The following is a 72,089-nucleotide window of genomic DNA, read 5'->3' as shown; positions in this document are numbered from 1 at the left end:
TCTCCCACATGAAAATATGGGATTGACTATTTCCAGGAAGGCACTGGGACAGATGAGAGCTCTCAGCACAATGAACCCTGGACAGATAAAACTTCAGGAACAATCATGGGACTAGCGATACCCTTAGGGTAGGGGTGAGGTGTGGGCAGAAGTGAAGGAGAGTGGCAGCCGATCACAAGGATGGATGTATAACCCACCCCACCCCTGTGGGAGGTGAACAACTGAAAAATGGGTGAAGGGAGAGAGCAGACAGTGTAAGATGTGAAAATAATAATAATTTTAAATTTATCATGGACCCACGAGGGTTGGAGATAGGGGGAAAGTTGGGAAAAAAGAGGAGCTGATAACAGGCGCTCAAGTCCGATACAATGTTTTGAAAAGGGTGGCGGCGACACATGTACACATGTGCTTGATACAATTGATGTATGGATTCTTATAAGAGGCATAAGAGTTCTCCCAATAAAATTATCTATCTATCTATCTATCTAACTCTCTATCTATATGTATGCATTACCGTATATATACAATCAAATATAGCTAGGCTGTAGATTCCTTGGAGACTCAAAGGGACATTTCTACGGTGCCGAAAATAGTCTCTCTAAGACAGCAATGTCTTTAGGGTAATGGAAGTGATGCCCAGCAGGGTGATTGATAACGTTCCCTGACATAAAGTGACAATGATTTTTCTAAGGTGAATCAGAGACATATATAAATTTTAGATACATGAATGGTGAGTGAGTTTGCACTTCATTCTCACCCCAGTGGAAGAACAATCAGCTCTCAGGACAACTTCCTGCTTGATGCTCCACACCCTCAAGAGAAGAGATCTCTGAAGATATAAGTGCAATAGCAAAGTATAAGGAAGGAACTCATGGGTGCCTGGGTCTCAAAAGAACAATGTCAGGGGTCTTAAAGTTTTACGTCCCAACAAGCAAGCATCTAAGTCAGTGCCCATTGACATTCCACACCTTCCGTTCAATCCAGTAGTTGTAAATAATATAGCCCTGTGCTAAATGATGGAATCGCATCGCAGTTTCAGTTGTGCACACCTGCTTTGTTGTAGACTAGAGCTGACAGCGGAATCACACAGCCCATTTGCGCTGATCACAGGTGGGTTAAAGCTCCCATGCCTGCCCTCTGATCACCGTGGAGGGATGTGCACAGCCCCGTTATCTCACAGAGAACAGTGTGAAATCAGTGATTGCAACGTTGCTGTTGTTCTGTGTCATTGAGTCACCTCCGATGCACTGGGACCCTATGAGTGACAGAAGGAAAGCCTGCACACTGCGTTTCCATCCTCATGACTGTTTGTAAGTTTGAGGCCAATGATGCAGTCACCCCTTCATTCCATCACGTCAAGGGACTTCTTTAGTCTCTCTGTCCTTCTCCAGGGACTGATCTCTCCCCAAAACAGGTCCAATGTATGTCAATTGGAGCCCCATCATCTAGGCCTGTAAGCAGCAATCGGGTCACATTTCTTTCAAGACACATATGCTTGTCCTTTTGGCACACCTGTGACGATTAGAAATCATCCACTATTTCCTTGTCGTGTTCCCAAACTTTTTTCTCCAACGTAACTGTGCAATGACGAAGTGTTTTGGAATGCCCCTTCTTCTCATCGCTATCCTTCATTGGTCACGATGCACACAGTCTCTGTGTTTGGAGGCAGCCAGAGTCTATTGACGCTTGGCCTTAACTTGCTCTTTTTGAGGATTTCTTCAAACCGGTGCACCAAGACTGTGTGCACGGTGTGGTGGTGTTTTGCAGCTGCAACAGTTCAGCCTGAACTCGTTTGCTTCTTATTTGGACCTGATTGTTCATGTGAGAAGTCTCAGACTCTCTGGAAATATTTTGGACTCAACACATATTCTGAGGGAGCAGGAGGTGAAATGTCAGGACTCCAAATGTGGAATCATGACAAAGACTTTGCCCCAATGCCTACAGACAGATAATGTCATCCCCTACAGAAGCGGTTCTCAACCTGTGGGGTGCGACCACTGTGGGGGTCAAACAATCCTTTCACAGGGGTGGCCTCAGACCATCGGAAAACACGTAAATATTTCACAGTACATAATTACATATTGTTTGTGATTAATCACTCTGCTTCATTGTGTTCAATTTGTAACAATGAAAATACATCCCGACTATCAGATATTCACATTATGATGCAGAACAGTAGCGGATTACATTTAGGAAGTAACAATGAAAATAATTTGATGGTTGGTGTCACCACAACACCAGGAACTCTATTAAAGGGTCATGGCATCAAGAAGGTTGAGAACCACTGACCTGCAGGCAGTCCCCTAAGTTTATCTTTCTACCAAGGGATAGTAGGAAAGAATGAATTTATGTTTGTTGAATCCTTACAGAGTTTGCAATTATTCCTTGTATAATGGGAGAAAGATTTTGTGATACTTTAACCTGCATCATAAGCTACGGGAAATAAGCTTTCAGTTGTCAGCAAGAGTGTGCATATTCTTTCTGTGTTCCTGGGAATGGGGCATGGAGTGATAACAATAAGCCCGGGAGCCTATGATGCATAGCACGGGTTCTCAACCTTCCAAATATCGCGATCATATAAAACAGTTCCTTCTACTGGGATGACGCCCAACCACAAAATAATGTTTCTTACTACATCATAATGGTAATTTTGCTACTGTATGAATCATAATGTAAACATCAGACACATAGGAATTTCATTTCACAAATGGAACATAATTAAAGGATAGCCATTAATCACAAAACAATATGTAATCATGCTATGTAAATATTTATTTCTAATTACAAATAGATGACATTTGGGCTTGAAACATGGTGTAGCATGGGTAACTGTCTTCACACCAGGCACTAGTATGTGGGCGTATGTGCATGTGGACAGACAACCCAGGAGATGAATAGAGGAGCGGTGTCTCTGTTGCTAAGACCTTCAGAAATATGTGTTTTCAAATAGTCTTAAGGAACCCCTGTGAAAGGATCGTTCAACCACTAAAGGGGTCGCGACGCATAGATTGAGAACTGGTCAAGTTTACCCAGGAGGCAACTAGGGATCCGTCTTGATGTGTCCTGCAGGTAGGCAAGGAGGTGGAACAGATGCAATCTCGCTGAGTTTGGTGTATTTTATTTTTTATGAGACAACGTGGGATCCTGGAACGGATCTACACGGTACTTCCAACAGGTGCTCCACAGAGAAGTACATGTTCCATGCTCCAGGCACTAATTACGCTCTCAGAAACCATGGAGGGGTGGTGCACATCATGGGATGCTGCACTGTATCAATGGTTTATCTATTGGGATCCAAACCAGAAGATCACGGTTTGAATATCAGCCTTTCTGTTTTGCAGGAGCCGCATGCATTCCAGGATGTGTTCATCCTAGTGCATTCAGTTGCTCTACTCAGCATAAACAGTGTATAGAGACACGGGGAGACTTGTCGTTCCCTATATCTTTCTGTCCTCATTGCCTTTGGACCTGAGTTTGGTTTGTGTTATTGTTTTGTGAAATAATGTGGCTTCCATGAATAGATCTGTTATAATGGAATCCTGTGTGAAGACATTCCTTAGTAGAAGGATCAGGTTGGGATAGTACTCCTTAGCATCTCCTCAATTTATGTCACGTGGATGTCGGTTGAGTTTCTTGAGATGTCAATCCTGAAACTTCTAACTCCCAAGTGATTTTAGAGAAGTGAGCAGAGAGAAGCCTGATCTCCCTGCAGAAAGAAAGGAGATGAGGAGGTCAGGAGCTCCATGGAGCAGCTGTGTCTGGCATATCCAAGCACTCATCCCTTCACAACCCCAAGGAAATAGAAAGGAAGCGAGTTTCTCTGAGGTGTGGCTAAACTAAATTTTCATCTCTCATGGGATTCAAGAACAGCACACCCTGCTGATGGAATACATAGCTGTCTGCAGCCATGAAAGGGGTGTGGATCGGGGTGTGACTCTGGATTGGCAATCCCTTCCCAGTGATCTACCTAGACCCAGGCAAAGCCAGATGCTAAAATACAGTCAGATTTCAGAGTCAGTTCACACTCTCATATGCTATAAGTATACTGAGAACCGGTCCTACACCCAAAAGAAGACAGAGCATTCTCCTCAGGTAGATGCCCTGAATTTGGGCTTCACACACCATAATAAGACAATTACTTCAGGGTGGTGGTGGTTCTATCATTGTGAAATGATTAAGGATCCTACTCAAACCCCTTAATCCCTTAAAATCCTATGTGCTGCAGTGAACTAATTGAGATCTCTCAGCAAACCATGGGTTTTTAATGAGAAACTGCTGAGTATCACGAATGTCCTGAGAAAGGAAAGGTAGAGGGAACTACGGACAGGATTTCGTTGTAAGTGATTATTACAAAGGCTAATTGTGATGGACGAAGCCTGATCTCTCAACACAAAGATGGGTCACTGTCCCCAACCTCACTCTTGGCCGTCAAGCCCATTCCAACCCAGCAAAGCCATGGGGCAAAGAACTGCACTTCTAGTCTGGGAATTCTTGTATTTCCCCTCATATGTGATGGGTACTTTTCTCTGTAATGAGATTATCATTCTGTTTCCTGGAAAACATATTGATCTAATAAGAGGGAGAAATAAAATTCACAATCAAGAAGAAATGAAATCAAAATACAACACCACCACCACAAAAAGCACTCAAAGATATACTGTGAGAAAAATATCAGTGACAACCACACAGAAGTCTGAAGCCAGCATTTCCTCACAAGCACCAACACACACATGGAGAGCCACATCCCACGCAAAAATGTTATACATGAAGAACAAGGAAGCTTAACACAATACACTTACACACTCTCACACAACATGTGCAAACATAAGGCAAAATTTCTAGAATATATATATCAATAACCTCACCCAAGGTCAATGGACTAATTCTAAAGTTAACAGAATGAGAGAAGCGGGTGGGTCAGAAAACAAAACTATCAAATGCTACATCATGTTACCTCAGACCTCATATACACAGACCTGAAACTACTTAAAACCAGAGGCTGCCCAAAACCATATGAAGCATAGATAGAGCAACCAAAGGAAAGCCGGGACCGTACTATTGATAAGTGTTTAACTGAATAGCAGAAGAAAGGAGACCTAGACCAGGGAGATTCTCTGGACGTGCGGTTCCTGCCTGGTGAACCTCCTTGGCCCAAGTTAAGGCTGAGACCCAAACACACAGTGCTCGCCAAGGGAGGTCCGGATCAGAGATGTTGCAAAGAGAAAAGGAAGACACCCCAGAGCACACAGGGAGAGTCTTCTCCTGCAGGTGATGCCCTACATTTGGATCCCAGCTACCTAAACAGAGGGACCATTAACGTTGGTCGTTTTAAGAACCCTAATTGGTGATGTTTCTTCCATCAGAGCACTTGAGACGAGAATGCAGAGGGCTCTTTCAGAAGTCAATCCTTGAAGCACGGCCAGTGTGACCTAATAATCCCTACTGTGCTCTACGGACATGCACTTGAGGTCTCGTGTTTGGTAATCCACTGGGGTGCTTACCACCAAGTCACTGGTTCAAAGCTCTCAGCCAATCTGAGGGACTTGATGAGGCCTCTACTCCTGGAGACATCGGCAGTCATTAGGAAGCTAAAGAGGCACTTCAATTCTTTCCCATATTTGGCTGTAGGTTGGAAGAGGCACAGAATTCAAGTAATGTTGTACCTTGGGAAATAAATTACACAGATGGATATCCACATGGATAAAACCCTGTGGCAAATGTGAGATTCTGGGCGCTAGAGGCTTTTCGTAACCAATTGCTTAATCCACTCGCAGCAGCTAACCCACTCCTCAAAGTTTACTATGTTGTCTCAAAAACAGTGCGGAAGGTGTGATGGCTGAGAGTTTGTATTAACAAGGCTGCGACCAGATTCTCAGGGCTTGGTTCTTTACAATGGCGTCATCCTTATTGATGGGATTTCATAAAACGCCATCAATTCCAAGCTGAGACTTACTGTGAACAGCCAATGACGGGGAAGAGAGCTACCTTGTGGGTGTGGCCTCATGATTTAAAAGGTCTCCGTGAGAGCTCTGTAGCTTTGTTCTGGACCTGGACCCTTCCACTGACCTGAAGGTTTAGGGACTTGGGACAGAATCGTTTCATCGTTCCTGCTTCTCTGGAAGTTGTCAGTCTCAACACACTTGAGGAAGAAGGCTGCCATTGGACCTGCCATCTTGGATTCATCATCCACTGTATCTGCTTGATTACCGGTAAGAGTCCAAGACTGAAATGTGAGCTTTGCCAGCCTCTGGAACTGAAAGTTGAAATAGGGAGAAAGCAGAAAATTCTCTAAGTGGTTCTGAGGAATGACGTCGGGAGGGAACTAGGCGTTTGTACACGGGGTACCCATCTTGGCCCTCTTGGAGACCTGCGTGAAGTGAGTGTTTCTATATTGTGTTTTGAACATATGGATGTGTTTCCTCTACTCCATATAAGAAGGGTAAACAGATTAAGGTGTCCTGCTCACCCTCAATCCCCTTCACACCTCAGAACTTATTCAGGGACTTGATGTGTCTTAATATCTTGTCTTTGTGCAATGGTCCATTATGTTATCAACTTGCTGGGTAGAGGTGCTCCGTGGCGTGGCAGGTATGTAAGGATGTCAGTGTGGGAGCTGGGCTCCAGTGTGGGCTTATTCCTCCATCAATCAAGGGTTGGAGACTTCAAAACCACCAGACTCTGCAGTTCACACCGGTGGCAGTCTGCTCCCATAAAGACACACAGCAGCGTTAACCAAAGTAGGTCATTCTGCCCACTGAGGTTAAATGGGAATGCGCATTCATTGCACAAGAGATGCCTGTACTTTATATATGGGGCTTTCTGTTCCAATTAAGAATTATAGCATTGGAAACACGTAGGGGCGGTTTACTCTGTTCTATGTGGCTACCATTCATGGACAGGGACAGTGACAGTAAGGTCTTGATACTTTATTTCAGCTTTCCCACAAAAGGTTTCAATGACCAGAAAGTGTATGAGTAACTTTTCTGTTTTCCTAAGAAGACGGCTCACAGGAGGGCTAATAAGTGGACAAGCTTGTGATATGTAACCTTGAGTGGACTAGAGAGCAGTTGTAACATGTTCTACAGTATAGCCATGAGGGGGTATAGCATGAAATGACACTGGATTCAGTTTATTTCCTTTATTACATTAAACTGTGGTATCTTTGATTGGATCTGCTATGATGGGATCATGTAGGAAGCTGGTCCAGGGTCAAAAGATTCTGTGTAGGATAGCAATCCTTAATCCTTTCTTAATCTTTACCAGATTGATATAAGCAGAGGTTCCTGGGGTGTGAATTCAGAACCTTTCACCCAGCTAGGGATTGGAGAAAAGTTGCCAGAGAGAAGCAGGATCTGTCTGCAGCAAGACAGGTGACTTGGATCTGGGTGCCTCTGTAGACCTGCAGCCCCTGCTTGGTGAAGCTCCTGAGCTCATTAAGGCTGATGTTCAGAGACGCAGTGATCCCTAGGCAAGTCAAGCCTAGACATTTTGCAAGAGGACAAGGAACTGGGCCAGAACACACAGGGAGAGGAACCTATCCTTGAGCTGAGGTCCTGGATTTGGATTGTATACAAATGAACAATAAGACAGCACATCTTGGGGGTTTTAAGACCCCCAGTTGGTGACGCTTCTCTCATAATCTCCCTTGAAATCTGAGAGAACGTGCTGCACTCTTCTCCAGAGAGCAATGCTGCATAGACACCCAGTGGGGTCCAGGAATCCTTACTGTGTTCGAGAGGGATGCAATCTCGGTGGCATATTTTTTAGGCTTTGGGATTCCCCCCCGTGAGGTCAGCAGTTCAATTCTGATCTGTGATGACAGATGAGCCCAGGCTCTCTTGGAATGATTGACAATCCGTAGGAACCCAAAGAGGCATTTCGCTTCCATAAGGTTTCTCAAAGTCAGAAGAGAGTCAGTGGGTTTAAGGTTTTGCATTGGGAAATGAGCTACCCACATGGAAATGCAAAGGAAAAACTATACTGCACATATGAGAATTTTGGTGATGCAGCCTTTTCTGGAAACAATTGCTAAATCCACATAATCTACTAACACACTCTTCAAAGTTTTCCATGTTCTCTCACGCACAGTGTGCACAGAGATGGCTGAGGGCTTGTGTCAACAGGGTTGGGGCTGGATTCTCAGGGGTTGGTCAGTTCTGATGGCATCAACCTTGTTGAGCAGATTTCAAAAAGCCAAAATTCCATGCTGAGCCCTACTGTGATCAACCCATGAGGGTGAATATAGCGTCTTTGTGGGGGTGGTCGTATGATTTAAAAGGACTCTCTTAAAGCTAATGATCTTTGTTCTCTCCTAGCCCAGTCTTCTGACCTGAAGGTTTGGGAACTTGTGACAGAATCTTGCCATCCCTCCTGCTTCTCTGGGAGTTGTCAGTCTCAACGTCCTTTGAAGAAGAAGCCTGTCATCTGAGTTGCCCAGCTTGGATTTGTCAGCCACTGTCTCTCAAGGGTAAGAGTCAGGAATGAAATCTGAGTCTTCTCAGTCCCTGCCACTGTGCGTGAAATATGTATCATTAACATGAAAGCCCTCTACTTGTAAATGGTTCTGAGGCGAACATGGGAGAATGATAAGATTGTCGGATGGCGGGGTCCACAGAGTGGCTCTCCTTGAGATCTGAGCAGACCTGTTTTCCCATCCACAGGTGAGGATTCCTCTTGGAGCAGACTGATCATCATGAGCAGCAGGAACCCACCCAGGCTCCAGGACATGGCCATCCAGGGCGTGTTGCAGAATGAGGCCTCAGCCATTGCCGCTCTTGAGTGGCTGCCCACACAGTTCTTCCCTCCCTTGTTCATGGCAGCCGTTGCCAAGGGACACAGTGAGGTGGTGAAGGCCATGGTGCACTACTGGCCCTTCACAAAGCTCCCACTTGGGGCTCTGTTGGAGGATTGTGTGTTTCGAGAGCTCATCTTAAAGGCTGCACTCGATGGCCTTGACATCCTGCGTGCTGAGAATGCTCAGCACAGGAGATGCAAACTGAAAGTGTTGGATTTACAGCTGCACACTGGCACCAACTTCTGGAATGAATGGGCTGGAGCCCCATCTACTGACTCTGTGATGTCATCAGAAGAGCCTGAAGACACACCCCGCAGAATTCAGATGGAAAAAGGGCACCATTCCAGATCAGGAGGGAAGCACCAGCCCCTGACCTCCGTGGAGGTGCTCACAGACGTGTGGTTTGAGGAAGCTACCTCAGATGTACTGCTCACCTTCCTGATTGAAAGGGTCAAGCAGAAGAAGGCCCTGCCAACGTTGTGCTGCAGGAAGGTGGCGTTTCTTGGACCTCTCCTACAACTTCACATTCTTGGGGAAATCCTGAAGATGGTGCAGCTGGACTGTGTCCACGAGGTGGAAATTCATGGCAAATGGGACCTGCACAGCCTCAACTTGTTTGCTCCTTTCTTGGCGCAGATGGGTCAACTGCAGACCCTCTTTCTCTCTGGAGTCATCTTGGGTTGCAAGGACTTCGGCAAAGACTGCAACATGGAGCAACTCCTTGCCCAATTCACCTCTCAGCTCCTCAATCTGCATCAGCTCCAGCACCTCTTCCTGGACTCTGCCTGCCTGCCCAGGGGCTGCCTCATCCGGCTGCTCACACGCTTGCCATCTCCCTTGCTGACCCTCAGCCTGACTGATTGTGTGCTTTTGGACGAGGACTTGACTTACCTGTCTTTATGCCCCTGTACCAGCCGCCTAAGGACCCTGGTATTTTGTGGTGTATTTAGGCCTAGCTCAAGTTATGCATTCCTTCCGGGTCTGCTAGAGATTGTCTCCACCACCCTTATGCACCTGAACTTAGCTGGCTGTGGGATCCAAGACCCTGACCTCAGGGCCTTGCAGAATGCACTGGGCCGCTGCTCCCAGCTGGTCACCTTGATGTTATGTGGAAACCCCGTGTCCTGGGATGTTCTGCAGGAGCTGCTGCAGCACACCCCCCCTTTGTGCAAGTTCTTGGAGCTCCCTGTCCCACTGCATTGCTACGTGGGCCCCCAAGGAAAGCTGGACTTGGAAGCTCTCCTCCCTGTCATGGATAATTTGATGGTGATCCTGATGCCCAACGGGGTCAATTCTGTGGAATTCTGTAACCACAGAGGTACTAACAGATCATTGCATGCCATCCTCATCCAAATGGACAGCTGATTCCATCATCTCCTTCATGCTATCTTGTCAATCCAAAACGTCCAGCTGTGGGTGCCTTACCCCATATGTAAAGCGTTCATGTTCCCTATGCCTAAGTGATTTCTTCTTGAGGTACACGAGGATCACGAATCTTCTCTGTGATAAAGTCGCCTTCAGATGTGAAGATTTCAGGATGCATCAGATATCACCCTCACCCAAGTCCACCCTCACTTGCTTCACACCTGACTTGTAGAAGGCATTGAAAGAAAGATTCCAGCAGACTGGATGCTGACCCCCCTCAATAAAGGATGGCAGCACGGCACCATGTTTTTGGAATTGAAGGTCTGGCCTTGGCCTCCTTCTCGATTCAGTGCAACCTGGATTCCACGACCTAGCAAACTCTCCAAGAAATTCAGGAACCTCCCTTGTCGAGAAGAGACCAGCCCCTTTCCTTCCAACCAACTGAAACCCATTGTTCAAAGACACCTGTAAATTTCTGTACAATGCGTTCAAATAAACATCTCTCCGTAAAGCCATTCATTGTGGCATTGATTTCTCTTTCAGGTTTACTGAACATTAATTATTCATGACAAGGTTTGAGGTTGCACACTGAGCAGAAATGGGCATCCACATTTGGGGGTACTGGTCTCCCTCTTTATCTCCTCCAATATTATCCCGTTCAAAGCTGGGCTTTGGCAAACTTCCCAAGTACCAGGACGCCTGTTTTCAGTAATGCTCCTAGGGGATACTTCAGTTATTTCCTGATGTCATTTGGGGAACCCTATTGCATCGTTGCATAGCACCTTATCCCAGGTGGGGCTTTGAAGAAAGTACTGGGCAGATAAGCACAAGATCTATAGAATAATCCCACCAGGTGCTCCACAGGGAAGGACGAATTTATCTGCTTCAAACAACATTGATGACCTCAGATATCAGAGACGGATGACTGCCTATGATGGACAGGGTGGGCTGTTGCCAGTGTTTGTATCGATATGCAAACCAGGAGTTCAGAGCTTGAACATATGTCTTCCTATGTTGCATGGGCTGAGTGCATACAGGGTGCAGTCGTCAGAGTGCACTTGGTTGCTGTACTCAACATCAACAGGGTATAAGGACGTCGGAGCTCATCACCCCTGTATCTTTCTGCACTCACGGTTCCTGCAGCAGCTGTCTCTCTTGTCTTTTGTCCTTATCTCAACTACTTGTGGTGGGGCTTTCTCTCTGTCTGCTTGGATGGGATAGGATTTTCTGTAGTTTGGTAGTGATGTAATTGTATATATTTTAGAGCCCTAATGGTGTAACAACTTATGTGTTGGGCTGTTATCCAGAAAGATGACAGTTCAAAACCACAATTTTCTCCCACATGGAAATATGGGATTGACTATTTCCAGGAAGGCACTGGGACAGATGAGAGCTCTCAGCACAATGAACCCTGGACAGATAAAACTTTAGGAACAATCATGGGACTAGCGATACCATTAGGGTAGGGGTGAGGTGTGGGCAGAAGTGAAGGAGAGTGGCAGCCGATCACAAGGATGGATGTATAACCCACCTCACCCCTGTGGGAGGTGAACAAGTGAAAAATGGGTGAAGGGAGAGAGCAGACAGTGTAAGATTTGAAAATAATAATAATTTTAAATTTATCATGGACCCACGAGGGTTGGAGATAGGGGAAAAGTTGGGAAAAAAGAGGAGCTGATAGCAGGCGCTCAAGTCTGATACAATGTTTTGAAAACGGTGGCGGCGACACATGTACAAAAGTGCTTGATACAATTGATGTATGGATTCTTATAAGAGGCATAAGAGTTCTCCCAATAAAATTTTCTATCTATCTATCTATCTATCTATCTATCTATCTATCTATCTATCTAACACTCTATCTATATGTATGCATTACCATATATATACAATCAAATATAGCTAGGCTGTAGATTCCTTGGAGACTCAAAGGGACATTTCTACGATGCCGAATATAGTCTCTCTCAGACAGCAATGTCTTTAGGGTAATGGAAGTGATGCCCAGCAGGGTGATTGATAACGTTCCCTGACATAAAGTGACAATGATTTTTCTAAGGTGAATCAGAGACATATATAAATTTTAGATTCATGAGTGGTGAGTGAGTTTGCACTTCATTCTCACCCCAGTGAAAGAACAATCAGCTCTCAGGACAACTTCCTGCTTGATGCTCCACACCCTCAAGAGAAGAGATCTCTGAAGATATAAGTGCAATAGCAAAGTATAAGGAAGGAACTCATGGGTGCCTGGGTCTCAAAAGAACAATGTCAGGGGTCTTAAAGTTTTACGTCCCAACAAGCAAGCATCTAAGTCAGTGCCCATTGACATTCCACACCTTCCGTTCAATCCAGTAGTTGTAAATAATATAGCCCTGTGCTAAATGATGGAATCGCATCGCAGTTTCAGTTGTGCACACCTGCTTTGTTGTAGACTAGAGCTGACAGCGGAATCACACAGCCCATTTGCGCTGATCACAGGTGGGTTAAAGCTCCCATGCCTGCCCTCTGATCACCGTGGAGGGATGTGCACAGCCCCGTTATCTCACAGAGAACAGTGTGAAATCAGTGATTGCAACGTTGCTGTTGTTCTGTGTCATTGAGTCACCTCCGATGCACTGGGACCCTATGAGTGACAGAAGGAAAGCCTGCACACTGCGTTTCCATCCTCATGACTGTTTGTAAGTTTGAGGCCAATGATGCAGTCACCCCTTCATTCCATCACGTCAAGGGACTTCTTTAGTCTCTCTGTCCTTCTCCAGGGACTGATCTCTCCCCAAAACAGGTCCAATGTATGTCAATTGGAGCCCCATCATCTAGGCCTGTAAGCAGCAATCGGGTCACATTTCTTTCAAGACACATATGCTTGTCCTTTTGGCACACCTGTGACGATTAGAAATCATCCACTATTTCCTTGTTGTGTTCCCAAACTTTTTTCTCCAACGTAACTGTGCAATGACGAAGTGTTTTGGAATGCCCCTTCTTCTCATCGCTATCCTTCATTGGTCACGATGCACACAGTCTCTGTGTTTGGAGGCAGCCAGAGTCTATTGACGCTTGGCCTTAACTTGCTCTTTTTGAGGATTTCTTCAAACTGGTGCAACAAGACTGTGTGCACGGTGTGGTGGTGTTTTGCAGCTGCAACAGTTCAGCCTGAACTCGTTTGCTTCTTATTTGGACCGGATTGTTCATGTGAGAAGTCTCAGACTCTCTGGAAATATTTTGGACTCAACACATATTCTGAGGGAACAGGAGGCGGAATGTCAGGACACCAAATGTGGAATCATGACAAAGACTTTGCCCCAATGCCTACAGACAGATAATGTCATCCCCTACACAAGTGGTTCTCAACCTGTGGGGCGCGACCCCTGTGGGGGTCAGACAATCCTTTCACAGGGTGGCCTCAGACCATCGGAAAACGTAAATATTTCACAGTACATAATTACATATTGTTTGTGATTAATCACTCTGCTTCATTGTGTTCAATTTGTAACAATGAAAATACATCCCGACTATCAGATATTCACATTATGATGCAGAACAGTAGCGGATTACATTTAGGAAGTAACAATGAAAATAATTTGATGGTTGGTGTCACCACAACACGAGGAACTCTATTAAAGGGTCATGGCATCAAGAAGTTTGAGAACCACTGACCTGCAGGCAGTCCCCTAAGTTTATCTTTCTACCAAGGGATAGTAGGAAAGAATGAATTTATGTTTGTTGAATCCTTACAGAGTTTGCAATTATTCCTTGTATAATGGGAGAAAGATTTTGTGATACTTTAACCTGCATCATAAGCTACGGGAAATAAGCTTTCAGTTGTCAGCAAGAGTGTGCATATTCTTTCTGTGTTCCTGCGAAGGGGGCATGGAGTGATAACAATAAGCCCGGGAGCCTATGATGCATAGCACGGGTTCTCAACCTTCCAAATATCGCGATCATATAAAACAGTTCCTTCTACTGGGATGACGCCCAACCATAAAATAATGTTTCTTACTACATCATAATGGTAATTTTGTTACTGTATGAATCATAATGTAAACATCAGACACATAGAAATTTCATTTCACAAATGGAACATAATTAAAGGATAGCCATTAATCACAAAACAATACGTAATCATGCTATGTGAAATAATTATTTCTAATTACAAATAGATGACATTTGTTCTTGAAGCATGGTGTAGCATGGGTAACTGTCTTCACACCTGGCACTAGTATGTGGGCGTATGTGCATGTGGACAGACAACCCAGGGGACGAATAGAGGAGCGGTGTCTCTGTTGCTAAGACCTTCAGAAATATGTGTTTTCCAATAGTCTTAGGGAACCCCTGTGAAAGGATCGTACAACCACTAAAGGGGTCGAGACTCATCAATTGAGAACCGGTCAAGTTCAGCCGGGAGGCAACTAGGGATCCGGCTTGATGTGTCCTGCAGGTTGGCAAGGAGGGGGAACAGATGCAATCTCGCTGAGTTTGGTGTATTTTATTTTTTATGAGACAACGTGGGATCCTGGAACGGATCTACAGGGCACTCCCACCAGGTGCTCCACAGAGAAGTACATGTTCCATGCTCCAGGCACTAATTACGCCCTCAGAAACCATGGAGGGGTCTTGCACATCATGGGATGCTGCACGGTATCAATGGTTTATCTATTGGGATCCAAACCAGAAGATCACGGTTTGAACATCAGCCTTTCTGTTTTGCAGGAGCTGCATGCATTCCAGGATGTGTTCATCCGAGTGCATTCAGTTGCTCTACTCAGCATAAACAGGGTATAGAGACACGGGGAGACTTGTCGTTCCCTATATCTTTCTGTCCTCATTGCCTTCGCACCTGAGTTTGGTTTGTGTTATTGTTTTGTGAAATAATGTGGCTTCCATGAATAGATCTGTTACAATGGAATCCGGTGTGAAGACATTGCTTAGTAGAAGGATCAGGGTGGGATAGTACTCCTTAGCATCTCCTCAATTTATGTCACGTGGATGTCGGGGGAGTTTCTTGAGGAGTCAATCCTGAAACTTCTAACTCCCAAGTGATTTTAGGGAAGTGAGCAGAGAGAAGCCTGATCTCCCTGCAGAAAGAAAGGAGATGAGGAGGTCAGGAGTTCCGTGGGGCAGCTGTGTCTGGCATATCCAAGCATTCATCCCTTCACAACCCCAAGGAAATAGAAAGGAAGCGAGTTTCTCTGAGGTGTGGCTAAAATAAACTTTCATCTCTCATGGGATTCAAGGACAGCACACCCTGCTGATGGAATACATAGCTGTCTGCAGCCAGGAAAGGGATGTGGATCAGGGTGTGACTCTGGATTGGCAATCTCTTCCCAGTGATCTACCTAGACCCAGGCAAAGCCAGATGCTAAAATACAGTCAGATTTCAGGGTCAGTTCACACTCTCATATGCTGTCAGTATACTGGGAAACGGTCCCACACCCAAAAGAAGACAGAGCATTCTCCTCAGGTAGATGCCCTGAATTTGGGCTTCACACACCATAATAAGACAATTACTTCAGGGTGGTGGTGCTTCTATCACTGTGAAATGATTAAGGATCCTAGTCAAAACCCTTAATCCTTTAAAATCCTATGTGCTGCAGTGAATTAATTGAGATCTCTCAGCAAACCATGGGTTTTTAATGAGAAACTGCTGAGGATCACGACTGTTCTGAGAAAGGAAAGGTAGAGGGGACTACGGACAGGATTCCGTTGTAAGTGATTATTACAAAGGCTAATTGTGATGGACGAAGCCTGATCTCTTAACACATAGATGGGTCACTGTCCCCAACCTCACTCTTGGCCGTCAAGCCCATTCCAACCCAGCAAAGCCATGGGGCAAAGAATTGCACTTCTAGTCTGGGAATTCTTGTATTTCCCCTCATATGTGATTGGTACTTTTCTCTGTAATGAGACTATCGTTCTGTTTCCTGGAACATATATTGATCTAATAAGAGGGAGAAATAAAATTCACAATCAAGAAGAAATGAAATCAAAATACAACACCACCACCACAAAAAGCACTCAATGATATACTGTGAGAAAAATATCAGTGACAACCACACAGAAGTCTGAAGCCAGCATTTCCTCACAAGCACCAACACACACATGGAGAGCCACACCCCACGCAAAAATGTTATACACGAAGAACAAAGAAGCTTAACACAATACACTTACACACTCTCACACAACATGTGCAAACATAAGGCAAAATTTCTGGAATATACATATCAATAACCTCACCCAAGGTCAATGGACTAATTCTAAAGTTAAAGGAATGAGAGAAGCGGGTGGGTCAGAAAAAAAAAGCTATCAAATGCTACCTCATGCTTCCTCTGACCTCATACACCCAGACCTGGAACAACTTAAAACCAGAGGCAGCCCAATGCATATGAAGCATAGAGCAACCAGAGGAAAGCCGGGACCGTACTTTTGATAAGTGTTTAACTGAATAGCAGAAGAAAGGAGACCTAGACCAGGGAGCTTCTCTGGACCTGCGGTTCCCGCCTGGCGAACTTCTTAGGCCCTAGTTAAGGCTGAGACCCAAACACACAGTGCTCGCCAAGGGAGGTCCAGCGCAGAGATGTTGCAAAGAGAAAAGGAAGACACCCCAGAGCACACAGGGAGAGTCTTCTCCTGCAGGTGATGCCCTAGATTTGGATTCCAGCTACCTAAACAGAGGGACCATTAATGTTGGTTGTTTTAAGAACCCTAATTGGTGATGTTTCTCTCATCAGAGCCCTTGAGAAGAGAATGTACAGGGCTCTTTCCAAAAGTCAATCCTTGAAGCACGGCCAGTGTGACCTAATAATCCCTACTGTGCTCTACGGACATGCAATTGCAGTCTCGTGTTTGGTAATCCACTGGGGTGCTTACCACCAAGTCACTGGTTCAAAGCTCTCAGCCAATCTGAGGGACTTGATGAGGCCTCTACTCCTGGAGAGATCGACAGTCATTAGGAAGCTAAAGAGGCACTTCAGTTCTTTCCCATAGTTGACTCCTAGTTGGAAGAGGCACAGAATTCAAGTAATGTTGTGCTTTGGGAAATTAATTACACAGATGGATACCCATAAGGACAAAACCCTGTCACACATGTGAGATTCTCGGCTCTAGAGCCATGTCGGTAACCTATTGCTTAATCCACTCTCAGCAGCTAACCCACTCCTCAAAGTTTACTATGTTGTCTCAAAAACAGTGCGGAAGGTGTGATGGCTGAGAGTTTGTATTAACAAGGCTGCAACCAGATTCTCAGGGCTTGGTTCTTTACAATGGCATCATCCTTGTTGATGGGATTTCATAAAATGCCATCAATTCCAAGCTGAGACTTACTTTGAACAGCCAATGACGGGGAAGAGAGCTACCTTGTGGGTGTGGCCTCATGATTTAAAAGGTCTCCATGAGAGCTCTGTAGCTTTGTTCTGGACCTGGACCCTTCCACTGACCTGAAGGTTTGGGGACTTGGGACAGAATCGTTTCATCGTTCCTGCTTCTCTGGAAGTTGTCAGTCTCAACACACTTGAGGAAGAAGGCTGCCATTGGACCTGCCATCTTGGATTCATCATCCACTGGATCTGCTTGAATACCGGTAAGAGTCCAAGACTGAAATGTGAGCTTTGCCAGCATCTGGAACTGAAAGTTGAAACAGGGAGAAAGCAGAAAATTCTCTAAGTGGTTCTGAGGAATGAAGTCGGGAGGGAACTAGGCGTTTGTACACGGGGTACCCATCTTGGCCCTCTTGGAGACCTACGTGAAGTGAGTGTTTCTATATTGTGTTTTGAATATATGGATGTGTTTCCTCTACTCCATATAAGAAGGGTAAACAGATTAAGGTGTCCTGCTCACCCTCAATCCCCTTCACACCTCAGAATCTATTCAGAGACTTGATGTGTCTTAATATCTTGTCTTTGTGCACTGGTCCATTATGTGTATCAACTTGCTGGGTCCATGTGCTCCGTAGTGTGGCAGGTATGTAAGGATGTCAGTTTGGGAGCTGGGCTCCAGTGTGGGCTTATTCCTCCATCAATCAAGGGTTGGAGGCTTCAAAACCACCAGACTCTGCAGTTCACACCGATGGCAGTCTGCTCCCAGAAAGACATACAGCAGCGTTAACCAAAGTAGGTCATTCTGCCCACTGAGGTTAAATGGAAATGCCCATTCATTGCAAAAGAGATGCCTGTACTTTATATATGGGGCTTTCTGTTCTAATTAAGAATTATAGCATTGGAAACACGTAGGGGCAGTTTACTCTGTTCTATGTGGCTACCATTCATGGACAGGGACAGTGACTGTAAGATTTTGATACTTTATTTCAGCTTTCCCACAAAAGGTTTCAATGACCAGAAAGTGTATGAGTAACTTTTCTGTTTTCCTAAGAAGACTGCTCACACGAGGGCTAATAAGTGTACAAGCTTGTGATATGTAACCTTGAGTGGACTAGAGAGCAGTTGTAACATGTTCTACAGTATAGCCATGAGGGGGTATAGCATGAAATGACACTGGATACAGTTTATTTCCTTTATTACATTAAACTGTGGTATCTTTGATTGGATCTGCTATGATGGGATACTTTAGGAAGCTGGTCCAAGTTGAAAGGATTCTGTGTAGGATAGCACTCCTTAATCCTTTCTTAATCTTTACCAGATTGATATAAGCAGAGGTTCCTGAGGTGTGAATTCAGAACCTTTCACCCAGCTAGGGATTGGAGAAAAGTTGGCAGAGAGAAGCAGGATCTGTCTGCAGCAAGACAGGTGACTTGGATCTGGGTGCCTCTGTAGACCTGCAGCCCCTGCTTGGTGAAGCTCCTGAGCTCATTAAGGCTGATGTTCAGAGACGCAGTGATCCCTAGGCAAGTCAAGCCTAGGCATTTTGCAAGAAGACAAGGAACTGGGCCAGAACACACAGGGAAAGAAACCTGTCCTTGAGCTGAGGTCCTGGATTTGGATTGTATACAAATGAACAATAATACAGCACATCTTGGGGGTTTTAAGACCCCCAGTTGGTGACGCTACTCTCATAATCTCCCTTAAAATCTGAGAGAACGTGCTGGACTCTTCTCCAGAGAGCAATGCTGCATAGACACCCAGTGGTGTCCACGAATCCCTACTGTGTTTGAGAGGGATGCAATCTCGGTGGCATATTTTTTTAGGCTTTGGGTTGCCCCCCGTTAGGTCAGCAGTTCAAATCTGATCTGTGATGATGCATGAGCACAGGCTCTCTTGGAATGATTGACAGTCCTTAGGAACCCAAAGAGGCATTTTGCTTCCATAAGGTTTCTCAAAGTCAGAAGAGAGTCAGTGGGTTTAAGGTTTTGCTTTGGGAAATGAGCTACCCACATGAAAATGCAAAGGAAAAACTATACTGCACATATGAGAATTTTGGTGATGCAGCCTTTTCTGGAAACAATTGCTAAATCCACTCTAATCTACTAACACTCCAAAGTTTTCCATGTTCTCTCACGCACAGTGTGCACAGAGATGGCTGAGGGCTTGTGTCAACAGGGTTGGGGCTGGATTCTCAGGGGTTGGTCAGTTCTGATGGCATCAACCTGGTTGAGCAGATTTCCAAAAGTCAAAATTCCATGCTGAGCCCTACTGCGATCAACCCATGAGGGTGAAGATAGCGTCTTTGTGGGGGTGGTCGTATGATTTAAAAGGACTCTCTGAAAGCTAATGATCTTTGTTCTCTCCTAGGCCAGTCTTCTGACCTGAAGGTTTGGGAACTTGAGACAGAATCTTGCCATCCCTCCTGCTTCTCTGGGAGTTGTCAGTCTCAACGTCCTTTGAAGAAGAAGCCTGTCATCTGAGTTGCCCAGCTTGGATTCGTTAGCCACTAGCTATCAAGGGTAAGAGTCAGGAATGAAATCTGAGCCTTCTCAGTCCCTGCCACTGTGCGTGAAATATGTATCATTAACATGAAAGCCCTCTATTTGTAAATGATTCTGAGGCTAACATGGGAGAATGATAAGATTGTCGGATGGCGGGGTCCACAGAGTGGCTCTCCTTGAGATCTGAGCAGACCTGTTTTCCCATCCACAGGTGAGGAATCCTCTTGGAGCAGACTGATCACCATGAGCAGCAGGAACCCATTCAGGCTCCAAGACCTGACCATCCAGGGCGTGTTGCAGAATGAGGCCTCAGCCATCGCCGCTCTGGAGTGGCTGCCCACACAGTTCTTCCCTCCCTTGTTCATGGCAGCCGTTGCCAAGGGACACAGTGAGGTGGTGAAGGCCATGGTGCACTACTGGCCCTTCACACAGCTCCCACTTGGGGCTCTGTTGGAGGATTGTGTGTTTCGAGAGCTCATCTTAAAGGCTGCACTCGATGGCCTTGATATCCTGCTTGCCCAGAATGCTCAGCACAGGAGATGCAAACTGAAAGTGTTGGATTTACAGCTGCACACTGGCACCAACTTCTGGAATGTCTGGGCTGGAGCCCCATCTAATGACTCTGTGATGTCATCAGAAGAGTCTGAGGACACACCCCGCAGAATTCAGATGGAAAAAGGACCCCATTCCAGATCAGGAGGGAAGCACCAGCCCCTGGCCTCCGTGGAGGTGCTCACAGACCTGTGGTTTGAGGAAGCTACCTCAGAGGTACTGCTCACCTTCCTGATTGAAAGGGTCAAGCAGAAGAAGGCCCTGCCAACACTGTGCTGCAGGAAGGTGGCGTTTCTTGGACCTCTCCCACAACTTCACATTCTTGGGGACATCCTGAAGGTGGTGCAGCTGGACTGTGTCCAGGAGGTGGAAATTCATGGCAAATGGGACCTGCACAGCCTCAACTGGTTTGCTCCTTACTTGGCGCAGATGGGTCAACTGCAGACCCTCTTTCTCTCTGGAGTCATCTTGGGTTGCAAGGACTTCGGCAAAGACTGCAACATGGAGCAACTCCTTGCCCAATTCACCTCTCAGCTCCTCAATCTGCATCAGCTCCAGCACCTCTTCCTGGACTCTGCCTGCCTGCCCAGGGGCTGCCTCATCCGGCTGCTCACACGCTTGCCATCTCCCTTGCTGACCCTCAGCCTGACTGATTGTGTGCTTTTGGACGAGGACTTGACTTACCTGTCTTTATGCCCCTGTACCAGCCGCCTAAGGACCCTGGTATTTTGTGGTGTATTTAGGCCTAGCTCAAGTTATGCATTCCTTCCGGGTCTGCTAGAGATTGTCTCCACCACCCTTATGCACCTGAACTTAGCTGGCTGTGGGATCCAGGACCCTGACCTCAGGGCCTTGCAGAATGCACTGGGCCGCTGCTCCCAGCTGGTCACCTTGATGTTATGTGGAAACTCCGTGTCCTGGGATGTTCTGCAGCAGCTGCTGCAGCACACCAACCCTCACTGCAAGTTCTTGGAGCTCCCTGTCCCACTGCATTGCTACTTGGGCCCCCAAGGAATGCTGCACTAGGAAGCTCTCCTCCCTGTCTTGGAGGAGGTGATGGTGATCCTGATGCCCAACGGGGTCAATTCTGTAGAATTCTGTAACCACAGAGGTACTGACAGATCATTGCATGCCATCCTCATGCAAATGGACAGCTGATGCCATCATCTCCTTCACGCTATCTTGTCAGTCCAAAACGTCCAGCTGTGGGTGCCTTGCCCCATTTTAAAGCGTTCATGTTCCCTATGCCTAAGTGATTTGTTCTTGAGGTTCACGAGGGTCAGGAATCTTCTCTGTGATAAAGTCGCCTTCAGATGTGAAGATTTCAGGATGCATCAGACATCACCCTCACCCAAGTCAACCCTCGCTTGCTTCACCTGCCTTGTAGAAGGCATTGAAAGAAAGATTCCAGCAGACTGGATGCTGATCCCCCTCAATAAAGGATGGCAGGACGGCACCATGTTTTTGGAATTGAAGGTCTGATCTTGGGCATCTTCTCGATTCACTGCAACCTGGATTCCACCACCGAGGAAACTCTCCAAGAAATTCAGAACCCCCCTTGTTGAGAAGAGACCAGCCCCTTTCCTTCCAAGCCACTGAAACACATTGTTCAAAGCCAGGCGTAAATTTGTGTACACTGCGTTCAAATAAACATCTCTCCGTAAAGCCATTCATTGTGGTATTGATTCCTCTTGCAGCCTGAGTGAACATTAATTATTCATGACATGGTTTGTGGTTGCACACTCAGCAGAAATGGGCATCCACATTTGGGGGCACTGGTCTCCCTCTTCTTTTCCTCCAATATTACCACGTTCAAAGCTGGGCTTTGGCCAACTTCGCAAGTACCAGGACGCCTGGTTTCAGTAATGCACCTAGGGGATACTTCAGTTATTTCCTGATGTCATTTGGGGAACCCTATTGCATCGTTGCATAGCACCTTATCCCTGGTGGGGCTTTGAAGAAAGTAATGGGCAGATAAGCACAAGATCTGTAGAATAATCCCACCAGGTGCTCCACAGGGAAGGACGAATTTATCTGCTTCAAACATTTATGTCCTCAGATATCAGAGATATTGGCTGCCTATGATGGACAGGGTGGCTGTTGCCAGTGTTTGTATCAATATACAAACCAGGAGATCAGGGTTTGAACATAAGTCTTCCTGTATTTCATAGGCTGAGTGTATCCCAGGGTGCAGTCGTCAGAGTGCACCGGGTTGCTGTACTCAGCATCAACAGGGTATAAGGACGTCGGAGCTCATCATCCCTGTACCTTTCTGCACTCACGGTTCCTGCAGCAGCTGTCTGTCTTGTCTTTTGTGCATATCTCATCTACTTGCGGTGGGACTTTCTCTATGTCTACTTGGACGGGACAGGATTTTCTGTAGTTTGGTAGTGATGCAATTATATATATTTTAGAGCTCTAATGGTCTTGCGACTTTTGTGTTGGGCTGTCATCTAGAAGGTTGAGAGTTCAAAACCGCAATTTTCTCCCCCAGGGAAATATGGGATTGACTCTTTTCATGAAGGCACAGGGACAGATGAGAGCTCTCAGCACAAGGAATCCAGGACAGATAAAACTTCAGAAGCAATCATGGGTGCTGCGATACCATGAGGGTAGAGTTTTGGTGTGCACATAGTGGAGGGAGGTGGTGGGGAACCATCACAAGGATGGATGTAGAACCCACCCCACCCCTGAGTGAGACGAACAACACAAAAGTGGGTGAAGAGAGAGAGCAGATAGTGTAAGATGTGAAAATAATTTATAATTTATCATTAACCCACAAAGGTGGGAGAGTGGGGGAAGGTGGGGGGTAAAAGGAGCTGAGAGCATGGGCTCAAGAAGGAAACAATGTTTTGAAAATGATGGTGGCGACATATGCACAAATGTGTATGGATTTTTATAAGAGGTGTAAGAGTTCTACCAATAAAATTATATATAAAATATATTATATATAAAATTATATTACTGTATATATTCAATCAAATATACCTATGCTGTAGATCCCAATGCTGTAGTTCTACGATGCCGAATATAGTCTCTCTAAGACAGCAATGTCTTTAGGGTAATGGAAGTGATGCCCAGGAGGATGACTGATAACGTTCTCTGACATAAAATGACAATGATTTTTCTAAGTGTTTTGGAATGCCCCATCTTCTCATCGCTACCCTAATTGGTGATGATGCACACCGTTTCTCTGTTGGAGGCAGCTGAACTCTATTGGGACTGGACCTTTGCGGGGGATTAGACCAGCTATCCCGCATCAAGCTGGGTTTGAACTGAGGAGTGTGGATGAAAGGAAAAGAAAGAGCTATGTACAAAGCATGGGACAGGGAGGACTCCAATCCAATAGACTGAAGTCTCCAGTATATTCAAAGCTTGGTATATATACTCTTCTTACACAGGGCTTGGTTACAAAACAAACATCAAAGCACTTAAACATTCCTAAACTCTTATCTATGCAAATGTAACTCAACTAGTCACAGTTTCTTAACCTTAGAATAATAAAAGCAGTAGGTTCAAAGACAATCACAGGGATATGCAAGATTCAAGAGAGCCTCAAAGGGATCCTTATTAACTGAGTTATCCCTCAATGCTTTTTAGCAGCAAAGTCACAAATAGTCAGTTTGCAACACTTTTGTCTGCAGAGACACAGAGGCTCAGGGGACTAAATAGTCACCCATTAGTAAACACCTTGGTCAGCTGGATGCTTCCTACAGACCTTAACTTGCTCTTTTTGAGGATTTCTTCAAACTGGTGCAACAAGACTATGTGCAGGGTGTAGTGGTGTTTTGCAGCTGCCACTGTTCTGCCTGAACTCTTTTGCTTCTTATTTGGACCACACGGTTCATGTGAGGAGTCTCAGACTCTCTGGAAATATTTTGGATTCAACAAATTTCCTGAGGGAGCAGGAAGTGAAATGTCAGGACACCAAATGTGGAATGGTGACAAAGACGTTGATCCAATGCCAACAGACAGATACAGTCATCCCCTACAGAAGCGGTTCTCAACCTGTGGGGCGCAATCCCGGTGGGGGTCAAACAATCCTTTCACAGGGGTGGCCTCAGACCATCGGAAAACACATAAATATTTCACAATACATAATTACATATTGTTTGTGATTAATCACTGTGCTTTAAGTGTGTTTAATTATGTTCAATTTGTAACAATGAAAATACATCCCGAGTATCAGCTATTTACATTATGATGCATAACAGTAGCATATTACATTTAGGAAGTAACAATGAAAATAATTTGATGGTTGGGGGGTCAGGTCACCACAACATGAGGAACTCTATTACAGGGTCGTAACATCAGGAAGGTTGAGAACCACTGACCAGCAGGTAGTCCCCTAAGTTTATCTTTCTACCAAGGGATAGTAGGGAAGAATGAATTTATGCTTGATGAATCCTTACATAGTTTGCAATTATTCCTTGTATAATGGGAGAAAGATTTTGTAATACTTTAACCTGCATCATAAGCTACAGGAAATAAATTTCCATTTGTCAGCAAGAGTGTGCATATTCTTTCTGTGTTCCTGGGAATTGGGCATGGAGTGATACCAATAAGCCTGGGAGCCTATGATGCATAGCACTGGTTCTCAACCTTCCAAATGTCGCGATCCTTTAATGCAGTTCCTTCTCCTGTGATGACCCCCAACCATAAAATTATTTTTGTTGCTACTTCATTCATAACGGTAATTTTGCTACTGTTCTGAATCGTAATGTAAATATCAGACATACAGGTATTTCATTTTAGAAATGGAACATAATTAAAGGATAGTGATTAATCACAAAACAATACATAATCACACTTTGTGGAACATTTATTTCTAATTAAAAATAGATGACATTTGGTCTTGAAGCATGGTGTAGCATGGGTAACTGTCTTCACGCCAGGTACTTGTGTGTGGGGGTATATGCATGTGCACAGAGCCCCTAGGAGATGCATAGAGGAGCAGAGTCTCTTCCTAAGACCTTCAGAAATATGTGTTTTTCGATAGTCTTAGGAGACCCTGTGAAAGAATCGTTCAACCACTAAATGGGTGGTGACCTATAGGTTGAGAACCGGTGATTAGCTTGGAGGGAAATGGGGATCCGTCCTAATGTGTCCTGCAGGTTGGCAATGAGGTGAAAGGGATGCAATAGTGCAGAGTTTGGTTTATTTTACTTTTTTATGAGACTACGTGGGATCCTAGAATGGATGTACAGGCCATTCCCACCAGGTGCTCCACAGAGAAGAACAAGTTACATGCTCCAGGCACTATTCACCCCTTCAGAAACCATGGCGGGGTGGTGCACATGATGGGATGCTGGACTGTTTCAATAGTTTATCTTTTGGGATGCAAACCAGAAGATCACGGTTTGAACATCAGCCTTTCTGTTTTGCAGGAACTGCATGCATTCCAGGATGTGTTCATCCGAGTGCATTCAGCTGCTCTACTCAGCATAAACAGGGTGTAGAGATATGGGGAGGCTTGTCAACCCCTATATCTTTCTGTCCTCATTGCCTTTGCACCTGAGTTTGATTAATTTTATTGTTTGATGATATAATGTGGCTTCCATGAGTGGATCTGCTATAATGGAACCTTGTGTGAAGACATTCTTTAGTAAAACGATCAGGGTGTGGGTAGTACTGTTCAATCCCTTCTCAATCTTTGTCAGATTGATGTCCGGGGAGTTTTCTGAGGTGTGGATCCAGATCCTCTAATCTACCAAGGGATTTTAGAGATGTGAGCAGAGAGAAGTCTGATGTCTCTGCAGAAAGAAAGGAGATAGAGAGGTCAGGAGCTCTCTGAGGCAGCTGTGTCTGGCACATTCAAGCACTCATCCCTTCACAACCCCAAGGAAATAGATATAAAGGGAGTTTCTCTGAGGTGTGGCTGTACAGAACTTTCATTTCTCAAGGGATTCTAGGTGAGAGCAACCTGGAGATATACTACAAAGTTGACTACATCCAGGATAGAAGTATGGGTCAGGTTGAATCCCTGGACCTGTAGTCTCTTACCAGGGAGCTTCCTAGACACAATGTAAGGCAGATGCTAAGATACAGGCAGATTTCTAAGGCAGGACACGCTCTCACATGTTACCAGTTGATGAGGAACCGGCCCTAGACCCAAAAGAAGACAGAGCATTCTCCTCTGGTTGATGTCCTGGATTTGGGCTTCACCCGCTTTAATGATGAGATAGTTACTTCTGGTTGGTGGTGCTTCTATCACTGGTAAAAGGATTAAGGATCATAAGCAAAACTCTTAATCCCTTAAAATCCCACGTGGTGCAGTGAATTACTTGGGATCGCTGAGCAAAGCATAATTCTCTAATGAGAAACTAATGACTATCATGATTGTTCTGAGAGAGGAAAGGTAGAGAGGATTACTGGCAGGATTCAGTTGTAAATGATTATTACAAAGGTTAATTGTGATGGACAAAGCCTTGAACTCTCAACACAAATGTTGGTCAAAGTCACCCTCCTCCCTCACAGTCATCAAGTCCATTCCAACCCAGCAACCCCAGAGGGCAAAGAACTAAACGTCTAGTCGGGGAATTCTTTATTTACCGATCATATGTGATTGATATTTTTGTCAGTTACAAAGTTATAATTCTTTTCCCTGGGAAAAATATCAATCAGATATGATGGAGAATTAAAATAATGCACAAACAAGAAAAAATGAAATCACAATTCAACACCATCACCACCACCACAAAAAGCCCTTCATGAGGTACTGTGACAAAAATGTCGGTGACAACCACACACAAATCTAAAACCAGCATTTCCTCTCAAACACCAACACACACCAGAGCCACACCCCAGGCAATGATGTAACACAGGAAGAACGAAGAAACTGAACACAATACACAATCACACACAACATGCACAAATATAAAGCAAAACTGCTAGAATGAATACATACACATCAATCACCTCACCCAAGGTCAATGGGCTAATTCTAAATTAAACAGATGGACAGAAGCTGATGGGCCAGAAAACAAAATCTATCAAATGCTACCTCATGTTACCTCAGACCTCGTACACACAGACCTGAAAATATTTAAAATCAGAGGCCGACCAAAAGCATATGAAGCATAAAGCAACCAAAGGAAAGCCGGGACAGCACTATTGATAAGTGTTTAGCTGAATAGCAGAAGAAAGTTGACCGAGACCAGAGAGCTTCTCTGGATGTGAAGTCCCTGCCTGGTGAACCTCCGAGGCCCAAAGTGAGGCTGAGGCCCAAACATAGTGCTCTCCAAGGGAGGTCCGGCGCAGAGATGTTGCAAAGAGAAAAGACAGATACCCCAGAGCACACAGGGAGAGTCTTCTCCTGCAGGTGATGCCCTAGATTGGATTCCAGCTGCCTAAACAGAGGGACCATTAATGTTGGTTTTTTAAAAACCCTAATTGGTGATGTTTCTCTCATCAGAGCGCTTGAGAAGAGAATGTACAGGGCTCTTCTCAAGAGGTCAAAACTCTAAGCTCGCCCAATGTGATCTAATACTCCCTACCGTGCTCTAGGGAGACGCAATTAAGGTCGCATGTTTGGTAATCCACTGGGGTGCTTACCACCAGGGCAATGGTTCAAACCACTCATCCAATCTGTGAGGCTCGATGAGACCTTTTAAACCTGGAGAGATCGACAGTCCTTCGGAAGCCAAAGAGGCCCGTCTACTCTTTCCCAAAGTTGGCTCTCAGTTGGAAGGGGCACAGGTTACAAGTAAATTTGTGCTATGGGAAATTAATTACACAGATGAAAATCCATATGGACAAAACTCTGTTGCACATGTGAGAATCTGGGTTCTAGAGCCATTCCTGTAAGCAACTGCTTAATCCACTCTCAGCAGCAAACACACTCCTCAAAGTTTTCTATGTTGTCTCAATCACAGTGGGGAAGGTGTGATGGCTGGGAGTTTGTGTCCATAGGGCTGGGTAGGGATTCTCAGGGAAGGGTTGGTTATGATGACATCAGCCTGGTTGATGAGATTTTATAAAAATGCCATCAATTCCAAGCTGAGATCTACTGTGAACAGCCAATGAGGGGGAGCATAGCTATCTTGTGGGTGTGGTCTTATGTTTAAAAGGACTCTCTGAAAGCTCTGTAGCTTTGTTCTGCACCTGGACCCTTCATCTGACTTGAAGGTTTGGGGACTTGAGACAGAATCCTGCCATCATTCCTGCTTCTCTGGATGTTGTCGGTCTCAACACCGTTGAGGAAGAAGTCTGCCATTAGACCTGCCATCTTGGATTCATCAGTCATGGAGAGGAGTCAAGATTGAAATCTGAGTTTTGTCAGCCTCTGCAACTGTGAGTTGAAATAGGGAGTAAGATGAAAACATTCTAAATGGTTCTCAGGAGCTAAGTGGGGGCAGACCTAGAGGTGGGAAGGCTGGGTTCCCAGCTTGGCTCTCTTGGAGACCTATGTGAAGTGAGTGTATTCTGTATTCCATTATGAACATGTGGATGTATGTTCTCTATGCAGTATAATCAGAGTAAACAGATTAGTGGGTCCTGCTTACCCTCCATCATTAGTAACCTCTCCAGGGATTTGATGTGTCTTCCTATCTTCCCTTGTGCAACAATTCATTATGTGTATCAACTAGCTGAGATCATGCTTGTCCACATTGTGGCAGGGATGTAAGGATGTCTGTTTGGGAGCCAGGCTCCAGTGTGGGTTTATGGGTGTACTAGTCAACTCCTGGGGGCTTCACAACCACAAAGTTTCCAATTCAGAGATAGAGACTCTGCTCCCAGCAAGATATATAACAGTGGTTCCCAAAGGAGGCAATCCTGCCCACTGACCAGAAAAGGAATGATCCCCTTCAGTGATTCCGGTATTTATATTGGGGAGAAAGATGGGGCTTTCTGCACCCACTGAGATTTACAGTCCTCGAATCCCACAGGGGTGGTTTTCTGTGTCCTGTGTGGTTTCCATTCATCGACATTGATGATGGCAGTGAGCTCTTTTAATACTTTGTCTGGGATTACGGGCTTTAGGACAAGCCTTGGATTCCAGATGTGATGGAATTCTTATTGGTGGTGGTTTTGTCTGTTAGGTGCCGCCAATAGGGGCCAACCCTTAGGCACACCCCGCACGACAGAAAGAAACCTTGCACACTTTGGACCATCCTCAGCATTCTCCCCAAGACGTGACTATTGTTCCATCGGCTGTGTCTATCCGCCTCTGTGAGGGCTTCCCTCTTCTTCACCATGCTCTCCTGCTCACGGACTGGTCCTTCTTGACCATATGTGCAAAGTCTGTCAGACAAAGGGTTGACATAATGTTTCTAAAGGGAGCTTAGGCCAAGTGTGTTTTCATTTTATTTCTCAGGATGGGTTACATGCGATGCACAGAAGCAATTATATTTTGAAGCAATTACAAATTTGATAAATGACTTAAATTACTCAATCTGAAATGGATGATTTCAAGGATAAATCACCACCTAATTCACCATAAATAATTATTTCACAACAGCATTAAATGATTAATTATTTCTATTATGTGTTCTGCCACAGACGAGCGAGAGCCACAAAAAGGCCATCTTGTTGACTGTTGATCGCCTCCCATCACGTGAAGTCCTACTAGTGACTAATTTTAACATGGATCCTATGGCCTGGAGGTGAGAACATGCTTATCAACAATGTCCCCTTTGATGTAGCCAGGATATTAATATTTTAATTTTATTAACATAGCTATTACAATCAATGCTGTGCCCTCAATGGCTCACTGACTGAAGAATCATAATGTTATTTTGGCTTTCTACTTCTGTCCACTCTTGTTTCAGTCCTGGACAAATGATAAATGAGTGCAGATCTTTAAAGAGAGACTGAAAAATCCACTTGTGATTGCATCCAAAGAGTCATATTCAAAATCTAGCACCGGGTGATAACGGACCAAGGACTCTTTTAAATCATCAAGGCATGATTATGGCTGTCTTTTATTGGAACTCACAATATTTATGCCAAACCTGTCATGTCTGAAGAGCAAGTTTAAACCTTCCTCCCCAACCTCTCACTCCTCACCCCGCAAAAGAAGAGTTTTTAAAGAGAGCAGACTCCATATAAATGGCTCTTTCTCTACGTTTCTTTGGATGATGTCAGGCCAAGCTGTTTTGTGGTGTGAGCCTATTCCCATCTCCCTTTTCTCTACCTCATCGACAGAATGATACTCTCTTGGTTCTCACTCTTATCACTTTGATGACTTCCCCCTTGGGGTGCAAGTTACACTTTTATACTCCAATTTGTCGTCTGTAGTTGCTCTTTGAAACGTTCTGTTCCGTTCTCTCATCATTTCCTCCATTTTCTTTAGTTGCATTTCTCCCAATGGCAAAATTCAGAGTCTCCTTTTTATCCCCCTTGATCATTCTTCCTTCTTTGTCTTGTGGATAATGTTGCATTCTTCATACATGATGCTACTTATGTCGTCCCACAGCTGGTACCATTTCCTGTTGTTGGTGCTCAACAAGCCATATCAGTTCTTGAGATGGTCTTGCCATGGAAGTGGGATGGTTCTCAGGTTCTATTTGTGCTCTCATATATTTGATTCATTTCTTCAGCCTCGTGGTCTCAGCTTCATTTTTGCCTGCAGATAACCAGCTCCTCTAAAATCTCTTTCATGTCAGGGCTTATAGGTGAACATTTCATTTGGGGGAAGGTATACATAGCAAACAAATGCAAAAAGAACCAACCAAACCCCTCCATTAAATTACTTGGGATCATGTAACAATGAAAGAGATTATCTTGCCCTCAGGTAAGGTACCTTGGAGAGTGGATTACCTCCACCCTCCTCCAGTCAGTTCAGGGAGGAGCAGTTCCTTATCGGATTGACTGGTGTGTCCTTGATGGTTAGTTCTGAGCCAGAGGTTGCAGAGTAAAAAATCGTACCCTGTCCATTGTGCTCACGCTGCCTTGTTTGTAAGGATCAATCTTCTAAATGACAAGGAACGTAAAGTATTTGTCTCAATCTAGGCCTTCTTTGGGTTTCCATAATCCCCCCTCCTGTGATGAAGGACATAAAACGACTCATGAATTTGACCTTTTCTTGTATTCCATGCCCTAGGGAGGGTATATCCTGACTGAGAATCTTTGGATGCTATCATGACTTCATGCTAATAGCATTCCTCATCCAGATCATATATCTTTAGTTTGGGTTTGTCTTTATGTCCTTTATGTCTGAATAAATATTGTCCTCAATTTATATTTGGGATTGGGGTTTCTTCTGTACTCTAAAACATTTGCCCCAGATGCTGTCGATTCGATTTCTGTGAGTCACATCGGCATAAGGCTATAGGTACAGCTTCCATTTGCATTGTCAAGGAAGGTGTGTGGCGAAGAAGTCCTTGTTCTTACAAGATATGCCCTGTGATTTCCAGATTTGTTTCTATCACCAAGACCATATTTTCCAACTACAATTCCTTCCTTTCTCTTTCCTAATTTATTATTACAATTACCAATAATCATCTATGTCTTCTGACTACATGGTTGATCAATTTCATACTAAAATGTTTGGAAGATTTCTTCAGTTTCTTTGTTAGTGATTAGTGAGTACATTTGTTGTTTCACTGCATTAGAAGACTTTCTTGTACTCTCATAGACGTTATTTGATAACACAGATCATTATAGTTCAATATAGATCTCATAATTTCCATTTGAGGAATGCTCCGTCATTCCTCTTGAATTTGACTCTCCTGTATATTAAGCCATAGGATAGCTTGATTCAATATGCAAGCACGATATTCCTACTGATCTTTGATTTATGCACCTCCTCAGCTGTTGAGGTCACTTGCCACCCTTGGCTGCCCATCCTGGATTCCACAACCTCAGCACCCACTTGAGCCACAGGAAGTATCTAGTTTGCAATCGAAGTGTCACGTGGAAGTGTCACCAGCCTCTACCACGGTGAGTTGATAAGAGGAGTGTCCTACATTCCCCTCTTAGGAGAAAAGGAGGTCAGAGTCAGATTTAGGAGTTGTAGCACAACTACCTTGGCTATCCCAGAAGTCTGAGCAGACCCCTCCTTTTATTTACAGGTCAGGACTCCCTTTGAGGCAGATTGATCAGCATGGGCAGCAGGAAGCCACCCAAGCTCCAGGATCTTGACCTGCAGCGTGAGTTGCAGAATGAGGCCTCAGCCATGGCTCCTCCGGACTGGCTGCCTACAGACCTCTTCCCCTCCTTGTTCCTAGCAGCTGCGGTTGGGGGACACACAGAGATAGTGAAAGCCATGATGTGGTGTTGGCCTTTCATCTGGCTCCCACTAGGGGCTCTCCTGAAGTATCCTTATACTCAGCAAGACATCTTAATGGCTGCCATGGATGGTTTTGATAGTCTGCGGGCACGGAATGTTCCACCAAGGAGATCCAAATTGAGAGTGCTGGACCTAACCCTGAACCCTGACACCAACGTCTGGAAAGTGTGCTCTGTGCCCTCATCAGATGATACGCTGTCCACCCAGCCGAGAGCTATGACTCACCAAGGGAAGGATTTCAGAGCAGGGGAGACGTCTCAGCCCTTGGCCTCTATGGTGTTAATCACAGACCTGTGTTTTCTTGAAACAGGCCAGGATGAATTGCTCACCTGCCTCATTGAAAGAGTTCAGCAGGGAAGGGGTCTGCCACCCCTGGGCTGTAGGAAGTTAGAATTTATAGGTCTACCAGAACTCCCAGTTATTGAAGGGGTACTGCATGAGGTGCAGCTGGACTCTGTCCAGGAGGTGGTATTGCACTGCAGATGGGACCTGAAAACCCTCAAGTGGTTTGTACCTTACCTGGCCCACTTCACTCAGCTGAGCACACTCCATCTTTCTGGAATCATCCTGGACCCCCTTGGGTCATGTAGCAGGGAGGAAGTGGAGAAGTTACTTGAAGAGTTGACCTCTCAGCTGCTCAATCTGCATCAACTCAGGCACCTCATTCTGGAATCTGTTTATTTCATTGACGAACAACTTGACCAGATGCTCAGGTGTTTGCCGGCTCCCTTGAAGTCCCTCACCTTAAAGTACTGCGTGCCAGTGGACTCTGACATGTTTAGTCTGTGCACGAGTCCCAGCACCAGGAGCCTAAGATCCCTGGATTTGAGCGGTGTTTTCAAGGTGGCCTTAAGACATGAATTCCTCCCAAGTCTGCTCGAGAGGGTCTCAGCCACCCTGACCTACCTCAACTTAGCTGACTGTGGCATCAATGACTCTGAGCTCACTGCCTTGCAGCCTGCTCTGGGCCAGTGCTCCCAGCTCACTACCTTGCTGCTGGGTGGAAACTCAGTGTCCATGGCTGTGCTGCAGGACCTGCTTGAGCACACGTGGCCACTGTGCAGTTTCTGCTTTGTGGGGCTCCCTGTTCCTCAGCATTGCTATCGGGATCATGGAGGTCCAGTGTATCTGAGTACTCTTTCGGAGGCTTTGCGGGAGCTCGAGATGACCCTGCAGGCCTATGGGCCCCTCTCTGTAAAATTCTCTCCCAGCACAGGTAAGAGTAATTGGGATGAAATCATCATACATGTGTAAAGTGAATGTGATGACCCTCTTTACCAATTCTCAGCTCTGCTCCTGGTTTACCCTCTCACTTTTAAGACATTCCTATTTACTAAGCTAAGAAGATAATTTCGAGTTCGGTTCAAGAGGATTGGGCTATCTTTGCTAGCACAGTGTGGTCCGTTTGACTGGAAGACTACAGGAAGCATCTGCCATTAACAGCCTTACCCAGTCATTCCTTGCCGCCTTCACATCTCTTTCACAAGACATGAAAATAGATTCCCACAGCCTGGAAATGACAGAAAGGAGCATTATCCGTCCTTGAAACCCAAGCTTCCTGCCCTGGGAACCTCATAGACTCCGAGGAACGTGGACGCCAACACTCCACGAATCTCCAAGGAATTGACCCCCATGTTGAAAAGAGGCCAGTTCCTCCTACAGCAAGACAATCAGCTGACAGCCTTGCACACCCACACCTAAGCTTCTGTACGCCAACAGCTCTTTCCTGAGATGAAATAAATGTCGCTTTGTAAAACCATCCACTGTGGTATTTAGTTCTCATCTACCCAGAATATAAAAAAACATCGCCTTGACTCTGGACCTGTGAAAACGCAAAGAAAGTGGAACCGGAACGAAGCCCCGCCCCACGCTCCACGCGCCTGGCCCAGGGATTGGCGGTAAGGGGGCGGATCCCTCCAGGGAGCCCCGCCCCCCGGTCGCGCGCCCGAGCCCCGGATGGGTAGTCACGGAGGAACCAGCCAGGAAGCCCGCTGCGAGCATGCGCAGGACACCTGAGCCCAGGCGCGTGGCAATGACGAAGTTCCGCCCTCTTCAGGACTTCCGTGTGAATCCAACTTGGGCAAAGCACAGCCCCTCGTCACACTGCGCGTGCGCGTGCGCCCTGAGAAGCCTCCTTGTCTTGCAGGGTCCAGAAAGGTGGGAGGCAGAGCAATGTCCCCTGGGCTTGTTCGAATGCCATCTCTGTGCTTTCTTGGCTCCATACAGCTGTGTGCGGCAGAAGCCCCCCACACCTACCTAAACAGTAAGACAATGATGTTTGTTTGTTTTATAAACACTAATTGGTAACGCTTCTTACATAAGAGCCGTTGAGAAGAGAATATACTGGGCCCTTCTACAGAGGTCAATCCTTTAAACATGCCCAATGTGATCCAATCATCCCTGCAGTGATCCAGATAAATGCAATTGATGTGGCATGCTTGGTAACCAGGGCACTCATTCCAACCTACCAGGCAATCTGTGGGGCTTGATGAGGTCATCTACCCCTGGAGAGATCAACAGTCTGTAGGCAGCCAAGGGGGCACTTTTACTCTTTCCCATAAGTTGGCTCTATGTTGGAAGAGACAGAGTACAAGTGTGTTTGTGCTATGGGAAATGAGTTACATCAATGAATATTCATAAGGGTACTATTTTGCATATGTGACAATCTGTGTACTAAAGCCATTTCTGTAACCAATTGCTTAATCCTCTCTCATCTGCTAACTCACCTCCTCAAAATGTTCTATGTTCTATCAATCACAATGGGTGAGGTTTGATGGCTGAAAGTTTATCTCAACAGGGTTGGGTCTGGACGCTTAGGGTGTGTTCTGTTAGGATGGCATCAGCCTGGTGGATAAAATGACCAAAAAATACCATCACTTCCCTGCTGAGACCTACTGTGAACAGCCAATGATGGGGAAGCTAGCGATCTTGTGGGTGTGGTTTTATGAATTACAATGACTCTGAAAGCTCTCTAGCTTTGTTCTGGACCTGGACCCTTCCTCTGTCCTGAAGGTTTGGAGACTTGAGAGAGAATCCTGCCATTATCTCTGTATCTATGGAAATTGTTGGTCTCAACACCCTTGGGAAGAAGTTTGTCCTTTGACCTGCCATCTTGGATTCATCACCCACTGGAAATACTTGATCAAAGATAAGAGTCAAGATTAAAGTCTGAGCCTTTCTAACCTTTCCAATGGTGATTTGAAATAGGGAGTAAAAGGAAAATTATCTAAATAGTTCTGAGGTGCTAAGTGGGGAAGGTCCTAGAGGTTGAGGTGTGGCATTCCAAACTTGTCTTTCTTTGAGGCCTATGTGAATTGAGTGCATTCCATATTGCATTATGAACATATAAATATATTTGCTCTACCCAGTCTAATCAGGGTGTTGTGCTTACCCTTTATCTCCTTCACACCTCAGTACCTATTCAGGGACTTGATGCATCTTAATAGTTTGCTTTTGTGCGATGGTTCATTAAATGTATCATCTTTTTAAAATACATTTTATTAGGGGCTCATACAACTCTTATCACAAACAATACATATACATACATCAATTGTATAAAGCACATCTGTACATTCTTTGCCGTAATCATTTTCTTTTATATTCCTTTTCATTTTTTACATTTTATTAGGGGCTCATACAACTCTTATCACAAACAATACATATACATACATCAAGTGTATAAAGCACATCTGTACATTCTTTGCCTTAATAATTTTCACAGCATTTGCTCTCCACTTAAGCCCTTTGCATCAGGTCCTCTTTTAAATGTATCATCTTGCTGAGATCATGATTCTCTGTAGTGTGGCAGGTAAAGAAGGGTGTCAGTTTGGAGGATGGGCTCCAGTGTGGAGTTATTCATCTATTAATCAACTGTTGGAGGTTTCAGAACCACCGCTGTTTCCAGTTCAGAGTGATGAGAGCCTGCTCCCATAAAGACATATAATAGTGGTCCCCCAAGTAGGTGATCCCGTCCACTGAGGTGAAATGAATGGCCCATTCAGTGATACCTGTATTTTAAATAGCGGAGAAAGATGGGGCTTTCTTCTCTCATTCAGAATTACAGTCGTGGAATCCCAGAGGAGTGGTTTACTCTGTCCTGTGTGGTTTCCATTCATCTGCATTGACAGTGGCAAGAAGCTCCTTTTACTCTTTGTTTGAGAGAATGCACTTTAGTGCAAACCTTGTGCTTGCTTAATAATTATAGACAGATTCTAAGTGAGTGTTTGCTTTTAATGATGGACTTAAATATCCACTCAAGACATCAATCCTAAAATTGCTTTTAGATTCTCGATGTCGGGTGACAACTGAATAACAACTCTTCTAAATTATCAAGGCGTTTTAATGGCCGTCATTTCTGTGGACCCACAGCACTGCTGCTGAGACTCTCGTGTCTGAAGAGTAAGTTGAAGCCTTACTATTCAACCCTCTCACACCCCCACCACAAACCCTTAAAACAGAAAATTTAAGGAGGGTAGACAAACATGTCCTAGACATGTAAACCAGAGATAGCTTAGTCTTCTGTGGTCAATTCTGACCTCGTATATGAATAAGGCCCTCTTGATTACTAAGCTATTAACTGAAAGCTGTGCAGAAAATGCCTGTCTGACTATGTTTCTTTAGATAAAATCAGGCCAAGCTTTCTTGGGGTGTGAGCCTATTCCCACCTCTCTTTTCTGTGCCACATCTACCGAATGACATTCTCGATGTTCTCACTACTATAACTTGAAGGATTCCCCCTTGGGCATCATGTTTCATGTTAATATTTTAATTTTTCTCCTGAAGTTGCTCTTTGAAATATTCTGTTCAGCATTATTTCATCATTTCTTCCATTTGCTTTAGTTACATTTCTACCAATGGCAGGATTCCGAGTCTCTTAGATGTCCACTTAGGTCATTCTACCTTTTCTGTCTTGTGGAGGACGTTGCTTTCTTCATACATGATGTTATTGATGTCATCATACAGCTGGTCCAGTTTCCTGTTGCTAGTGTTCACTCAATACTATCTGTTCTTGAGATGGCCTTGCCATTCATGTGGGATGGATCTCAGGTTATATTTGTGCTCTCACGTAGTTGATTCATTTCTTCAGCTTCATGGCCCCGGCTTCATTTTTGACTGCACATAATGACCTCCTCCAAAATCTCTTAAGTTAGGGCTTAAGTCTCAACATTAACTTTTTGGATGTTATACGTAATTTTCAAATGCTAAAAACAAACCCCAAACCAAAAACCACTTCCAGATGCCTTGAGATCATGTAAAAATGAAGTAGTTCTTCTTGCCCTCAGGTAGTGTACATTGGAAATTGCATTACCTGCATGCGTCTAAAGATGGTCCAGGGAGGAGCAGTGTTTTAGGGATTTCCTGGGCGTGTCCTTGATGGACAGTACTCTAGGTTCTATAATCAGGAGTCCTACCCTAGTATCTTGCACAGATGCCTCACTTGAAAGTGCCAATATTCTAAACTCTTTAGAACATAGGATTTAGTGAAGTAAAATCCCCTCTTTGAATGGTCTGATGGTATGAAGACTTCATGGGAATGGCGACCCTAATGTGTCTGCATCTTTGTTTCCTTCATAAACGAAGGCACTTTGTCCTTAACTTATCTTTGGTGTTAGGGTCCCTTTTGTAGTGAAACACTTGTGAAACTTCTGTAGTGGATTTGATTTCCGTGGATTGTATAGGCAGAAGTCAGTCGTGCATAGCTGCCATTTATGTTGTTCAAAAAAGTTTTATGGAACGAAGGAAGAGCTGAGTCCAGCCCTGGCTATCCCATTCTCTGTGTCCCGAGATTTGAATGGCCGTGCAGCCTCACACCCCCACCTGTCCCAGAACAAGCACAAGTGCAGTTCCTTGGAGCAGGATGAGCTGCACCATCGTTATTGGAACTGCAGAAATGCAAGCGACTGGCCTCTGTGAACCACACCAGAAGGCTGGCTGAAGATGACTGGACCGGAGTGCAGAGTGAGGAGCAGGAACACAGGAAAGATGATGAAGACATGGATGTTGATATTGACGAGAAACTCCCCAAGTACTATGCCAATCAGTTGATGCTCTCTGAGTGGCTGATTGATGTCCCCGCGGACATGGGGCAGGAGTGGATTGCGGTCTTGTGTCCCATTGGAAAAATAGCGCTCATTGTGGCCTCCAGGGGTTGCACCAGCGCCTATACCAAGAGCGGTTACTGCATGGACAGGTTTCCTTCCCTCTTGCTGGGAGGCAGCAGGCAGAGCTCATGGACAGCTACAGAGGACAACATTGTGCAGTGCATTCACATTGAGGTGCAATAGACCTACTACGTTCTGGACCTGATGTGTTAGCAGGGACATCCCGTTTATGACTGCCCCACTGATTTCTGGTTCTACTGGATGCATGCGCAGTTAGCCGAGGAAGGCGACCTGGGAGAACAAACAAAGATCAATCCTTTTTAGTTTGTGGGGCCCAGAATTTCCAGTGCACAACAAGAGGCTGTGTGAGGTGCTGGCCACAGGCTTCCCTTTTGAGGTGGACGGGCTCCTCCTCTACCACAAGCAGATCCACTACATCCCGGGCAGCATCCCCCTGGTGGGCTGGCTGTGGCCTTACATGGTGCTGCTGGCCTGCCAACCACCCAGCGAGAGTACGCAAGGCACCAGCTGCAGCAAATCAGCCAGCAAAATTAATGCTGTTATTCTTTAGAGTTAGTGAATGTTGCAGGGTATCGCACTGATAAAAACATCCTGGTCAATAAAATAAAAATAGTACAATCATGCTTAAAATATTAAAGGGAACAATGATATTAATTAAAATGTTCTGATTTTGATTACATAGGAGCATATTTTAAAATAAATGACTACTGGGACTCTCTGACATGAGAGGGGGAAGGAGGCAGGTTATTCATTAGTCAGCAAGATGGCCTTAATGTGGTAATGTTTGTCTGTCCAAAGTATACTTGCAAATGTTACCTTGTGATTTCCCGAATCCTTCTATCACCAAGACCATATTTTCCAACTGTTTTCCCTACCTCATTGTTTCCTAATTTCTCACTCCAATTACCAATAATTATCTATGCCTCTTGACTACATGTTGGGTCAATTTCATACTGAAGTGATTGGAAAACTACTTCAGCTTCTACATTAGTGATTCGTGAGGAAATTTTACTCATCATTGTGTTGACTAGACTTTCTTGTACTCCCATAGATACCCCATCACCAAGAGCGTTGTAGTTCAATACAGATCTCCAAGTTTCCATTTGATGAATGCTCCATTACACCTCTTGAGTTTGCCTTTCCTGTAGAGTAAGCCTTGGGATGGTTTGATTCAATATGCAATGACCACATTTTCTACTGATCTTTGATTTATCCACCTCGCCAGCTGCTGAGGTCACTGTCCACCATCGGCCTGCCCATATTGGATTCCAAAACCTTAGGATCAACATAGACAGAGGAAGTATCTAGACTGAAATGTAAGCCTCACATGGATCTTGCGAGCCTCTCCCACTGTGAGTTGATAAGAGGAGTAACAAAGCCAGAAAGCTCCCTTCTGAGGAGCTCTGGGTGCCATGACCCAGTTGGACGGACAGGATTTTCTGTAGTTTGGTAGTGATGTAATTATATATATTTTAGAGCTCTAATGGTCTAGAGACTTTTGTGTTGGGCTGTCATCTAGAAGGTTGAGAAGGTTGAGAGTTCAAATCCACAATTTTCACCCCCGGGGAAATATGGGATTGACACTTTTCATGAAGACACAGGGACAGATGAGAGCTCTCAGCACAAGGAATCCAGGACAGATAAAACTTCAGAAGCAATCATGGGTATTGCAATACCATGGGGGTAGAGTTTTGGTGTGCACAGAAGTGGAGGACATGGGCCACCGATCACAAGGATGGATGTAGAAACCACCCCACCCTTGAGTGAGATGAACAATGCAAAAGTGAGTGAAGGAAGAGAGCAGATAGTGTAAGATGTGAAAATAATTTATAATTTATCATTAAGTCACGAGAGTGGGAGAGTGGGGGAAGGAGAGGGTTAAAGAGGAGCTGACAGCACGCGCTCAAGTAGGAAACAATGTTTTGAAAATGATGTTGGCGACATATGTACAAATGTGTATGGATTTTTATAAGAGGTGTAAGAGCTCTACCAATAAAATTATATATAAAATTATATTACTGTATATATGCAATCAAATATACCTATGCTGTAGATTCCAATGCTGTAGTTCTACGATGCCGAATATATACTCTCTAAGACAGCAAAGTCTTTAGGGTAACGGAAGTGATGCCCTGGAGGATGACTGATACCCTTCTCTGAGACAAAATGACAAAGATTTTTCTAAGGTGAATCAGAGACATAGATAAATTTTAGATGCGTGAATGTTGAGGGAGTTTGCACTTAATTCTCGCCTCAATGTAACACCAATCAGCTCTCAGGAAAACGTCCTCCTTGATGCTCCACTTCCTCAAGAGAACAGGGCTCTGATGGTACAAGTGCAGCAGCCAAGTCTAACGAAGGAACTCGTGGGTGCCTGGCTCTCAAAAGAACAATGTCAGGGTTCTTAAAGTTTACATCCCAAGAAGCAAGCACCTAAGTCGGCGCCCATTGACTTTCCGCACCTTCCCGTTCAATCCAGTGCTTGTCAATAATATAATCCCTTTCTAAATGATGGAATCGCATCGAAGCTTCAGTTGTGTACACCTGCTTTGTAGAAGGCTAGAGGGGAAAGGGGAAGCACACAGCCCATTTGCGTTCATCACAGGTGGATTACACTCCACATGACTGCCCTCTGGTCACCGTGGAGGGATGTGCACAGCCCTGTTATCTCACAGAGAACAGTGTGTATTCAGTGATTGCAACGTCGCTGTTGTTCCGTGTCATTGAGTCGACTCCGATGCACAGGGACCCCATGCACGACAAAAGTAAAGCCTGCACAGTCATGTTCCATCCTCACGACTGTAAGTTTCAGGCCCTTGTTGTAGCCACTCCATCCATCCATCGCATCAAGGAACTTCTTTAGTCTCCCTGTGTTTCTCCAGGGACTGATCTCTTTCCAAAACCTGTCCAAAGTATGTCAATTGAAATCCCATCATCCAAGCCTGTAAGCAGCAATGTGGTCACATTTCTTTCAAGATAGACATGCTTGTCCGTTTGACACACCTCTGCTGATAAGAAATCATCCACTATGCAGGATTCTCATTTTACAAATGGAACATAATTAAAGGATAGCCATTAATCACAAAATAATATGTAATCATGCTATGTGAAATATTTATTTCTAATAACAAATAGATGACATTTGGTCTTGTAACATGGTGTAGCATGGGTCTTCACACCGGGCACTAGTATGTGGGCGTATGTGCATCAGGCAGACACCCCAGGGGACGAATAGAGGAGCGGTGTCTCTGTTTCTAAGACCTTCCAAAATATGTGTTTTCCAATGGTCTTAGTCGACACCTGTGAAAGCATCGCTCAACCACTAAAGGGGTAGCAACCCATAGGTTGTCAACCTGTCATGTTCAACGGGGAGGAAAATAGAGATCTGTCTTAATGTGTACTGCAGTTTGGCAAGGAGGTGGAAGGAAGGGATGCAATCGCGCTGAGTTTGGTGCATTTTATTTTTTATGAGACAACGTGGGATCCTGGAACGGATCTACAGGGCACTCCCAGCAGGTGCTCCACAGAGAAGTACATGTTCCATGCTCCCGGCACTAATTACGCCCTCAGAAACCATGGAGGGGTGGTGCACATCATGGGATGCTGCACTGTATCAATGGTTTATCTATTGGGATCCAAACCAGAAGATCACGGTTTGAACATCAGCCTTTCTGTTTTGCAGGAGCTGCATGCATTCCAGGATGTGTTCATCCGAGTGCATTCAGTTGCTCTACTCAGCATAAAGAGGGTATAGAGATATGGGGAGGCTTGCTATTCCGTAAATCTTTCTGTCCTCGTGGCCTTTGAACCTGAGTTTGTTTTGTGATATTGTCTTGTGAAATAGCGTGGCTTCCATGAATAGATCTGTTGGAATGGAATCGTGTGTGAAGACATTCCTTAGTAAAAGAATTCAGGGTGGGATAGTGCACCTTAGTCCCTCCTCGATTTTTGTCACGTGGATGTCCGGGGAATTTCCAGAGGTGTCGATCCAGATCATTTCATGTCCCAAGAGATTTTAGGGAAGTGAGCAGAGAGAAGCATGATCTTTCTCCAGCAAGAAAGGAGGTGGGGAGATCAGGATCTGTCCAGGGCTGCTCTGCTGGCACATCCAAGCTCTCATCCTCCACAACACCAAGGAAATAGAAGGAAAGCAAGTTTCTCTGAGATGTGGCTGATCAGAACTGTCGTCTCTCATGGGATTCAAGGACAACACAGCCTGATGATAGAACACATAGCTGTCTACAGCCAGGAAAGGAGTGAGGGTCAGGGTGTGTCTCTGGATTGGGAATCCTTTTGCAGCGAGCTTCGTAGATCCAAGTTAAGGCAGATGCTAAAATACCGTCAGATTTCCCAGACAGGTCACACTCTCATATATTACCAGTTGCCTAGGAAATGGCCCCAGCCCCAACAGAAAAACAGAGCATTCTCCTCTGGTTGATGCCCTGAATTTGGACTTCACACAACTTAATAAGACAATTACTTCTGGTTGGTCATGCTTCTTTCACTAGTGAAAGGATTAAGGATCTTAGGCAAAGCCCTTAATCCCTTAAAATCCTCTGTGGTGCAGTGAATTACTTGGGGTCACAGAGAACAATAGGTTTTTGAAGAGAAACTGATGAGGATCACTATTGTTCTGAGAAAGGAAAGGAAGAGGGAATTCTGGACAGGATTCAGTTGTAAGTGATTATTACAAAGGTTAATTGTGATGGACAAAGCCCTGATCTCTCAACACAAAGATTGGTCAATGTCACCAAGTTCACTCAAGGGCATCAACTCCATTCCAACCCAGCAACGCCATGGGGCAAAGAAGTAAACCTCTAGTCGGGGAATTCTTTTATTTCATCATCATATGTGATTGCAATTTTTGTCAGGACTGAGGTTATAGTTCTGTTCCCTGGAAAATATATGGATCAAATAAGAGGGAGAAATAAAATTCACAAACAAGAAGAACTGAAATCAAAATACAACACCACCACAAAAAGCACTCAATGACGTACTGTGAGAGAAATATCAATGACAACCACGCACAAATCTGCTCACAAACACCAACACACACACACACACACAGAGCCACACTCCGTGCAGTAATGTCATACATGAAGAACAAAGAAACTTAACACATATACTTACACACTCTTACACAACATGCACAAATATAAAGCAAAATTTCTGGAATATATATATATCAATAACTTCACCCAAGGTCAATGGACTAATTCTAAAGTTAACAGAATGAGAGAAGCAGATGAGTCAGAAAACAATCTATTAAATGCTACATCATGCTTCCTCATAACTCATACACCCAGACCTGAAACTACTTAAAACCAGAGGCCCCCCAAAAGCATATGAAGCATAGAGCAACCAGAGGAAAGCCGGGACAGCACTATTGATAAGTGTTTAACTGAATAGCAGATGAAAGGAGACCTAGACCAGGGAGCTTCTCTGGACGTGCCGTTCCTGCCTGGTGAACCTCCTTGACCCAAGGTAAGTCTGAGACCCAAACACACAGTGCTCGCCAATGGAGGTCCAGCGCAGAGATGTTGCAAAGCGAAAAGGAAGACACCCCAGAGCACACAGGGAGAGTCTTCTCCTGCAGGTGATGCCCTAGATTTGGATTCCAGCTACCTAAACAGAGGGACCTCTTACGTTGGTCATTTTAAGAACCCTAATTGGTAATGTTTCTCCCATCAGAGCACTTGAAACGAGAATGCAGAGGGCTCTTTCAGAAGTCAATCCTTGAAGCACGGCCAGTGTGACCTAATAATCCCTACTGTGCTCTACGGACATGCAATTGAGGTAGCGTGTTTGGTAATCCACTGGGGTGCTTACCACCAAGTCACTGGTTCAAAGCTCTCAGCCAATCTGAGGGACTTGATGAGGCCTCTACTCCTGGAGACATCGACAGTCATTAGGAAGCTAAAGAGGCACTTCAGTTCTTTCCCATAGTTGATTCCTAGTTGGAAGAGGCACAGAATACAAGTAATTTTGTGCTTTGGGAAATTAATTACACAGATGGATATTCCTAAGGACAAAAACCTGTCGCAAATGTGAGATTCTGGGCTCTAGAGCCATTTCTGCTTAATCCGATTGCTTAATCCACTCTCAGCAGCTAACCCACTCCTCAAAGTTTTCTATGTTGTGTCAATCACAGTGGGGAAGGTGTGATGGCTGAGAGTTTGAGTCACCAGGGCCGGGTCCAGATTCTAAGGGGTTGGTTCTTTTCAATAGCATCAGCCTTGTTGATGGGATTTCATAAAATGCCCTCAATTCCAAGCTGAGACTTACTGTGAACAGCCAATGAGGGGGAAGAGAGCTACCTTGTGGGTGTGGCCTCATGATTTAAAAGGTCTCTCTGAGAGCCGGGTACCTTTGTTCTGGACCTGGACCCTTCCTCTGACCTGAAGGTTTCGGGACTTGGGACAGAATCTTGCCATTGTTCCTGCTTCTCTGGACGTTGTCAGTGTCAACACCCTTGAGGAAGAAGGCTGCCATTGGACCTGCCATCTGGGATTCATCATCCACTGGATCTACTTGATCAAGGATAAGAGTCAAGACTGAAATCTGAGCCTTGTTAGCCTCTGCAACGGTGAGTTGGACTAGGGAGTAGCATGAAAACTGTCTAAAGTGGTTCTGAGAATCTCTGTGCGGAGGGGCCTAGATTTGATGTCCGGGTTCCAAGCTTGTCTCTCGGAGCCCTCTGGGAAGTGAGTGCCTCGAACGTGTTGCCATTCTTGCCTCTAAAGAGCGCTTTGTCCGTGTGTGCTAGCATGGTACATCTCAAGAGGGACTACAGGGGATGGATAGATCGTTAGCATTACAGAATTGATACATAGCTTAAATCACTGAATCTGAAACTGGTGATTTCCAGCATAAATGCCCACTGATTCACAATCAAGAATCAATTGACAACAGAAAGTAAAACAGAATTATTTCTATTATGTGTTCTGAGACAGACTAGCAGTCGCCACTATATGCCATCTTGTGGACTGCTGAGTGACCTGCCACCTTCACTCTCCCATCATGGAGAGTCCACCTAGTGATTGGTTTTTGGTTTTGGTTTGTTTTTTTAAAATAATTTCTCTGGGGGCTCTTACAACTCTTCTCATAACCCATACAACCATTAATTGGGTAAAGCACATTTGTTATATTTGTTGCCATCATCATTCTAAAACATTTGCATTCTACCTGAGCACTTAATGTCAGTTCCTCATTTTTCTCTCTCCATCCCCACCCCCCGCCCTCATGACCCCTTGATAATTTATACATTATTATTATTTTCTCATATCTTAGATAGTCCGATGTCTCTCTTCACCCATTTTCTGTCGTCATTCGCCCAGGGAGGAGGTTATCTGTGGATCCTTGTAATCGGTTCCCCTTCTCTACCCCACTTTCCCTCCCCCCCTCCCAGTATCACCACTCTCAGCACTGGTCCTGAAGTGGTCATCTTCCCTGGATTCCCTGTGTTTCCAATTCCTATATGTACCCTTCTACAGATACTATGGTCCAGCCAGATTTGTAAGGTAGAATTGGGGCCATGATAGTGGCAGAGAGGAAGCATTTAAGAACTAGAGGAAAGTTGTATGTTTCATCCTTGCTGCATCGCACCCTGACTGGCTCGTCTCTTCACTACAACCCTTCTGTTGTCATCGCTGTGTTCTCTTTTGTCACTTTGTCTTGCTATGATTGTATTTTTGGTAAGTATTTTATCTCTTCAGCTCTCTCTAGATGAGATTGGCTAGATGAACAGTGTGGAGGAGAAAACAATTGGTCTGATAGTTCTGGGTTGGGGTGGAGAGGACAGACAGTGATTGGTTTTAAAGTGCGCTCTTATGTTCTACAGATCAGAACATTGTTCTCAATAATGTTGATTTTTGATGCATAACCAGGATATTGCTATTTTTATTTTATTAACCAGGATGTTATATCAATGTTTTACCATGTAAGGCTTCACTAACTCTATAGAATATTAACATCCATTTTGCTTTGAGGTTCTGTCCTCTGTTGATTGAGTCTTAGACAAATGATGTATGAGTGTTTAACCTTTAAAGATGGACTCAAATGTCCACTTGGGACTGCAACCAAAGAGTCACCTTTAGCTGATAATCGAATAAAGACTCTTGTAAATCACCACGGCGTGATCATGGCTGTCATATATTTGAAACAACCAAACTTCTGCCAAAATGCTCATGTCTGAAGGGCAAGTTTAAATCTTAGTCTTCAAACTCCCGGGGGGCCCTAAACACCACGTCCCACAAATGAAGAGATTGTAAGGAGGACAGACTCTATATTAACCGTTGTCTATATACTTTTCATCGGATAATGTCAGGCAAAGCTTTCTTGGGCAGCGAGCCTACTCCCACCTCTCCTTTCTCTACCACATCTAGAGAATGACGTGCTCTGTCTTCTCACTCTTATAACTTTGATGACTTAGCCCCGGGCAGCATGTTTCCCTCTAATACTTCAGTTTGTCTTTGAATTGTTCTGTTAGCTCGTTCTTTCATCAATTCTTCCATTTGCTTTAGCTATGATTTTCCCAGTGGCAACATTCAGAGTCTCTTGATGTCCACCTTGGTCATTCTTCCTTTTCTGCCTTGTGAAGGATGTTGTTCTCTTCATAGTGATATTATTGATGTCATTCCACAGCTGGTCCAGTTCCCTGTAGTTAGTGTTCAGTTACCCCTACCTGTTCTTGAGATGGTCTTGACATTCATGCGGGATGTGTCTCAGGTTATATTTGAACTCTTGTGTATTGGATTCACATCTTCAGCTTCATGGTTTCAGCTTCATTTTTGACTGCAGATAACGAGCTCCCCCAAAATCTCCTTTATGTTAGTGGTTAAGTCTTAACATTTCCTTTTTGGGAGGGTAAACATGACATTGAAATGCAAAAAAACAACCAAAAAAACCCCCAGTACCTATAAGTCTTTTATTAAATTCCTTGAGATCATGGAACAATGAAGTAGATCATCTAGCCCTCGGGGAGAGTGAATTGGAGAGTGGATTACCTCCACCCTCCGACAGGCATTCCTGGGAGGAGCAGTCTCTGCAGATTGACTGGGTGTGTCCTTGATGGATAGTCCAGTACTGGAGGTTGCATAGTCAAAAGGCAGAGCCTAGCCCTGTTGCTTAGGCTGCCTTCTTTCAAAGGATCAATCATCTAAGCTCCATAGAGCCTAAAATATGCTTTTTAGTCTTGGCCATCTTTGGGCTTCCATAATCCCTCCTCCTATTGTGATTAACGAGCTTCCAATGATTCAGGAACTTGACAGTTTCCTGTATTGCATGACTTAGTGACTGAATATCCTGACTGAATCTTTGGACTCGACTATGGCTTCATGCTAATAGCATTCGTCATCCAGATCATGTATCTTTGGTTTCATTTTGCCTTAATATCATTTATGACAGTCCATGTTTTGCTTAATTGACATTTTGCATTGGGGTCTCTTCTGTACCCTAATACATTTACCACAGACGAAGTCTATTTGACTTCTGTGAATCACATCATCAGAGAAAGTCAACATGTGGAGCTGCCATTTGCATTGTTAAAGCAGGTGTGTGTGGAGAAGAAGTCATTGGCCTTGCAAAATTTACCCTGTTATTTCCAGGTTTCTTTCTATCACCAAGATCATATTTCCTGTCCTCCTCTCCTTCCTCTCTGTTTCCTAATTTACTACTGCAATCACCTATCATCATCTCTGCCTCTTGACTACGCGGGTGATCTATTTCATACTGAGGGGGCTTGAAGAATCCTTCAGTTCTTTTGTTTAGCGATTGGTGAGCCAATTTGACTGTTCACTCTATTGACAAGATTTTCTTTTTTAAAAAAAAGTTTTATCAGTGGCTCATACACTGTCATCACAATGCATACATACATCAATTGTGTAAAACACATCTGTACTTTAATTCCCCTCATCATTCTCAAAGCATTTGCTCTCCACGTAAGCCCTTCGCATCAGGTCCTCTTTTTTCCCATTTCTTCCCCGTTCCCCACTCCCTCATGAGCCCTTGATAATTTTTAAATTATTTCTTTGTCATATCTTGCCCTGTTCGGTGTCTCCCTTCACTCCCTTTTCTGTTGTTCGTCCCCCAGGGAAGGTCACATGTAGATCCTTGTAATCGGTTTTCTTTTTCCAACCCACTCTCCCTCTACTCTCTCAGTATCACTACTCACACCACTGGTCCTGAAGGTATCACCCGCCCTGGATTCCCTGTCACTCCAACTCCTATATGCACCAGTGTACTTCCCCTGGTCTAGCCAGAATTTTTTTTTCACACGTGTTCAATGAAGTTTTATTAGTAGGGAAGTCAGGAATCAGGATCCCAGGAGAGAAGTGAGGCCATTTCAGATCTTCCCGGGAAATGTGCCTTGTGCCCGGCGGTCATCCCAGGCGGTCACCCAGGAAATGGGGCAGAGGGACTTGTACACGCGCTGATACCACTGACACACGGAGACGTCGCCCCCTTTGGCATTCATCGCCTTCTCACAGCGGTGGAAGTCCAAGTAGTTCTGCCAGCAGTTCCTTGTTTGGTTCTGGTTGGGGAAGCGGCTGTCAAAAGGCGCAGTTCGGTAGTTCTTGATTTTGGTCTTGATGTCTTCTGCCATGGTGGTGACTCCTAAAGCGCGCCCTCAAATCGCAGGCAGCTCAATCGGTCTAGCCAGAATTACAAGGGAGTATTCGGATCATGATAGTGGGATTAGGGGGAGTGGAGGGAAGCATTTAGGAACTAGAGGAAAGCTGTATTCTTCATTGGTGCTACAACCCACCCTGACTGACTCATCTCCTCCCCTATTGACGAGACTTTCTTGTCCTCCCATAGATATTATCCCGAAACAGAGAGCATAGTAGTACAATATAGATGTAAAATTTCCATTTGAGGAATGCCCAGTCATTCCTTCTGAATTGATCTCTCCTGCACAGTAAGCCATAGGATTGTTAGATACAATGGGCAACCACCATACTTCCTACTGATCTTTGATTTATGCATTTCCATAGCTGCTGAGGTCACTGCCCACCATCGGACCTGCCTATCTTGGATTCTACAACTCGAGGACCCACTTGAGTCTGCAAAAGTATCCAGTTGGAAAACTTTCCAGCACCTACCTTGCCAGCCTCTACCACTGTGAGTTCATAACAGGAGTGGCATAGCCAGGAAGCTTCCCTCTGAGGAGCTCAGGCAGGCAGGTTCCGGGTTTTAAACTGCTGGGACAATCCGTGTGGCTGTCCCAGAAGTATGAGCACACCCCTCTTTTTATTCACAGGTCTGGACTCTCTGTGGAGCTGATTGTTCAACATGAGCAGCAAGAACCCACCCAGGCTCCTGGACCTGGCCATCCAGAGTGTGTTGCAGGATGAGGCCTCAGCCATTGCTGCCCTGGAGTGGCTGCCCACAGAGCTCTTCCCCCCGCTGTTCATGGCAGCTGTCATTGGGGGACACGGAGAGACAGTGAAGGCCATGGTGGGGTCCTGGCCTTTTATCCGGCTCCCACTAGGGGCTCTCATGAAGTCTTCGCATTCTCACCAGGACATCTTAAAGGCTGCCCTGGATGCTTTTGACATCCTGCTTTCCCCAAAGGTTCCCCCCAGGAGATGCAAGCTGAGAGTGCTGGATCTATGCCTGGACACTGACACCAACTTCTGGAAAGTGTGGTCTGGAACCGAATCCATTGCCTCTGTGACCTCATCAGAGGATCCAGTGACCACCCGTCCCTGGACTCTGACCCACACCAGGCAGGATTCCAGAACAGGGGAGAAGCCTCAGCCCTTGGCCTCCGCCATGTTCCTCACAGACCTGCGTGTCCTAGAGACAGGCCCAGATGAAGTGCTTACCTTCCTCATGGAAAGGGCCCAACAGGGAAAGGACCTGCCCAATCTGTATTGTAGGGAGCTAGAGTTTGTTGGTGTCCCACCACTTCCCGTTATGGAGGAGATCCTGAAGGCGGTGCAGCTGGGCGATGTGCAGGAAGTGGTGTTGCATTGCAGATGGGACCAGCACACCCTCGACTGGTTTCTTCCTTACCTGACCCATATGGGTCAGCTTCACACACTTCACCTCACGGGAATAATCCTGGAGCCCCCGGTACCAGATCGCATGGCTAAGGTGGAGGAGCTACTTGAAAAACTGACCTCTCAGCTCCTCGGTCTGCATCAGCTCCAGCACCTCATCCTGGAATCGGTCTTCTTCAGGGATGAACAGCTCGGCCAGCTGCTCAGAAGTCTGTCAGCCCCCTTAGAGTCCCTCACCCTCTCGTACTGCGTGCCTGTGGACTCGGACATGAGTAGTCTGTGCTCGTGTCCGTGCACCAGCCTCCTCAGGTACCTCGATCTGAGTGGTGCGCTCAGTGCAGGCTTTAGCTGTAGATTCCTCCCAAGTCTGCTAGGGAGGGTCTCAGCCACCCTGACCCACCTGGACTTAGCTGACTGTGAATTTGATGACTCTGAGCTCCGTGCCTTGCAGCCTGCTCTGGGCCACTGTTCCCTGCTGAGCACCTTGGCGTTGGGTGGAAACCCCGTCTCCTTGGCGGCCCTGCAGGGCTTCCTTCGTCACACTTGGCCACTGTGCAAGTTCTCCCTTCTGGAGCTGCCTGTCCCTCAGGATTGCTATGAGGTTTTCCAAGTGTCTCTGTGCCAGGATTCTCTTGTAGAGGCAATGCAGGCGCTCAGGGAGACCCTGCAAGCCTATGAGCCTCTCTATGTAAGCTTTGCTGGCAGCACTCCTGACAGAGATTGGGATGCAATCATCATTCACGTAGACAGCTTACCTTCCATACCGTGTTTTCTCAATCCTCACCATTGATTCTGAGTTTCTACCCCATTTGTCGAATGTTCATGTTTCTGATGTATACGGGATCATTTGGGACTAGGTTCATGATCATGACATGATCTGTACTATGATAATATGGCCACAAGGAAGTGGAGATTACAGGAGGCGTCTCACATTGGCAACTTCACCCCAGACCATCATTGCTGGCTTCACATCTCCTAAAAATGAACAGAGAGGCCAGCAGACAGATAGGTGCAGAGTACCTTCATGAGAGGACAGGCAGAGCACAGCCTGCGTTTGAAACGGAAGGTGCCTTCCTGCCTTGGGAACCTCCTGGGATCTGGAACGTCGATTCCAAGACTCATGGAGATGCCGCAGGGAGAGGAGCACTCCAGACCACTCCCTCCCGCTACAGATGATCAACTGAAAACCTGTTTTGCATTTCTCCAAACCCATTCTCCTTGCCTAACCTACAATAAAATAAACTACCCTTTGAAAAGCTCTCACCTGTGATCTTCACTTCTGCTCCTGACTGACTTAAGAAATTAAGTGTTCATCGCCTGGGAGGTGCTTATTCATTCCAGCAGAAGAGGACATGGGGAATGCCCGATTCGGTGCTGTGCCTGAGTAGTGGGCTGTGTTGGTCTATGAATCATCAATTGGAGGTTTGAAAACCACCCTCTTCTCCAATGGAGGAAGGTGAGCGTCTGACACCGAAAGACAGAGAGCCATTGATTACCCACGTAGCCGACACTGCCCGTGCCAGAAAATGGAGTGACTCACTTGGTGTCAATGCAGACAAATACACTTTCATACAGAAACATAAATAAAGCAGGGGTAGCGATGTTGATAGGAAGAATAAAAGAAGAAAGGAGACCAGGATCAGGGTGCTTCTAACGACATGCAGTCCCCACCTGGTCAAACTCATAGGCACATGGTAAGACTGAGGCTCAGACACACCGTGCTCTCCAACGGAGGTCAGTGCCCAATATGCTGCAAGGAAAAAGGGAAAGGACCTCAGAAGACATAGGGAGGGAATCTCCTCTTCCAGGAGATGCCCTGAATTTGGATTCCACCTGCTAAGCAGAAAGACCATTAATGTTGGTTGTTTTAAAAACCCTAATTATTGATGTTCCTCTAATTGGAGCACTTGAGAAGAGAGAGATTCAAAACCACCAGCTTTTCCAATTCATAGAAATGAGAGTCTGCTCCCATCCAGATATATAACGGTGTTTCCCAAAGTAGGTGGTCCTGCCCACTGAGTGAAATGGAGTTGTCCCTTCAGTGATTCCCATATTTAATAAAGGGTGGAGAGATGACACTCTTCTCCCATGAAAGTAGAGTCCTTAATGGAGTAAGATCCCCTTTCTCAGGTTAAGCATGCAGTTAACAGTCCACAATGCTTAACCAATTTAACACCAGGGCACTTCTGCTAAAATATTTACTGGTAAAATGATCAAGGGTGGCAGGCAAGATCCTGAATCCCTCAACATCGTTTTCAGCGAAGTGACATTGTAGAGATAGCTCTTCTAGTCATAGTTTTCCAGGGAGAAAGTAATGACATCCGCATACATGTTCTGAGTAAGGAAAGGTTGGCGGAATTATTGATAGAATTCGGTTGTAAGGGATGAAGAGGATTGATTGTGATCGTAAGAGCTTTGACCTCTGACATGGGGGTTGATCAACTTTACCATCATCATTCACTGACACCAAGTCCATTCCAGCTCAGCAAACCTGTAGAACAAATGAACTACAAAACAGCACTCCATCATGATGGAGAAATAAAGGTATTCCCAGAGAAGGAGAAATGAAGGTAAAGCACAAAAAAACAAGATCACCACTCTAAAACACACTCAACGAAGTAACCTGGCCGAAAAATCAAAAACACATAAATCAGAAACCAGCAAACAAGACATTTCCTCACAAAAACCAACACACAGAGCGACACCCAAAGCAACCCTGCAATACAAAAAGAACAAAGACATTAAACAGCACACATACACTCTCAAACACAACATTCACAAATATAAGGAAAAATGACACACACACACACACACATATAAATAATCTGACTGAATGTAAGTGACTAAACAAACCAGGAAAGAGAGAGAGAGAAGTAGATACATCTGAAAACAAAATCTATCAGATGCTGTCTACAAGATACCACACCTCAGAAACACACATGAACAGACTAAAATTCAGAGACTGGACAAAAGTAAACCAAGTATACAGCAGCCAAAAGAAAGCAGGAGGACTAAGATTAAGAGGGAGGTAGCTGACAGTAACCAAGCAAGAAGACCTGGATCAGGGTGCTTCCCTGGACCTGCAGGATTCCTGCTGAATTCAAGGTAAGGCTGATGCCCAGACACCCAGTGCTCTCCAAGGGAGGACAGGAACACAGATGTTGCAAGGGACCAAAGATCTGACCCCGGAACAACAGGGAGAGAGCCTGATGCGCTGGATTTGGTATCTACCCACCTAAATAATAAAACAATTCAGTTTGGTTTGCTTAAACACACCCCCACCCCCTCTCCATTGGTGATGCTTCTTTCAGAATCTCACTTGAGAATTGAGAGTGTGTACTGGCCTCTTCTCCCCAGATCAATCCTTCAAAGACACCCAGAGTGATTCAATAATCCCTACTGTGCTCTGGAGAGAGGCAGTTGAGGTGGCATGTTTGGTTAGGGATTAGTCTGCTCACCACCAGGTCACACATTTAACCCCATCAGTCAATCGGTGGGACTTGATGGTGTCATCTACTCCTGGAAAGATGAGCAGTCCTTAGAAGACCAAAGAGGGACTTCTACTCTTTTTCACATGTTAGCTCTAAGTTTGAAGAGACATAGTGGGTGTAAGTTTGAACTATGGAACATGAGATGCACAGATGAACTCTCTGAATCACAGTGGGTAAGGTGTGGTGGCTGAGTGTTTGTGACAACATGGTTGGGTCAGGAGTCCAAGGGGTTACTTCATTATGGTGGCATCAGCCTGGTTGATGAAATTTCAAGAAATGCCATCACTTCCAAGCTGAGACCTACTGCGAACAACCAATGAGGAAGAAGATAACTTCTTTGTGGGTGTGGTCTCATCATTGAAAAAAGCTCCCTGAAAGCTCTGTAGCTTGGTTCTGGACTTGGACCCTTCATCTGACCTGAAGGTTTGGGAACTTGGGGCAGAATTCTGCCATCATTCCTTCTTCTCTGGATGTTGTCAGTCTCAACACCCTTGAGGAAGAAGGCTTCCATTGGACCTGCCATCTGGGATTCACCATCCACTGGATCTACTTGATTACGGGTAAGAGTCCAAGACTGAAATATGAGTCTTGTCAGCCTCTGAAACTGAGTTGAAATAGGGAGTAAGAAGAAAATTCTCTAAGTGGTTCTGAGGAATTAAGTGGGGAGGGACCTAGGGGTTCAAAAACGGGGTTCCCAGCTTGGACCTCTTGGAGGCCCATATGAAGTGAATTTATTCAACATTGAATTTTGAATATATGGATGTGTTTGCTCTGCTCCATATAATCAAGGTAAACAGATTAATGTGTCCTGCTCACCCTCAATCCCCTTCACACCTCAGAATCTATTCAGGGACTTGATGTGTCTTAATATCTTGTCTTTGTGCAATGGTCCATTATGTGTATCAACTTGCTGGGTTCAGGTGCTCCGTAGTGTGGCAGGTATGTAAGGATGTCAGTTTGGGAGCTGGGCTCCAGTGTGGGCTTATTCAGTGTGGGCTATTAATCAAGAGTTGGAGGCTTCAAAACCACCAGACTCTGCAGTTCACACCGATCACAGTCTGCTCCCATAAAGACAGACAGCAGCATTAACTCAATGTGTCTTGACAGCCATCTTCCACTAAGTCCTGAAGGTTCCCAGGACAGGGACCTTGGGTTCCACGCACATTCCCTGATCCTGCCTGTCCTCTCCTGAAGAAGCTCAGCAAATGGTCTCCTGGCCTCTCTTTCTTTCTATGTCGTATAGAAAACAGTTTTGGAGCCAGCAGGGTTTGACCTGGGTAACGGTGGTGCTGTTAGCTGCATCCTGTAATCTTCATTCAAAATGACCACTTGTCACAGGAAGAAACAGAACCAAAGCTAACCCTCCTATATCTGTGCCATGAGAACTTAATCTGGATGCTCACCGGTCTTTTTATATTCAGCTGTGGTTGAAGTGAATACTGCCCCCTTGTATTAGTAACAGGTATGTGAAAAAAAACAAGGAATGGTAAATCCGGAAATTCTAATGAACTGTATTGACAGGAAGATGCCATTGATCGTCTTTCGTACTAGTAAAGCTATTGTTATATATTATTTTCATTATCAAACCATCCCATGACAATGGGCCGAGTAGAACAAAACATTAAGAAAAGGAATATAATGAGTTTCTACAGTACGGTTTACCTCAATAATTGAAGCAGGATTTGAGAAACTGTCGTGTGCTATTTGTTGTGATGTTCTATCCGCCGAATCTATGAAGCCGAACAAACTAAAATGCGCTTTTGAAAACAAGCTTCTGAGCTTTGCCGCCAAGGATACCGACTATTTTAGAAGCAAAGCTGATGGGCTCCAGCAAGCCAGCTTTGACGCTGGTGGCAAATACTGCAAAGAAAACGTAGCAGCTGTCGAAGCTTCATATTTGGTGGCACACAGAATCACCAGAACTATGAAGCCTCACATCATTGGTGAGCATTTACCATTGCCATCAGCCGAAGACATTGTTTGAGTCATGATTGGACAAGAATTTGTTACGAAGTGTAATATAATTCCTTATCTAACGACACAGTTCCCAGAAGAATAGATGACATGTCTGCTGATACTCTTTATCAGGTAATCCAGGAAAATTAAATCTATTCCACTTCCAATAGTTAGCATCCAGCTTCATGACTCTATAGACGTTGCCACTGTTCGGTTACTGGTTCACACGGGGAATATTAATGATGTCAGGTTTAAGAATGAGTGTTTTTCCCCCCAAAGCTCTTGAAACGACCATTTCTGCACATAATGTATTGGTCATAGTTGGTTCATTTCAGAAAGGCCATCAGATGTCTTGGAAAATTCTATGTGGTGTTTGCACACGTGGAGCTCCAGCTATGCTAGGATGTCGATCTGGATTTCAACGTTTGGTCCCGAAAGACTCGGCAGAGGCCATTGGAACTCACTGTATGATTCATCGACAAATTGCCACAAGAAGCCGTCCAACCTTCACACTGATGATGCTGGCTTTTTACGCATAGTGTCGCAAAATGCAGCAATGCAGTGTACTGTTGTTATACTAAGACTGTCACCATGTTTCAAGAAAAAAATCCATTTATTTGTAATTAGAAATACATATTTCACAATATATAATTACATGTTGTTTTGTGCTTAATCACTGCTTAAATTATGTTCAACGTGTAACAATGAAAATATATCCTGCATGTCAGATATTTACATTATGATTCATAATTGCAGAGCAAAATTAGTTATGAAGCAGCAATGGAAATAATTTTATGGTTAGGGGGACCACAATATGAGGAACTGTACTAAAGGGTCACAGCATTGGGAAGTTTTAGAACCACTGATCCAGAGTATTCCAAAGGCAGGGAGGGACCTTCGGTCTTGAAAACATGCTTTGCTCTGCCTGTCATTGCCTGAAGGTTGTCAGCATCTCTATCTGTCTGCTGACCTCTCCTCTCATGTCTTTAAAATTGATGAGAAGCCAGCAAGGGTGGACTGGGGGTAAAGCTATTGACGTCAGATGCATCCTGTAATCTTGACCTCCAAACGGCTCACATTATCATAGCAAAGATAATCTCATCCTCATCCACAGAATCTGTGCTGTGATTGATGCACACAGAGAAGGTGAGAGGTCAACTTTGCCAGTAGCTTCTCCTCTTCATCCATGCTAGATGACCCCAGGGGATCCAAGATTATTCCTGACAGATGCAATGTGCTAAGGTGACCCATCTGGTCCAGGTAAGGAAGAAACCAGTTGAGAGTGTTCAGGTCCCATCTGCAGTGCAATACCACCTCTGGACAGAGTCCAGCTGCACTGCCTTCGGGATCTCCTCTATAATGGGACGTTCTGGTAGATCTACAAATTCCAGCTTCCTACAGCACAGGGGTGGCAGGTCCTTTCCCTGGTGGACTCTTTCAATAATGCAGGTGAGCAATTGATCTGGGGAGGTTTTAATAAAACACAGTTCTGTGAGCATCACCATGGAAGCCAAGGGCTGAATATTCTTCCCTACTATGGAGTTCATCCATTTGTGAATCTTAATTCTTGGGTGGGTAATCACTTGATCTTCTGATGAGGGACCGAAGGCAATGGATTGGATTCCAGACCACACTTTCAAAAAGGTGGAGTCAGTGTTCACACATAGGTCTAGCACTCTCAGTTTGCATCTCCGTGGTGGCATTTTCTGGGCCCACAGAATATCAAAACCATCCAGGGCAGCCTTTAAGATGTCCTGGTGAGAATGCCAAGACTTCATGAGAGCCCCTAGAGGGAGACGGGTGAAAGGCCAGGAAGGACCTCACCATGGCTTTCACTGTCTCTCTCTGTCCCGGGACCACAGCTGCCATGAACAACGGGGGGACAGAGTTCCGTGGGCAGCCACTCCGGAGAAGCAATGGCTGAGCACTCTTTCCCCCAACACACTCTGTATGGCAAGGTGTAGGAGCCTGAAAATCATAGTAGATCTTGCAAAGAGAATGACTTCTTCACCACGCACACCTTCCTTGACAACTCAAATAGCTGCTGTACATGTAGACTTTATATGCTGATGTGATTCACAGAAATCAAATGACTACATCTATGGCCAATGTTGTAGATTACAGAAGAAACCCCAATCCCAAATATAAATTGACATTTACCTTGTCATAAAGGACACAAGGACAAAACCAATCCAAAGATATATGACGTGGATGACGAATGCTGATAGAATGAAGGACTGATTGACCTGGCATAAGCTTCTGAAACGACAGTAGTCAGAAGAGTCCAAACTTACACCCAACCTAAAACCTTGAGACGCTTCAGCACCTTGGCTGTCTTCGAGTTGAGAGAAGTTCCTGGACACTTCTCTGGTCAACAAGGATTCACATTCCTGCTGGAGCACCTGAATCAGCATGAAGAGGTACAGCCCACCCAGTCTTGTGGACCTTGCAAGCCAGAGCTTCCTGAAGGACGAAACCTCAGCCATTGCCAAGCTGCGCTGTCTACCCCGTCCTCTCTTCCTGCCTGTGTTCAAAGCAGCTGTTACTGGAAGGCACCTTGCAACATTGAAGGTGATGGTGGCTACCTGGCCTTTCACACACATGCCCCTGGGGACACTGATAGGAGCTCAGAAGCTCCCCCAGGACATTTTAAAAGCTGTGTTGGATGGACTAGATGTCCTGCTTGCCCAGAAGGTTCATCTTGGGAGATGTCAGCTGAAAGTTTTAGATTTTTGCGCACACGCGCACAGCAATTCCTGGAACCTGTGGTCTGATCCAGGTGCCCAAGGTTCATCAAACGACCTAGAGGCAGCCCAGCCCCCTAGAAAGAGGGCAAGAAGGTCTAAATCAATGTCTAACAGGCCTTCTGTGGACTTGGTCCTAGACCTTTGCTTCTTCGAAGCCACTTTGGATAAAGTGCTCACATTCCTCCTTAAAAGAGTCAGTCAGAGACAGGGCCAGCTCCTTCTCTGTTGTAGGAAGCTGGACATTTTTAATGCATCAACTAGAATGGAAATTATTGAGAAGGTCCTGAAAATGACGCAGTTGAACCGTGTCCAGGAGGTGGCAGTGAATTGCACGTGGGAACTCTCTACCCTGGCCAGGCTAGCTCCTCTCCTGGGCCAGATGGTTCATCTGAGAAGACTGATTCTCTCTGGAATCGTCTTGAACTCCTGGAGGGAGGAGGACGAAGTGAAGAATCTAGTCTCCCTATTGGCTTCACAGTTACACCATCTACACCAGCTCCAGGAGCTGTATCTGGACCCTGCTCAGTTCCTGGAAGGTCACGTGGACCAGGTGTTCGCATGCTTGGAGGCCCCCTTGAAGACGCTCTGGATAACGGAGTGCTCACTTTCTGAGTCTGACTTCACAGATCTGTCCTTGTGTCTGAGCACCAAGTCCCTAAGATCCCTGAATTTGAATAGAATCAAGTTGACTGGCTTCAATCCTCAGTCGCTGCAAGTTCTGTTGGAGAGCGTCTCAGACACTCTCCAGATGCTGAACTTGGGTGGCTGTGGGATCACAGACTCCCAGCTCAAAGCCATCCTGCCTGCCCTTGGACACTGCTCCCAGCTCCAGCTCTTCAGGTTCTATGGAATCCCGGTCCCAGTGGCTACCCTGGAGGGTTTGCTGCGGCACACCCTCCCTCTGTGCAAGCTGCAACTCTTGCAGTTTTCTATCCCTCTCGAGTGTTACCTGGACCTCCAGGGCCCTCTCCAACAGGAGAAGCTTCCCGTGTATATGGCCAAGCTGAAACGGACACTCCAGGACTTGGGAAAGTGGAACAGCTTGCTGGTCTGCCAAAGTGATACTGCTATAGATGATCATTCAATCACCTGCATTTTCCAGGACTGATGTGACTATCCTCTAATTCAAATGCATTTATGTAGAAATTGTGAAATTAAAAACATAGACTACACTGTGTAAGTTTATTAAAACATGTTTACTTGGATATCATTAAAAATTAGTTCACAATGCCAAGATATCCTTAGCTGAAACAAGATGTGCTTCATGTCTTATTTTTATGTACATTTTGATGATGGTGTTGAAGAATTCTCAGTCACCAGGACACTCAAATAACACTCAAGGCATTTTTGCAAATCATTCTCTAGGGGAAAGCAATGCTATAGCTGCTGTTTTAAACATGGACACAGTCAAACCATAAAAATTTGAATCCAGTTCAGTAGCATGTTTCCTGAACTGATTGCATGCACTGTTTTGTCCCTTGCCTGACCTTGTACTTGTTGAAAGCAGAGTGTTCTTTAGAAACGAGGCTGGTGCCACTATGTTTTTAGCACTTTGAAGGTGTGATCAGGAGAGTGGTCTCTGGGGAGGGACATCATACTTGGCAATCTGGAGAGGCAGTGAAACGAGGAAGGCCCTCAAGGGGATGGATTGACCCAGGGCCTGCAGTGCTGTGCTAAAACAAAAAGTTTGTAAGAATGGCCCGGGTCTGGGACGTGTTTCCTTCTCGGTCTCTGGTACATAGATTCGAGATGTTTGTAATCCAACTCTAGAACCACTAAAAACAGGATTTGTACTCTCAGAAACCCACTGGGACAGTTCTGCTCTGCCCTACAGGCTCACTATGCCTGGGAAAGATCTGATTTCTTTAATCAGAATAAAAAATTTAATGATTACAGATATAAAAGTTTCAGAACTGCTAAAATAGTAGTGCATAATTTATCAAGGTGTCACGACATTCAGGGGAGGGAGGAAAAAAGAGTAGCCAATATCAAGGGCTCAATACAAAGTATATGTTTAATCATTGTAAATGAGGGTGATTGCAGACTGCAGACCCAAAGCCCATTTGTAGGCAACTGAACACCCCTTCACAGAAAGGTTGTGGGGAGTAGACCAGTTAGATAGAGTGCAGGGAATCAGCGATGAAACATACAACTTTCCTCTGCCAGGAATGTGAAGTTGAGAAAGATTTTATTCAGGTAGGGAAAGAACTCCTGGGAAGGAAGGGAGAGCATGGAAGGACGGGCATCTTCAGCCCCCGGGCAGGTTCTGAGCCACAGCGAGTTAGATCAGAGAAATCGCTGCTAGCAGTGAATCGTGGGACATATATAGGGCTTGAGCCAAGGATGTATGTGCTCATGAGGGGAAGGAAGGCCTTCTGGGGCTGCAGGTGCAGGGTCTGAGTCAGGATGTGGTCTGTGAGTAAATCGTCCCGGAACACTGAGGGAAGGGGCTGTACAGACCCGGCCTGGAGAGATGAGCTCCTTAATATGCTGGAGGCATGGACTGCACAGTCCAGCTCTGGCCTTGAGAGCTGGGGGGAAGGGGCCCCAGAGAACAGCAGGCCATCTTCAGGGAGAGTTAGAGGAAGAGGCTGCATGGTTCGGACCTGGCCCAAACATCAAAACTCTTAATAGTGGAAATAGGTGTGGTGTTCTATGGTTCACTACTTCCTGCTGTGATAGGACAAAGAAGGGGGGATTAAGAACTGGAAAGTTCGGGCCCGGGTCAGTTGGCAGCAGACTATAAGGGCGAAGCAAGAGGTCAGTTGGCAGCAGACTATAAGGGCGAAGCAAGAGTTGGCTGAAGGGCAGGTTGGAGATGGCTTTCATTTGGTCCTGGAAAAATTTAAACAGAGGGAGGCAACAGTAACAGTACACAAATTATTCCCAAAGGTCCCTCGAGGGGCATAATCCAGGACGTGGTTTTACAGCACTCAGTGAGGAGGGGTTGACGGTGCCCCACTGAGGTTTCCTTATTTCCCTGACCATGTTATAGAGTCCTTTAACATTTTATTTAACAGCTTTTGACTCATTGATAGAGTGTGTGTACTTTTTTGTCAGCTGTTAGCGGATTTAATGCATGGTGGTTCTGAAGGGTTACCTGAGCCAGGGATGCAATTTATTGCTTCAAGGAGGTGAGAGACTCTGAGGAAGAGTTTATGACCAGCTGGATTTGAGAGAGGGAGCCTGGCACAGGGTTCTATTAGGGTTTTCAATAAACTTAAAGGTGGATTTTTTGTAGGTTGTTGGGAGACAGCAAAGACAGGACTTGGTGTGAGGGAAGGTTTTGCAGTTTGTGCGTAGATAACGTCTGGATAGGCTCTCTTAGTGTTAGTTTGACACCTTCTTTTGTAAGGGCGGCAGCTTCTGCCAGGTCCCAACGCACGGCTGCCCGCCTCTGACTGTCATATCTGTCTGTATAGACTTGTAAGTTACTGGAGAGTGGGTGGGTCCCAGGACCTGAGTCAAGACTTTAACTGCTATTTCCTTGGTTTGCGTTCGTGTAAAGTAAAAAAGGTTTACTGGGTTTGGTAAATGTAAAGGCGGAGATTGGAGGAGAGTTTGTTAAAAAGTTGCTTTGAGTAAATGGGGAGGAGTCTGCAGGTTTAGCAGAGGTGGCTGGTTTGAATGAGTGACCTTGTCTGTTTTGTTGCTTTCCTGTGTTCCTGGGGAACTGTCCACTTGATATCCTTTACATCTTTTTATTAACTATGTGTCAGCAAGGAGTTAACGGTCTGCTGGGAATCATTTGGGTTGTAGCACAGGAAGGCTGCTGCTTGGAGGGAGAGAGAAGTTAAGGGAGTTGGGCTGTGTCTGCTTTAGAACTGTTTTAGGAGAGGCTGCAGGTAACGGCAAATGAATGCTGATAAGCTGGGTTAAGGGGGATGGTAATACAAAGGCATCATTAAAGGTGGGGTGGCTAAAGGCTTGGAGAGATGACCATCAGCTCCCATAACTGAGACCTGGCAAGGGGAAGTCGGGCTCGAGGAGGAGGGGAGGACTGAAAAGACCGTGTCCACCAAAAGGAAACCGGCTTACCTGCTGCCCTGGTCACTACCCTGAGCACGGAGAAGGAGGGGTCACTGAGATTGCTGAGTGAGGGGCTTCTTCATCAGTCATCGGTGGCCAGGTCAAGCAGTGTTAATGGTGGTTCAAGGTTTGGAGGGACTGACTCTCCATGACTAGGCACTGAAGGACAGTCACTTCTCCAGTGGCCCTGCTGACTGCACGATGGGAATGGCTAGGTGGGTGGCCGGGGATGTGGGCAATGCTTAGTCCAGTGCCCTTTCTGGCCGCCTGTGAAGTGACTGCTGAAGTTGCTGTTTCCTGAATTCTTCTGACCCCTCCCTCCAGACGACCTCAAGACTTGGGCTTGCCATCTTGCCTCAGAATTCGCAAGTTGCCTCAGCCTGGTCTTCTCAGGTGCTAAAAATTTTAAATGCGACATTGACTAAGTCACGTATTGGCATCTGAGGTCCATCCTCAGTTTTCTTACGTTTCTTTTGAGTATTGGTGACTGACTATGTTATGATTGGCTAGCACCGGAGGCCTCGTTCGAGAGGGAGGGTCTAGCCTGGTGTACTCAGGTAAGGCTCCAGCTAGGCGAGTGAGGAAAGCTGCCGGATTCTCACTCGGTTGCTGGATAATTTCCTGCAGCTTGCCCGAGTTTACTGCTTTATGAGCGATGGCTTGTAAGCCTGAGTAAGGGCGGGCGACTGTGGGGTTTGGGAGGCTGCGAGTGTCGCCACTGAGAGCTGAGGGAGGTGGTGCTGAGGGGCACCCAGAATATGGAGGAGGCCTTGCTAGGGGTGCAGACAAGGAGTCAGGGGGGTTAGGGAAAGATCAACGGGAGTAATGTCAGGGGCCTGATTAAGAGAGTGTTTGGTTAAGAGAACTTGAGCCGGGTGACAGGCAGTACATAGAGAGGGAAGGGAGTGAAGAAAGAAAAGGGCCTGAACATTGGGAACCTCAGATCATTTTGGAGTCTAGTGACAAAAATTGTGAGGTCTCAGAGAATGTTGGAATCGAAAGCCCTGGCCAGTGTGACTCATTGTCCAATTGGGATTGTGGCCACACTTGCTTACAGAAAAAGACCGGGTGCTTAGGGTGAATATCTGGAGCCAGGCCCCGATCAGTGAGGTTGGTCAGGAGGCTTCCCAAGGGACTGGTCTTGGGAGGCTTAGAGAGCGAGCTCCCCATGATGTCTTAAGCTGCAAGAGGTAGGATCAGAGAAGGGCGTCTACTGGTCCCTGTCCACACCCGTCAGTCAGGGGGTGACCTGGTATCCTTGAGAGGCGTCCCGAACAGAGCTAGGGGTCCCGTGGGAGAGTACTGGACTCCCCGTACAGGAAGATTCCCTGGCACATTTTTCGGCTTTAACCAGCACACAGGGACTTTGGGTCAGTGACAATGAAAGACACTGCAGGAAGCGAGGGAGGGGAGTGGCCTGACTTTTGGGCCAGATGTATGAAGAGCTGTCAGAGGAGTTGTTCAGGAGGGAGTTGATTTTAGATAAGGTCTGAGAGCAGGCACTGCAGAACTGGTAGGGAGAAGGAGGAAGTAGATTTTAGAATAAATCTGAGAGCAGGCACCACAGAACTGCCAGCACAAGATACACAAACAGGTAGAAAGAGTTCAGACAGACTCTGAACTCTAGTCCAGTCAGAGGTGCAGGGACTGCTAGGTACTCACTTGTAGATGTGGAGGATGGCAGCTGAGAGGTCCTGGTTCAAGGGAAGTTGGGAAGGGTGGGTGGGGCGCGTCAGCACACCTCTTACTCCAGCAGCATTCATGCACCAAATTGAGAGGTTGAAAACGGAGGACGGGACTGTGCACTCCCCAGAGGATGGACGGGGTCCCCATCTGTCAGTCCTGGGTCTGTCAGCACCAAGATGAGAGGTTGTAGATGGAGGCATGGAACAGAAAGGATTTAGCCAGGAATGTGAAGTTGAGAAAGATTTTGAGGCAGGGAAAGAATTCCCTGGAGGGAAGGGAGAGCAGGGGAGCATCTTGAGCCCTTGGGCGGGTTGTGAGACACAAGGCATTAGGTCAGGGAAATCGCTCCTGGCAGTGAGGCAGCGCTTGAGCCAAGGACTGATTAGGGGAAGGGAGGCCTTCTGACGATGCAGTTGCAGGGTCTGAGTCAGGACGTGGTCTGTGAGTAAATCATCTTGGAACACTGAGGGAAGGGGCTACAGAGAGATACGCTCCTTGGAAAGCTGGAGGTAGGGACTGCACAATCCAGTTCTGGCCTTGAGAGGCGAGGAGAAGGGGCCGCACGGTCCAGCAGCCCATCTTTGGGGGGGAGCTAGGGGAAGGTGAAGCTTGGTCCGGACCCAGTTCAAACAGGTCGAAGTGCCTCTTTGGCTTCCTAAGGACAGTCAATCTCTCCAGGAGTAGATGGCCAGACCAAGCCCCATAGATTGGCTGACCTGGTGCTCTATGTCTCTGTGGAGGCAGACTCTCATCGCTTTGCATTGTAGAAGTTACTTGTTTAGAAGCCTCCAACTAGTGATTCATAGACCAACACTACCCACTACCCAGGCACAGCACCCTAATAGGCATCCTTTCATGCCTACTTCTGCGGGAAAGACTGAACACCTCCCAGGTCATGAATGCTTAATTTTTGCATTTAGTCTGGAAGGGAAGTGAACACGATAGTTAGTAGCTTTACAAAGAGATGTTTATTTTATTGTAGGCATGGAGAATGGGTTTGGAGAAATTTGAGCATCTGTAGTGGGAGGGAGTGTTCTATTTTCAACGTCTGGAGTGCCCCTCTCCCTTGGAAATCTCCATGAGTCTTGTAATCCACATTCCAGAGTCCAGGAGGTTCCCAAGGCAGGAAGGGACCTTGTGTCCACAAAACAGGCTGTGCTCTGTCTCCTATCTGCACCTATCTGTGTGCTGGCCTCTATGTTCATGGCTTCAAAAGAGAGATGGGAAGTCAGCAAGGGTGGTCTCGGGTGAAGCTGCTGATGTGAGACACCTGCCGTAATCGTCACCTCCACGTAGTCACATTATCATAGCACATATGTCATGATCACGAACCTAGTCCCAAATGATCCCGTAAACATCAGAAACATGAACATTCGACAAATGGGGTAGAAACTCAGAATCAATGGTGAGGATTGAGAAGACCCGGTACGGAAGGTGAGCTGTCTATGTGAATGATGATTGCATCCCATTCTCTGTCAGGAGTGCTGCCAGCAAAGCTTACATAGAGAGGCTCATAGGCTTGCAGGGTCTCCCTGAGCGCCTGCATTGCCTCTATAAGAGAATCCTGGCACAGAGACACTTGGAAATCCTCATAGCAATCCTGAGGGACAGGCAGCTCCAGAAGGGAGAACTTGCACAGTGGCCAAGTGTGACGAAGGAAGTCCTGCAGGGCAGCCAGGGAGACAGGGTTTCCACCCAACACCAAGGTGCTCAGCAGGGAACAGTGGCCCAGAGCAGGCTGCAAGGCACGGAGCTGAGAGTCATCGATTTCACAGTCAGCTAAGTTCAGGTGGGTCAGGGTGGCTGAGACCCTCCCTAGCAGACTTGGGAGGAATCCACGGCTAAAGCCTGCACTGAGCGCACCACTCAGATTGAGGTAGCTGAGGAGGCTGGTGCAGGGACACGAGCACAGACTTCTCATGTCCGAGTCCACAGGCACGCAGTACGAGAGGGTGAGGGACTCTAAGGGGGCTGACAGACTTCTGAGCAGCTGGCCGAGCTGTTCATCCCTGAAGAAGACTGATTTCAGGATGAGGTGCTGGAGCTGATGCAGACCGAGGAGCTGAGAGGTCAGTTTTTCAAGTAGCTCCTCCACCTTAGCCATGTGATCTGGTACCGGGGGTTCCAGGATTATTCCCGTGAGATGTAGTGTGTGAAGCTGATCCATCTGGGCCAGGTAAGGAAGAAACCATTCGAGGGTGTGCAGGTCCCATCTGCAATGCAACGCCACTTCCTGCACATCGCCCAGCTGCACCGCCTTCAGGATCTCCTCCATAACGGGAAGTGGTGGGACACCAACAAACTCTAGCTCCCTACAACACAGATTGGGCAGGTCCTTTCCCTGTTGGGCCCTTTCCATGAGGAAGGTAAGCACTTCATCTGGGCCTGTTTCTAGGACACGCAGGTCTGTGAGGAACATGGCGGAGGCCAAGGGCTGAGGCTTCGCCCCTGTTCTGGAATCCTTCCTGGTGTGGGTCAGAGTCCAGGGACGGGTGGTCACTGGATCCTCTGATGAGGTCACAGAGGCAATGGATTCGGTTCCAGACCACACTTTCCAGAAGTTGGTGTCAGTGTCCAGGCATAGATCCAGCACTCTCAGCTTGCATCTCCTGGGGGGAACCTTTGGGGAAAGCAGGATGTCAAAAGCATCCAGGGCAGCCTTTAAGATGTCCTGGTGAGAATGCGAAGACTTCATGAGAGCCCCTAGTGGGAGCCGGATAAAAGGCCAGGACCCCACCATGGCCTTCACTGTCTCTCCGTGTCCCCCGATGACAGCTGCCATGAACAGCGGGGGGAAGAGCTCTGTGGGCAGCCACTCCAGGGCAGCAATGGTTGAGGCCTCGTCCTGCAACACACTCTGGATGGCCAGGTCCAGGAGCCTGGGTGGGTTCTTGCTGCTCATGTTGACCAAACAGCTCCACAGAGAGTCCAGACCTGTGAATAAAAAGAGGGGTGTGCTCAGACTTCTGGGACAGCCACACTGGTTGTTCCAGCACTTTAACACCTGGAACCTGCCCGCCTTAGCTCCTCAGAGGGAAGCTTCCTGGCTATGCCACTCCTGTTATGAACTCACAGTGGTAGAGGCTGGCAAGGTAGGGGCTGGAAAGTTTTCAAACTGGATACTTTCGCAGACTCAAGTGTGTCCTCGAGTTGTAGAATCCAAGATAGGCAGGTCCGATGGTGTGCAGTGACCTTAGCAGCTGTGGAAATGCATAAATCAAAGATCAGTAGGAAATATGGTGGTTGCGCATTTTATCCAACAATCCTATGGCTTACTGTGCAGGAGAGATCAATTCAGAAGGAATGACTGGGCATTCCTCAAATGGAAATTTTACATCTATATTGAACTACTATGCTCTCTGTTTAGGGATATTATCTATGGGAGGACATGAAAGTCTCATCAATACAGTGAACAGTCAAATTTGTTCACCAATCGCTAAACGAAAGAACTGAAGGATTCTTCAAACCATCTCAGTATGAAATTGATCAAAATGAAACCAAACATACATGATCTCAATGAAGAATGCTATTAGCATGAAGCCATGGTAGAGTCCAAAGATTCAGTCAGGATATTCTGTCACTAAGTCATGGAATACAGGAAACTCTCAAGGTCATGAATCATTGGAAGCTCATTAATCACAATAGGAGGAGGGATTATGGAAACCCAAAGATGGCCAAGATTTAAAAAGATACTTTTGCCTTCATATAGCTTAGATGATTGATCTTTCCAAAGAAGGCCGCCTAAGCAACCTGGCTAGGGTATGCCTTTTGACTGAAACTTCCAGTACTGGACTATCAATCAAGCACACACCCAATCTGGTGAGAGACTGCTGCTCCCAGGACGGCCTGTAGGAGGGTGGAGGTAACCCACTCTCCAATGCACTCTCCCTGTGGGCAAGATGATCTGCTTTATTGTTCCATGATCTCAAGGAATTTAATAAAGAATTTATAGGTAATTTGGCGTTTTTTGGTTGTTTTATTTTTTTCCTTTTCAATGTTATGTTTAACGTCTCAAAAAGGAAATGTTCAGACTTAACCACTAACATAAAGGAGATTTTGGGGGAGCTCGTTATCTGCAGTTAAAAATGAAGCTGAGACCATGAAGCTGAACAAATGAATCCAATACACAAGAGTTCAAATATAACCTGAGACACATCCCGCATGAATGTCAAGACTATCACAAGAACAGGTATGGGTAACTGAACACTAACTACAGGGAACTGGACCAGCTGTGGAATGACATCAATAATATCACTATGAAGAAAACAACATCCTTCACAAGGCAGAAAAGGAAGAATGACCAAGGTGGACATCAAGAGACTCTGAATGTTGCCACTGGGAAAATCATAGCTAAAGCAAATGGAAGAATTGATGAAAGAAAGAGCTAACAGAACATTTCAAAGACAAACTGAAGTATTAGAGGGAAACATGCTGCCCGGGGCTAAATCATCAAAGTTATAAGAGTGAGAAGACAGAGCACGTCGTTCTCTAGATGTGGTGGAGAAAGGAGAGGTGGGAGTAGGCTCACAGCCCAAGAAAGCTTTGCCTGACATTATCCAATGAAAAGTATATAGACAACGGTTAATATACAGTCTGTCCTCCTTACAATCTCTTCATTTGTGGGACGTGGTGTTTGGGGCCCGGTGAGAGTTTGAAGACTAAGATTTAAACTTGCACTTCAGACATGAGCATTTTGGAAGAAGTTTTGTTGGTTCCAATAGATGACAGCCATGAGCATGTCTTGATGATTTAAAGACCCTTTATTAAGTTATCTACTAAAGGTGACTCTGGTTGCAGTCTGAAGTGGACATTTGAGTCTATCTTTAAAGGCAAAACACTCATACATCATTTGTCTAAGACTCAATCAACAGTGGACAGAACCACAAAGGAAAATGAATGTTATTATTCTATATTGTTAGCGAGCCTTACATGGTACAACATTGATATAACATCGCGGTTAATAAAACAAAAATAGCAATATCCTGGTTATGCATCAAAATCAACATTATTGAGACCAACGTTCTGATCTGTAGAACATAAGAGCGCACTTTAAAACCAATCACTCTCCGTCCTCTCCACCCCCACCCCAGAACTATCAGACCAATTGTTTTCTCCTCCACACTGTTCATCTAGCCAATCTTATCTAGAGAGAGCTGAAGAGATAATAATACTTACCAAAAATACGAGGCATAGCAAGACAAAGTGACAAAAGAGAACACAGCGATGACAACAGAAGGGTTGTAGCGAGGAGACGAGCCAGTAAGGGTGCAATGTACCAATAATGGAATATACAACTTTCCTCTAGTTCTTAAATGGTTCCTCTCTGCCACTATCATGGCCCCAATTCTACCTTACAAATCTGGCTAAACCAGAGTATCTGTAGAAGGGTACATATAGGAATTGGAAACACAGGGAATCCAGGGAAGATGACCACTTCAGGACCAGTGCTGAGAGTGGTGATACTGGGATGGGGGAAGGGAAGGTGGGGTAGAGAAGGGGAACCGATTACAAGGATCCACATATAACCTCCTCCCTGGGCGAATGACAACAGAAAATGGGTGAAGGGAGACATCGGACTATCTAAGATACGAGAAAATAATAATAATGCATAAATTATCAAGGGGTCATGAGTGTGGCGGGTGGGGATGGAGAGAGAAAAATGAGGAACTGACATTAAGTGCTCAGGTAGAATGCAAATGTTTTGAGAATGATGATGGCAACAAATATAACAAATGTGCTTTACCCAATTGATGGTTGTATGGGTTATTAGAAGAGTTGTAAGAGCCCCCAAAGAAATTATTTTTAAAAAACAAACCAAAACCAAAAACCAATCACTAGGTGGACTCTCCATGATGGGAGAGTGAAGGTGGCAGGTCACTCAGCAGTCAGCAAGATGGCCTATAGTGGCTACTGCTAGTCTGTCTCAGAACACATAATAGAAATAATTCTGTTTTACTTTCTGTTGTCAATTGATTCTTGATTGTGAATCAGTGGGCATTTATGCTGTAAATCACCAGTTTCAGATTCAGTGATTTAAACTATGTATCAATTCTGTAATGCTAACGATCTATCCATCCCCTGTAGTCCTTCTTGAGATGTACCGTGCTAGCACACACGGACAAAGCGCTCTTTAGAGGCAAGAATGGCAACACGTTCGAGGCACTCACTTCCCAGAGGGCTCCGAGAGACAAGCTTGGAACCCGGCCATCAAATCTAGGCCCCTCCGCACATAGATTCTCAGAACCACTTTAGACAGTTTTCATGCTACTCCCAAGTCCAACTCACCGTTGCAGAGGCTAACAAGGTTCAGATTTCAGTCTTGACTCTTACCCTTGATCAAGTAGATCCAGTGGATGATGAATCCAAGATGGAAGGTCCAATGGCAGCCTTCTTCCTCAAGGGTGTTGAGATTGATGACGTCCAGAGAAGCAGGAACAATGGCAAGATTCTGTCCCATGTCCCAAAACCTTCAGGTCAGAGGAAGGGTCCAGGTCCAGAACAAAGCTACCTGGCTCTCAGAGACCTTTTAAATCATGAGGCCACACCCACAAGGTAGCTCTCTTCCCCCTCATTGGCTGCTCACAGTAAGTCTCAGCTTAAAATTGAGGGCATTTTCTGAAATCCCATCAACAAGGATGATGCTATTGAAAAGAACCAACCCCTTAGAATTTGGACTCGCCCTTGAGGACTCAAACTCTCAGCCATCACACCTTCCCCACTGTGACTGAAAGAACATACAAAACATTGAGGAGTGAGTTAGCTGCTGAGAGTGGATTAAGCAATTGGATTAAGCAGAAATGGCTCTAGAGCCCAGAATCTCACATTTGCGACAGACATTTATCCATGTGGATATCCATCTGTGTAGTTAATTTCCCAAAGCACAACATTACTTGTATTCTGTGCCTCTTCCAACTAGGAGTCAACTATGGGAAAGAATTGAAGTGCCTCTTTAGCTTCCTAATGACTGCCGATCTCTCCAGTAGTAGAGGTCTCATCATGTCCCTCAGATTGGCTGAGAGCTTTGAACCAATGACTTGGTGGTAAGCACCCCAGTGGATTACCAAACACGAGACCTCAATTGCATGTCCGTAGAGCACAGTAGGGATTATTAGGTCACACTGGCCATGCTTCAAGGATTGACTTCTGAAAGAGCCCTCTGCATTCTCTTCTCAAGTGCTCTGATGGGAGAAACATCACCAATTAGGGTTCTTAAAATGACCAACGTAAGTGGTCCCTCTGTTTAGGTAGCTGGAATCCAAATCTAGGGCATCACCTGCAGGAGAAGACTCTCCCTGTGTGCTCTGG

At 45.6% G+C, this 72,089-nt stretch overlaps 2 protein-coding genes and 1 pseudogene across 2 annotated transcripts in view; 1 reads left to right on the top strand and 2 right to left on the bottom strand.

The window, feature by feature from the left end:
• Positions 1-33,912: 33,912 nt before the first annotated feature.
• On the top strand, positions 33,913-43,550 carry LOC142435656 (snurportin-1-like; annotated as a pseudogene).
• Positions 43,551-49,212: 5,662 nt separating this feature from the next.
• LOC142435548 (cytochrome c oxidase subunit 6B1-like) lies at positions 49,213-49,513 on the bottom strand. Its single transcript, XM_075539770.1, has one exon. It carries the CDS (start codon positions 49,471-49,473, stop codon positions 49,213-49,215), a length of 261 nt encoding a protein of 86 aa, XP_075395885.1. The 5' UTR covers positions 49,474-49,513.
• Positions 49,514-61,794: 12,281 nt separating this feature from the next.
• LOC142435655 (melanoma antigen preferentially expressed in tumors-like) overlaps positions 61,795-72,089 on the bottom strand; it is a 15,882-nt gene continuing 5,587 nt past the window's right edge. Inside the window, exons 3-4 of the mRNA XM_075539864.1 lie at positions 66,286-67,718; positions 61,795-61,809 (exon numbers count right to left, since the gene is read on the bottom strand). Of these exons, the coding sequence (XP_075395979.1) occupies positions 61,795-61,809; positions 66,286-67,718 (1,448 nt within the window). The remainder of the gene's footprint in view (positions 61,810-66,285; positions 67,719-72,089) is intronic.

Source organism: Tenrec ecaudatus, chromosome Y (genome assembly GCF_050624435.1).
Source record: "Tenrec ecaudatus isolate mTenEca1 chromosome Y, mTenEca1.hap1, whole genome shotgun sequence".
In the NCBI taxonomy this organism is placed as follows: Eukaryota; Metazoa; Chordata; class Mammalia; order Afrosoricida; family Tenrecidae; genus Tenrec; species Tenrec ecaudatus.
This window is presented reverse-complemented; position numbering and strand designations above follow the sequence as displayed.

Excerpts from the sequence above, each read along its gene's own strand:
- LOC142435548 (XM_075539770.1), bottom strand. The coding sequence starts at position 49,473 with ATGGCAGAAGACATCAAGACCAAAATCAAGAACTACCGAACTGCGCCT.